The 66,815-nt window shown below is 48.9% G+C and overlaps 7 protein-coding genes, 4 long non-coding RNA genes and 1 pseudogene across 21 annotated transcripts; 7 read left to right on the top strand and 5 right to left on the bottom strand.

The window, feature by feature from the left end:
• Nucleotides 1-12,988: 12,988 nt before the first annotated feature.
• On the bottom strand, nt 12,989-15,404 carry LOC120690364 (1,4-dihydroxy-2-naphthoyl-CoA thioesterase 1-like). The gene is made up of 2 exons (XM_039972994.1): nt 14,918-15,404; nt 12,989-13,279 (listed from the first exon to the last, which is right to left on the bottom strand). Exons 1-2 carry the CDS (start codon nt 15,287-15,289, stop codon nt 13,124-13,126), a joined length of 528 nt encoding a protein of 175 aa, XP_039828928.1. The 5' UTR covers nt 15,290-15,404; the 3' UTR covers nt 12,989-13,123.
• A 3,244-nt stretch (nt 15,405-18,648) lies between these two features.
• Nucleotides 18,649-20,671, bottom strand: LOC120690363 (1,4-dihydroxy-2-naphthoyl-CoA thioesterase 1-like). Its single transcript, XM_039972993.1, has 3 exons — nt 20,325-20,671; nt 20,034-20,225; nt 18,649-19,028 (listed from the first exon to the last, which is right to left on the bottom strand). Exons 1-3 carry the CDS (start codon nt 20,478-20,480, stop codon nt 18,876-18,878), a joined length of 501 nt encoding a protein of 166 aa, XP_039828927.1. The 5' UTR covers nt 20,481-20,671; the 3' UTR covers nt 18,649-18,875.
• A 974-nt stretch (nt 20,672-21,645) lies between these two features.
• LOC120690360 (uncharacterized protein At4g38062-like) lies at nt 21,646-25,503 on the top strand. 2 transcript variants are annotated; one of them, XM_039972991.1, is made up of 2 exons: nt 21,646-21,798; nt 22,065-25,503. In XM_039972991.1, the coding sequence occupies exons 1-2, from the start codon at nt 21,690-21,692 to the stop codon at nt 25,187-25,189; spliced, it is 3,234 nt and encodes a 1,077-aa protein (XP_039828925.1). In that variant the 5' UTR covers nt 21,646-21,689; the 3' UTR covers nt 25,190-25,503. The 2 variants fall into 2 exon arrangements, with proteins under 2 accessions (XP_039828925.1, XP_039828926.1); XM_039972992.1 differs by having other exon boundaries at nt 21,748-21,982.
• Nucleotides 25,504-26,043: 540 nt separating this feature from the next.
• LOC120690361 lies at nt 26,044-28,983 on the top strand (annotated as a pseudogene).
• Nucleotides 27,954-28,713, bottom strand: LOC120690362. 4 transcript variants are annotated; one of them, XR_005681736.1, is made up of 3 exons: nt 28,581-28,713; nt 28,177-28,264; nt 27,954-28,092 (listed from the first exon to the last, which is right to left on the bottom strand). It is a non-coding gene; the product is annotated as an uncharacterized LOC120690362 (long non-coding RNA). The 4 variants fall into 4 exon arrangements; XR_005681734.1 differs by having other exon boundaries at nt 28,177-28,285; nt 28,581-28,685; XR_005681735.1 differs by having other exon boundaries at nt 27,954-28,264.
• Nucleotides 28,984-30,298: 1,315 nt separating the features above from the next.
• On the top strand, nt 30,299-33,235 carry LOC120690359 (beta-glucuronosyltransferase GlcAT14B-like). The gene is made up of 4 exons (XM_039972989.1): nt 30,299-31,090; nt 31,184-31,259; nt 31,354-31,469; nt 32,392-33,235. Exons 1-4 carry the CDS (start codon nt 30,376-30,378, stop codon nt 32,946-32,948), a joined length of 1,464 nt encoding a protein of 487 aa, XP_039828923.1. The 5' UTR covers nt 30,299-30,375; the 3' UTR covers nt 32,949-33,235.
• Nucleotides 33,236-36,673: 3,438 nt separating this feature from the next.
• Nucleotides 36,674-38,788, top strand: LOC120690358. Of its 2 annotated transcripts, none has more exons than XR_005681732.1 (3): nt 36,674-37,248; nt 37,342-37,426; nt 38,411-38,788. It is a non-coding gene; the product is annotated as an uncharacterized LOC120690358 (long non-coding RNA). The 2 variants fall into 2 exon arrangements; XR_005681731.1 differs by having other exon boundaries at nt 36,682-37,248; nt 37,342-37,497; nt 38,411-38,787.
• A 3,414-nt stretch (nt 38,789-42,202) lies between these two features.
• LOC120690357 lies at nt 42,203-44,171 on the top strand. Its single transcript, XR_005681730.1, has 3 exons — nt 42,203-42,634; nt 42,728-42,883; nt 43,795-44,171. It is a non-coding gene; the product is annotated as an uncharacterized LOC120690357 (long non-coding RNA).
• A 1,755-nt stretch (nt 44,172-45,926) lies between these two features.
• Nucleotides 45,927-47,392, bottom strand: LOC120690355. 2 transcript variants are annotated; one of them, XM_039972987.1, is made up of 2 exons: nt 47,102-47,392; nt 45,927-46,465 (listed from the first exon to the last, which is right to left on the bottom strand). In XM_039972987.1, exons 1-2 carry the CDS (start codon nt 47,359-47,361, stop codon nt 46,426-46,428), a joined length of 300 nt encoding a protein of 99 aa, XP_039828921.1. In that variant the 5' UTR covers nt 47,362-47,392; the 3' UTR covers nt 45,927-46,425. The 2 variants fall into 2 exon arrangements, with proteins under 2 accessions (XP_039828921.1, XP_039828922.1); XM_039972988.1 differs by having other exon boundaries at nt 45,927-46,456.
• Nucleotides 47,246-48,648, top strand: LOC120690356. Of its 2 annotated transcripts, XR_005681729.1 has the most exons (3): nt 47,246-47,386; nt 47,509-47,659; nt 48,089-48,648. It is a non-coding gene; the product is annotated as an uncharacterized LOC120690356 (long non-coding RNA). The 2 variants fall into 2 exon arrangements; XR_005681728.1 differs by lacking the exon at nt 47,246-47,386 and having other exon boundaries at nt 47,493-47,659.
• Nucleotides 48,649-54,448: 5,800 nt separating this feature from the next.
• LOC120690354 (protein SOSEKI 2-like) lies at nt 54,449-59,781 on the bottom strand. Of its 4 annotated transcripts, none has more exons than XM_039972985.1 (7): nt 59,192-59,781; nt 58,125-58,347; nt 57,959-58,028; nt 57,750-57,865; nt 56,696-57,635; nt 54,943-55,227; nt 54,449-54,790 (listed from the first exon to the last, which is right to left on the bottom strand). In XM_039972985.1, exons 2-7 carry the CDS (start codon nt 58,279-58,281, stop codon nt 54,715-54,717), a joined length of 1,644 nt encoding a protein of 547 aa, XP_039828919.1. In that variant the 5' UTR covers nt 58,282-58,347; nt 59,192-59,781; the 3' UTR covers nt 54,449-54,714. The 4 variants fall into 4 exon arrangements, 3 of the variants coding, with proteins under 3 accessions (XP_039828919.1, XP_039828920.1, XP_039828917.1); XM_039972986.1 differs by having other exon boundaries at nt 58,125-58,337; XR_005681727.1 differs by lacking the exon at nt 59,192-59,781 and having other exon boundaries at nt 54,883-55,227; nt 58,125-58,422.
• A 3,018-nt stretch (nt 59,782-62,799) lies between these two features.
• On the top strand, nt 62,800-64,665 carry LOC120690353. The gene is made up of 4 exons (XM_039972982.1): nt 62,800-63,002; nt 63,077-63,280; nt 63,356-64,099; nt 64,174-64,665. Exons 1-4 carry the CDS (start codon nt 62,858-62,860, stop codon nt 64,542-64,544), a joined length of 1,464 nt encoding a protein of 487 aa, XP_039828916.1. The 5' UTR covers nt 62,800-62,857; the 3' UTR covers nt 64,545-64,665.
• Nucleotides 64,666-66,815: the final 2,150 nt, after the last annotated feature.

Here is a 66,815-nt window from a genome sequence, read left to right as displayed (position 1 = left end):
TGCACGTGCACGATGTACTCCCTCTGTGACCTGGGCATGGTCGTCCAGTAAATGTCGGCAATCTTGAGGACGAGCGCTCACACCTCCTTGGCTCCTTCCTGTCTCGGTCGGGGAACTCGGGCCAGGCTCCCATGGCGAGCTCGTCCATGAGGTAGATGTGGCGCAGCTGCAGGGCGCGCGCCTTCTCGGTGAAGACGCGGTGCCGGCGCGACCGCGTCTGCCTGATGTACTTGCGCTCCGCCAGCGACCACACGCCGCTGTAGTTCCTCACGAGGAGCCTGCACCTGTTGCGCCGCCGTCCGCTGAGGATCTGGACCGTGTATCTCTTGTACGGCCACGAACGCTTGATGAGGCGCAGGAATCTTGGTCGTTCATCGTCTTGTGCCTCATGCCGATCCATTGACTCCCGGCTGCCTAGTGTCTGCCGTGACAAGAGCGGATAGAGAAGTCAAGACGCTATGTAATTTGGAACAGAGGAGTATCAAGATCATTCAAGTTTTTGTTCGGTTTTATGGATTTATTTCGGATCGGAAATAATATGTATAACAAGAAACTCATGATAAATACAACAAGAGATTAAAATTTATTTCAAGTCGAGAACTAATTACAATAAAATAGATTTATGGGAGAACAAGAGATCGAAAATCAATCCATGAGTCGACAGGTGTGAAATCAATCCTGGTCTTTTATTCTACCTATCATAGTCAATTTTATTGCAATTAGTTCCTGATTCAAAATAAATTATGGTATCTTGTCATACATATTAGAGAGAATTATTTCTTTGGCTCTAAAAAAGTTGTGCTTAGTTTATTGGTCTTTTTTTCTCTTGAACTTGGTTATTTGGCCCACGAGTTAGTGATTTATTAATAATAATATCTACTTTTCAGTAGTTCAAATGACATGTTAGTGATTTTTTGTTGGATCCATGACTCTAGTGGTTTTTTCACTATTTTATCATGCTCCTGCGATTTTCTTAAAAACAAAAAATAGATTTATAAATGCCTAGAAATTATTTTACTATTGTAAAAATATACCAAAAAATCATGAAAATTTCATATGTCATCATTTTCCGATTAAAAATCTAAACTGATGTGTTTGAACACAATAAGATTGTATACCTATCTGCAGGTGACAGAAGAGCCAAGAAACTATACGAAACTTATTTTGGAGGACAAATAGCCAAGTTCAAAAGAAAAAGAGCCAAGAAACTAAGCACAACTTTGTTAGAGCCAAGTCACAAAAAAAAACTTTGTTAGAGCCAGGAAAATAATTCTCTCTACATATTATTTTCGATCCGAAATAAATCCTGTATAACCCAACAAAGCCTCAGTCAGGACTTTTAAATGGCGGTTAGATTCTCGATGCGATAACTTCAACCCAAGGCAAAGGCAAGGCCGATTATCATCAGAGGACAAAAAAATAAACAAAGCAATGCTACGAATTTTGTGACTGGAAGGCTATTGGTTTTGCATTTTGCTGCAAGGAAACTGAAAGGAGTGGCCCAACCCCAAGGTCGTGATCCAGGCTCGTGATCGCTGGAATTAATTGAAGAACTAACCGGCGGCAGCACGAGGCGCGGCGCGTGGCAGAGCCAAGTCGCGGCGCAGCCTGTAGTGGGCGATTGCTTGTGTAAAAAGTTGATTGAGAACCTCAGGCCCGTGAATATTATATTCCTATTGGGATTATATTCCTACTGGTATTCACATCAAGCCTGGCTGGTCTCGGCCTCGAACGGCAGGATAATTTCTTTTTTTTTTGTCTCTTTCTGAAAGAGGAACGGCATGGTAATTTACTTTGTTTTACCGAAAGATGAAGGGCATGGTAATTTGGGCGTGGCGTGGATTTTGAATTGAGATGGCAGCTGCTGCCCGCTGAGCAACCTCTTCACTTCCGCCCCCTCCCTTTCCCGCACAAGCTCTATATAAATCCCATGTCACCCTGCCATGAAACTGAAGCTTCCATTCCACGCTCGCGCCCTCCACCGCTCTCCACACGCGCTCTTCATCCTCGGATCGGCTAGCCAGTGTTGCTCGCGCCGGTGACGAGCGAGGGAGGTCAGCCATGGGCAGCGCCTCCGCCAACGAGATCGATTGGGTGGCGACTTCCTCCACGACGCTTCCGGCATTCGACGCCGCAAGCTAGCCACTGCGTGCGTCGAGGATCGTCTTCGCTGACACCGGCAACCGCAACAAGTTCCAGCCGCTCGCTGACTTGGGCGACGGCGACCTCGACGCCAGCCTCGATCTTTTGTGGATCCTCTGATATACAATAAAAAATTATTTAGGAGAAGGTTTAGGATGTCGAGAGATCTCTTCTAGCGCATAGTGGATGGTGTGGAGGCACACGATGAGTACTTTAGGCAGAAACCAAACGCAACGGGCCTTCTCGGTGCCACTGCATTGCAGAAGGTGTTCGGATCATTTTATATGATTGCATATGATGTTCTAGCTGATTCAATGGATGAAGTTGTGAGAATTGCATAGAGCACCATGTTAGAGTCCTTTCACCACTTTGTGCGGGCTGTGGTTGAGGTATTTGGGAAGCAAGACTTGAGGCCACATACTATTGACGACGACACTGCAAGGTTAGTGGCCATGAACACTAAGCGGGGATAGCATGGCATGCTTGGTTGCATCGATTGCATGCATTGGAGATGGAAGAATTGCCCAACAACATGGAAAGGGCAGTATTCAGGGCATGTAGATGGGCCAACGATGATACTTGAAGTTGTCTCATCTGAGGATTTGTGGATTTGACATTCTTTCTTGGGTTTACCAGGCTCTCTAAATGATATAAATGTTTTGCAGAGATTGCCATTATTTCAAAGTCTAACTTCAAGGAATGCACCGTCAGTGGAGTACGTGGTCAATGGGAACAAATACACCATGGGTGAATTTGAATATGGTTCACTTTATGTGTTAAAAATATTTATATATGATTTGTAGTGGTATGATGAAGGATATATATCGAGAGTATGTCGAAATAGGAGAGAGAGAAAAAGATAGAGGCCAAGAAGATTTAGATGTGCTTGCTGTAGTTGAGCGCAAAAAATAGGCCCATAAAAATAGATGGAGCCCCTACTCAACAAAGTAGGAATCCTGATTTAGGGGCCATTGTCGGAGTTGCTATGAGGCAAGAGGGGAGGGAGCACCCATATTTATAGGGCTCCATGGCTCATATAGTTTTGCCATATGTCTATCTTCTGCACACTTCTTTACAAAATATATAACTCTAGATTTTTCCTCATTCTTATGTTTTTTCGACACGAGGAAACCCCCATTTCCATTACATGAACGGAAATTCCAAAGTTTACAGAAACAGGTTACCAAGAGTTATAAAAGAGGAAGGGGGAAAAGAAGGGGAGGGGAGCATCTAGGATGATTCAGTCTAGATGCAGCTGCCAAGTTCTGATCCGGGGCTCCCAGATCGCAGCAATGTGCAACCAAATTACAGACCCAAGTTTTAAAGTAGGAAGCAAGACAAGGAGTCTTAAAAAACATGCAAAAAAAACACTAGCAAAGGAGCTACATCTTCTTAGTCAGACTCCTCATCATCTGACGCCACGTCTGAGTTCGGGGGGAGAAGTCTTGCTATTGTTGGTGCCATCGGTTGATTCACCATCAGTTTACTAGCACAAGCCAGCAAAGCTTGTACTCCTTCCAAAATCTTGCCCTGTGTCTCCGAATTGTATAATCCTGCCCAATATGTCAAGAAGGAACAAACATGTATTATGACTGCAAGAGAGTTTGTGATTATTTTCTTGTTAAAACAAGCTTTGTTTCTGCACTTCTAGATATCCCAGCAAACTGCAGCACACCCACAAGTGTGGACTGCAGTACCTCCAGGTAGAATCTGAGTAATCCAGGAATAATATTGTTAAAGGTTCCTAGGGATATTGTTGGCACCTAAACATGTGCCAATGATTCCCCAAGTAATTTTAGCCACATGGCATTGAAAGAATAAGTGGTCGATAGTTTCATTCTCTAGACAAAAGTAACAGGTGGGACTTCCAACCCAATGTCTTTTAATCAAGTTATCTTTGGTTAGAATAGCATTATTTTCAACCAACCACATGAAAATTTTTATCTTCCATGGGATTTTGGCTTTCCAAACATTCTTATACCGATTTCTTGAGTTTTCTCTAGTCAGAAAGTTATATACAGACTTTGTAGAGAAACGATTATTTTTATTCCATCTCCACAGAGGAATGTCTTAATTGTTTTGAAATGTATGATTGTAGATGTCATTGACCAATCCCAACCATTGGTCAAATAACAAGGGTGTCAGCCATCTCTTGAATTGAAGCTGCCCCTGGTGTGTTAGAAAATTGTAGACTGAGATATTTTTTTTATCACAGCAGAGATCAAACAGAATGGGGGCCACAACACATAAAGGCTTTTTATCCAGCTGTCAGTCTAGACGGAGGTATTTCTCCCATTTCTGACTAAGATTTCTCTTCCTTTTAAGTAAATATGCTTTATCTTCAGTAGGTCACCCCAAACTGGTGAGTCATCCAGTTTATGTTTCACAGACCCTATTGTGTCTTCCTGCATGTATTTCTATTTGATTATGTCCTGCCATAGTACAGTCCCAGTTTCCAAATTCCACCACCATTTGCATAATAAACTGATGTTCATGATTTGAATATTTTTAATTCCCAAGCCACCATGCCTTTTGCTCTTATTGATTATATTCCACCTGATGAGATGATGTTTTCTCTTTTGGCTACCCCCTGCCAAAAAAGGTTCTCCTTTGCTTATCTAGTTTGTCAGTGGTGGTTTTGGGGAGTAAGTGCATGGACATATGGTAAATGAAAGAATTGGATAAGCTGGAATCAATTATGGTTGTTCTTCCAGCAATTGAAAGAGATTTTCCTTTCCACATAGCCAGCTTCTTTTCATTTTTTTCTTCCAAAGGAACCCTATCCCTGACATGTAGTCTACTTGGACTAACAGGTACACCGAGATATTTAATTGGAAAAGAGCCAATCTGACAATCAAACAGTTCAGCATATCTCAGACCTACAGCGGTGTCACCTTTTAGCATGATCACTTCACTTTTAGAGAAGTTTATCTTTAGTCCAGACATGATCTCATAAATGTATAATAACAGCTTCATGTTTCTAGCCTTGTCCAAATCTTCTTTCAAACAAATGATAGTGTCATCTGGATATTGCAAGATGACAACCCCTTGAGGAACTAGATGATCAGCCAGCCCAATGAGCATTCCATTCTGTTGGGCATGTCTGACCATTCTAACCTGGTAATCAGCAATGAAGTTGAAAAGAATAGGGGATAAAGGATCACCTTGTCTCACTCCTTTATAGCTGACAAAGTAGGGGCCAGTTTGATTGTTCACCTTCACGCTTATTGTGCCACCAGAGACCACTTTTTTGATCCAGTTGCACCAGGTTTCAGAGAATCCTCTCATTTTGAGATAGTCAAATAGGAACTCCCAGCATACTTTGTCATATGCTTTTTCAAAATCAAGTTTAAGAATTATCCCAACCTCTCTTCTTCTTTTGATCTCATGTAAAATTTCATTTTCCTCATTCTTATCTAACTATACAAATATCTAGTTTATAGAGTATTTTAAATTTCACCATGAAGCATGGCAACCATAATTCATACATACTCTCTAATCTTCTAGAAGCTCATCACAAGTATGCATTGCTATTTCAATATAATATACACACCATGAGAGTGGTAGGAAATAAATGCCCATCATTAGTAACAGGACTAGAAACATGTGTGCGGTGTTGCCGCGCACTGCTTTAAGCATAATACATCTATTACGTAGGGTAGTTGGAGGCTTGGAGCCCATTGATGTAGTTTTTCTAGTAGACTAAAAGTTTTTTTAAAGAAAAAAGATCAGACGCTATGGTTATGGATCTCGTGTTTTCTCGAAAGCATGACACATGCTGTAAATTGTCCAAAAATATTTGTAAATACCTACTAAATCCACTCTTTGTGCATTTACTTGATTTTTCTTTTTCACGCACCAATCACAAGCTGATTTGGATCTTGATTGAGGGCAATGAATATGTAATTTTCTTTGTCCTATCATAAAAATAGTGGAAGTCCTCTAGTTGTGTAATACCAAAAAAAATTGCTCTCCTGTTGCTATCTTTTTTTTTGGCGTATGACAAGCCTAACAAAGTGAAACACCAAGAAATACTGTTGAGCATGGATGTAGTATGCAACTGAAGGCTGAGCATGATATACCCATTATGCTTGTATTATCTCTATCTAATTTGGTGGCTCCCTTTTCATCCAAAAAAATTTGGTGGCTCCCTATAACATGTGTCAAGAAGTATAAATATATGAGCTTAATCAAGATTTTTCACTATAAATATACGAGAGATGAAGACGGCCACATTCCATTAATTGAGAATATGTTTGCCGTTTCCTCAAACCAGAGCATGATAGAATCGACAGCCTTGGTAGTGATAAATGGGGCAGCGAATCGAACTCAAAGATGGGATTAATGTTTGATCTTGTTTATTGGCCAGTGTTGAGCAAGGCCGCGGTATGCGCAGCAGGCGCGCGGGGACATCGAATAGTCACTCCTATAGTTGGCCGTTTGGCCCGTTACCCATGGGGTCCGAGGCCCGGCCCAAAATAGCCCAGCCCGAGCACAGCTCGGGCCCGGGGAATATTGGGCTGTGGGCGGTACAGGCCCGACGCTGGGCTGTGCCTGGGCCTCACTTCCAGCCCGCTGGATGCGTCCAGGCACAGCCCGAATAGGCCGGCCCGATGGGCGGCACGGCGGCCCAGGCACGGCCCACGGCCCGCTCGCCAGGCCAGGCCGGGCAAAGAGCCGTTGGAGGCCTGCTGCCGGCCCAGCCCAGCGGAGTGGGGTATAAAGGGGCGCCGGCCGCTACCCCCGGCCACCCCCTGGCCTCCATTCGCCCGACCCCTCAGCTCCCCTCGCCTAACCCTAACCCTAGAGCCTCGACCCCTCCTGTTCCCGTCTCGTTCTCGCCTCGCCACCTCTCTCCCATCTCGATCTGACCCTCTTCTCCAACTCCGGTCGCCGGCTCGCCGCCGTTGTCCTACACCACTAGAAGCCAGCCGTCCACTCTATCCCGCTCGCCCTCTTCTCTTTGTTTTCCTTCCTACTTTTGCATCTTCACTGGTCGACTCACTTCCTCAACTCGAATCCGTCCCCAAACCCGACTATCCCTCCATAAATCTCGTAGATCCGGCCGTCCTCGATCTCGCCGGCGTCCTTGGTGCTCCGGATCGGGTAAGTCCGGAACCCTAATCTTGGTTTTTCGTGTTTTTTTATTTCTTTCCCCTGATTCTGATCGTTTTAGCCCTCTGCGCAATTGCTCAGCCGATGCAAAGCCGTTGGGGTACCTGAGGGGGCTGGATCTGGGGTCTTTGGACCCTAACCGGCAGCTCAGTACCCTCGGTTTTGACGGCCGACGCAAAGCCGTGACGCGCCCAAGGCCTGCCCCCAGGCCATGGACGATGACGACGAGGGCGACACCATCAACGATGACTTGTGGATGATGGGCCTGGAGGGGGACGACGAGGACTGTATGGAAGAGGACCGGGAGGAGCTTTTTGGTCGGCGTGGTAATGTCGAAGTAATCATGCCCCCTCCCCCTCCCGTTGCCGCTGCGGGTGCCTGTGCTGATGCTGGTGTAGGTGTAGGTGTAGGTTGTGTATGTGTGCTGTGGATTTCTGTTGTATACTTGTATTCTGTTGATTTCTGTTGATTCATGATGATCTACTCTGTTGAATAAGCCTTTGTGCTATTTTAGTGCTTAGCTCGTGCTTGGGCTATTTGGGCGGCACGAGCACGTCGGGCGGCACGGCACGGCACGGCACGAAAGCCTTTAGTGCCGTGCTTGGGTCTCAGATATGGCACGCTGGGCGGCACGGCACAGCACGAAAGCCTTTTTGTGCCCAGGCGTGCCGTGCCTGACCATGCCCGGGCCAGGTCGTGCCGTGCCGCCCATTTGGCCAAATATGAAATAATGTATTATGGAGTAAGTTTCATCTATGGTTTTATTTGTATTTTGGTGATGTGGTACTCTTGTAAACAACAAAATGAAACCACCCATTGAGATTAGCCTTACTAGGGGAGCTTTACCACCTTAAACTATATTCAATACATGATTCGTATGAGATTAATTTCTTTAATGACATGTTCAATAGCTCTTCTCATTTAGCAGAAACTTTGCAACTTTCTAGCTGCTACATTATAGGAGTATTCAGTATAAGTTGCACAACAACTCTTCTCTCTTCTCTTCCCACTGACGTCATCTCTGCCTATTTAAGAACCCAAATCGTCAAACAATAAAAGAGCGAAAAGAGAGAACAAACGCAAGCAACAACAAGAGGCCTAGCAGCAGTGAGAGAAGCGCCATTCTCTATACGCACAACGGGAATGGGAAGCAAGGGGGAAAAGATACATGCTTCTTCGATCGGACAAACCGATGCAGCTGGTGACCTTTGAAAGAATTCTTTCAAATACAGGGAAGGCGTGATGACCAACGAGCGAAATGGCATCAGCGTCATTGGTCACCGCGCTCCTTCAGTAATCAGCCACACCTATCCAACTCCACAACTGAAAAGCCATGTTCACCAGAGACCAATTTGGTCGCGACAATGGGTCAGCGTCTGCAAGTTGATTTTGGAGTGTGCCATTCTTCACTTGTCTCTCTTTTGTTTTAAGAAGCAACAGAGGCTAGCACGTCCATTTTTTGTCAAGAGGAATAAGGAAACGAGAGAATAAGGAGCCCGCAGCTTTAATTCTTTTCTAAAAGGAATAAGGAAATTACTACCGATGCTTTTACAACGTCAAATCGATAGATCCATCAAACCTTCAAAAAGCTTGTACATGAGAGTTAATGGGACCATAACAGATGCCACAGATATATGAAAGCAAATGGACACAAGGGAAAAGGATCAGTTAGAACGCACTTTAATTAACGAAAATAATTTAGAAGTCTTTAATGGATGTTTCTCTGATTGTATAGTACCACGATGCATGAAGCTGTCGAATTGGATGGGCAAGTTTCCCGAGCTAACAGGACTCAACGAGCACGAAAGCACCGGCCACATCCCACATGGGTATACATTATATGTAGCACAGAGGCGCAATGCGGAAACACGATCTGAGGAGCTCGTGCTACAATTACATAGGAGTTATGGCTTTGGGCAATTCAGTCATCATCAAGGCATCTTCTTCCAGTCCATCACAGCTCCCTTCATTTCCAGTAGGCATTAAACTTGAGTAACTCTTCTCACTAAGAAGCTTTACAAACTCCAACTACCTTCACTTTGATGAGCACAGTACATATATAGTACTCACACACCAGGCTGTTTGAGTGCTTGTGTTTGTGATATTGTAGAAGTGATGCCCCACACCATCTCCTTTGACATGCAAGGATTAGTTCTGAGAAGAGCGTCTCCCATAAGAAGCTGTATGCAAATACCTGGCACCGTGGAGGTTCCATACCATTTCGAATACTTCCCCTTCTGGGCAGCATGGGCTTAGGAGGCATCGGGATTAAGGGATCTGCGGGATTTTTAATAAGAAGAGAAGATTCAGTGTGATGGACCTGACTACTACTCACCGCGAAGAGTCGGACAACACAGACGAGTTCCTCCTCCGTAGTAACGGCAGTGGTACTCCAGTCACTACCGTGTGGGCCTGGTCGCAGTCGGATCCACATGGCAGTGGCCCAGTCTGTCTGCCGGTACCGCGGTTTCCGCTAATCGTCACAGCTTCTTGCAGTGACCTCACGTTCCACCTCGCCTCAGCCTTCCTATCCTCCCGTGCACTGCAGTTCCATGGTTACATTTTACCACGATAGTTACATTTAGTGTTGATTGGGCATCTAACTTTTAAATTCTTTATTCAGATCATTGTTCTCAACGTGAACAACCATATCATACAAAAAAAAATGAATGCATCTATATGTCACCATTTTCATACTGAAAGCTACAATAATTAACTCTCAGTCGAAAACTATGCCACTATACCATTTCATACTGAAAGCTGCGATTTCGGTGGCACTATACCACTCGCCCGGACGCTCGTGCCCCCCCCCCCCCCCCCCGCCCCGCGGGCAACTCGAGCGGCTCAGGCTCTGTCACCGCCGCCCGAGTGGGCCGCCGGAAGACCGTGCAGCCTGTGAGGAGGGCGGTAGCGGGGCCCTTTCCTCTCCTTCAGCGGATCCGGACGGGCGCGGCCGTCAGGGCCTCCGTGGTGGCTCGTCGGCGGGAGCTGCTCTCTGCGACGGGGGTGGCCGGGGGACCACAGATCCAGCTTGCCGGCGGGCGGATCCGGTGGCTGTGCACGCGGGCGGGCCTTCTCTTCGGCGGCAGAAGGGCGCAGTTTGCGGATCCGCCGGCGCGGCGCGATGGGGCCCTGCTGCTTGGAGACGGCCATGGCGGGCGGTGGTGCCGGCCGCCGGGCGGCCGGGGGCGTGCGCGGCATGGGGCGGCCTGCACTGGCGCGCGTCGGCCGCAGCCAAGGTCGCGGCACCGGTTGTTGCGGGCTGGCGGCCGCGGCCGTGGGCCGCGGCGGCGAGGAGGGCGGCGCCAACGGCAACGGTGCATAGTGGTGCCCGTGACATGGGACATCCGCGGTTCTGGCGTGGTGCTACGGCCGGGGATGGCTTGCTCGTGGCCTCCCCGACGGTGCCATTGAGGTGCGGCTGGTGGCGGCCTGCGCGGGGGCCTGCTCGACGGCAGTGGAGGGTGGCTGCATGGAGGCAACGTGATCACGCGAGATGGCCGCGGTGCAGGGAGGCACGGTGGCAACGCCGGCCCTCGGAATGCTACTGTGCTTTGCCCGGACGTGGGCATGCATCCGGGAGAAAGCCTGCCGGCGTCGATGACCATAGCGCCCGAGGGCGTCGTTCCCCTGTTGGGGGCGTCATCTTGGAGCCCGTCCCTGCGGCGTTGTTTCTCTAGGTGAAAACCCTGTCCACTTGCAGGACGAGCGACGACGTCGCCATTGACGTCGCTACCTTCTTGGAGGCGTCATTGAAGACCCATCTTGGCTAGCCGGTGGTTACAGTGGCTTGGCGGGGCGGCTCGTTGCATGTGGCAAGCTCAATGGGGGTTATTGAATTCTGCGGTGGCGACTGAAATCATGTTGGAAACTAGGGGTTGTCGTATGCGCGTTGGTCTTGGGCTGCTTGCAGCGGACCGCGGCGGCTGGCATTGCCTGGCAATTGTCAGTGCGGCGTGGAACTGCGTCGAAGGACGGCGCTTGTGGCACCAACATCATGGGACAACTTGACTTGCAGCGGACTACGGCGGGCTGTTCAGCCTTGCTCGGCAACTCCGGTGTGGTTCATCGTCGGAAGACGGAGCTAGCGACAACTTGGTTTGCTACCATGGCGGCGGTGGCTGGTACGCGGTCTTCTCAACAAGATGCTGTCGTCTGGAGGGCGTGGTTCGGCTGTCAACAGGCGGAAGTGGCGAGGCCCCCACGTGCGGTGTCTTCGGCGAGGCGACGAGAGTGAGGAGGAGTCAAACGGTGGATGTGGCATGGCCCCCGTGCATTGTGTTTTCGTGGTGGCGTCTGCGAGGCGGCCTGCGTGCGGTTCGGGTTCAGTGGTTCCACCCTGCCAGATGATGTACAATGTTGCAACGGCACTATAGCGGCAGGTCCCGCATGGCGGTGGTCTTCTCGGTGCGATGCTGTCCGTTCCTCTCGTTTCCCTATCGACTTAGGACCATGACTCGACTGCAACTTCAGAAGATGAGAAAGGTTATTAGCCGCAGCGGCTATGCTTCTTTTCTGCCTCCGTAGCCCGGTGTATTGTCCGCGTCGATGTCCCAATCCGACCGGACTGAGTTGTCTCGTTTGAGACATGTGGTGTGGCTTGTGTCGACGCCCCAATCCGACCAGCCTGAGTTTGAGTCGAGTTGAGTTGGCGTGTGTTGAGGTCCCAATCCAACCCGCCGGTATTGTTACCGTGACGTTTTTTTCCTGATTATGGCCTCTCATGGACATAATTTTGTATTTTTTCTGCTATATCAATAGAAACGCACTCGTCGAGTGTTGTTCGTTTAAAAAACTATGCCAATCCAACATGGCAACATCAATATGCTCAAGGAGCAAACACTCGAACAGGCAATCACCTCCAGTGGAGATGGTTTAAATCCTGAAGTAAAACAAAAACTAAATTTAGTTTGTTCTCACTTCTGTGGCATTTAGATAATCTATCACTAAGCTATGGGCCCACAATAAAAAAAACTGGAAGAGAACTGCTCCGGTAGTCATCACTTCTTAAAAATTTGCACAAATACTAATAAAGCAGCAAAATGTTTTTAAGGGATAATTGCAAAGCGAAAAAACCTACAAGTTAGGGGAAATATTAGATCCATCAAGATCCCTAATGATTTGGCTTGTACCTAATGAGCTTTGCAAAGAGTTTTAGTTTCTCAGAATTTGACGTGTTCTCCATCAAGATCCATCCCATTTCTATTAAGGTCTTTTAGAATTCTCTCATCCTGGTTCCGCAGTTATTGAAAGTTGGAACCTTGTCTCACGCCGTTTTTGCTGCTTGTGCTATATAAACACTCAGATGTGAAACGCGAGAAAGAAGAGAGAACAAGGAAATGACTGGACATTGTAGACTTGTAGTTCTGCAAAGTCTTCTTGAGCATCCTGGCTCTGTTTGTTTTTGTCCATAACCATAATAAGGATGGGAGGCATCAGCAAAAAACAAGCTCTGTTTTCTCGTAGAAGTGATGGCTGCGGATTTCGCACTGGCGCCAATTGGGTGCGATCCACCTCTACTAGTACTAGTGCTGGCTCAGGCTTTCTCGGTTGCACAACAGCAATCGGGGAGCTCATTAACCAGTAAACCTGTTCAAATAGCCTAATAGGTAGCTCCAAACTCCAAAGGGATCACTAGCCTTTATCATCGTCACGGCATGAACAATCATGTATAGCGTGATGAAGGCTTCGATCATCGGCACAGGAAAGTTGGGAACACAGGAGCACGGAGTATTATACATGCATGCTGGTACACCAAAAGGAGAGCACAAGAAACTTGCAGCTCTTTAGGATAGCCAATGTTTTTTTTACAACATCAGATATTCTGAAACCTGCAAGAATGTTATCCGTTTGAAGAGTCCCATTTCTACAGTTTTGATGTGTATTTCCTGAGGGCATCGCCGGCGTTCTTGTGCTCCTCCGGCAAGGGCAGGTTACTCAGCAGCGTGACTCTTGATTCGGCGATCTGAGGGCCCTTCTCTCCCGTGGATGGATCCATCTTCCAGAGCTTTACTTCCCAAACCTTCCAATCGAATTTCAGCAGAGGCTTCTCAGAAAGGAATGCAGTTTTTTTTTCGAGTAAAAGGAACGAGTTATAGAGACAGTAATATTTAACATGGATACAAAACCAAATGGAGAAAATGCGAAAACAAAAAACAAAAAAAATCGATCAGAAAGCACCTAGAGGAATTCTTTTCAATTTTAAGTGCCTTCTGTAGCTTCTCCAAAAATAATTCCGCAACTTCTTCAATTTCATCTAGTTCTTTCTTTACTACACAGGTTTCAGTGTTCATAGTCAGAGATCAGCAGGGCAATTTGAATTTTTGACAATCGTGTGCCTGTTTGTTAGTGCTAGGCTGCTAGCTGACAAGTTACATATCCGCCGAGTCGCCGAGCCAGGTCAATTATAGCTATCTTTTTTAAAAAAAAATCTTGCCGATTTCCAGCTCCAATTGGAACTACTACAAATATCTTTCTTCATTCCACTTAATTGCACCAGGGACACCTGCGATGTGTTCAGTGTAGCCACCAACCGGTGGTTAGTTCAACCGTGTGGCATCTATGTTCTGTCACTGTGAGGCATGTGTCATGGCTCTGCACCATTAAGTCTTGTCAAAGAGTACTAGTCCCCGTTTAGTTGCGCTCCATAAATTTTTTGAAAAAACATCTTTTTTATGTTTGAAGTACTAAACATAAATTAATCACAAAATAAATTACAGAACTCGTCTGTAAATCGCGAGACGAATGTAATGAGCCTAATTAATCTGTCATTAGAGGTTGTTTACTGTAGCTATTTAGCGTCTGATTACGGTCTAATTAGGTTCATTAGATTCGTCTCGCGATTTACAGGCAGCAGTCGCAATGCGTTTTTTATTTCGTCTAGATTTAAGTCTCCATGCAGGTGCCGGAAAAAATTTGGAATTTTGATTTTTGCAACTAAACGGGGCCCTAGGCATGATCACCAATGCTAGAGGCAGGACATATGCATGGCTAAATGTATACCTGCCGCTGCCGTGTCCTATCACTAGCTCGAGCACGAGCCTAGTTTAATACTAGCCACTTCACTAGTTCAAAGTGTAAAAGGATCGCTTGTCCCGTACTCCGGTAGTCTAGTTGAAAGTGCAGAACGATAGGCGAGTTTCGCCGTAGCGCTCGACCAGTGGCAGATGCAAGAGTTGGATTCTGGAAGCTTGTTTCTCCTTCCTTCCCCAACTTCTTTTCTTCTTCTTTCTTCTCCTTTTCTTCTTTCTCTTGTTCATCCATGGCTGACAAATGTGGGGGGTGGATTTTGGAGGCTCCACCGCCCGACCTTCTCTCTTTCCGTACCCACAGCTAGCTTGAAAATCTTAGTCAGTCTGCTTGGTGGTTTATCACAAATCGTATTATTGCTGGTTTATGAAAAAAAATCGTATTATTGCTGCATGGGCAGAGGACAGCTACTCGATTATTGCTCCGGACCAGTAGCGGGGAACACGGGCAGATCGCACAAGCTGCCTCGGCGCGGCTAAGATTAGTAACAGCGGTTAAGAAATTGACCACTTGGCGGGCAAGTGGGTCGGATGAACAGTGGTCAACCGAGATCGCGCAGGCCATGGTAGCCAGGCGAGTGCTCGATCAGGCGATGGGGGCGACGGCGGACGGAGCGAGCGAGCGATCGAACCTGGGTGGAGCGGCCGACGTGGACGGGGGCGGCCCGCGCGAGGACGGTGTCGCCGAGGGCGGCGCTGCGGAAGTGGTTGATGCTGAGCTGCATCCCGACCACGCGGCGGTACCCGGACGCCATGTGCGCGCCCATGCTCGCCAGCGCCTCCGCCACCGGCGCCGACACGCCGCCGTGCAGCACCTTGAACGGCTGGCAGCAGGTCGGGGTCACGAGGAGGCGCCCGGCGAGCCCCGACGGGGAGAGCTCCTCCATCTCGAAGCCGAGGGCGTGCAGCGGCGAGTCCAGCTCCGCCATCATCTCGGCCCTGGATTCCTTCGTCGTAGCCGGGGCTGCTGGCTTCCGCGGCGTCGCCGTGGCGCCGCGGTCCATGGCGCGACCGGACGGAGGTGGTTGGGCAGCGACTTGGGATCGGAAGCTAGCGCGTCGAAACTGGAAGGCGTGGACTTCGTTTTTGGAGCCAGGGCGTAGAAGGGTCCAAGGTGAATGGGCTGCTATTTGGGGTGATGCCACCCCACCGTATTGGTCAACCCTCCATCCTTGCTCCTAACGTCCTCTCAAAATGTTACTTTGACACTTTCTACAAAAATTAATCGAATCAATTTATTGTAAAATTTTTGAATCACTTAAAATTGAGCCAAAAAAATAAGCTAGGAGGAAATTGAGCGAAAATAAAAACTGGTTACTACTTTATTACTAAGTAGAGGCGCCACATCAGATAGAAAAATCTCATCAGATCAGAGGGCATCTCATGAGAAAAAAAAAGTTAGCTACGTCTGATTTGCGATCAATGTGAAAAAAAAAGCTAGGTGATGATTTGTCGTTATTAGTGGAGTCAAGATAAGAACAAGACGCATTGGTTGTCTGTCACACCCGGTTTCGAAAAGAACACCAGATGTATCACATATGTGCGCCAGGATCAAGTTTCACACATATGGAAGACGTCATCAGTGAATATATCAAAGACAATGTTCAACAACGTAAACAAAAGGAAATAAGTATTTTATTACACACTCCGATAGATAGACACGAAGGTCTTAACGTTTCACCGATAACCTATACGATATCTCCAGAATATCTTCATGAACTCCCACAGGAACTTTGACTGGTGAACGCTCCTAGAATTCCTCAAAGTCACTGAAGTAGTCCACTTCATTGTTCTCTTCTGAACAGCAATTAGGCAAGGGTGAGTACACTTATGGTTGGTACTCAGCAAGTGGGGTGAAGATGCAAAGCCACCAAGGAAAGGCTAAGGTTTATTGCAGTTAGCATTTTAGTTGGTCAAATTTTATTAGCAGCACCTAATTACTAGGTATAAGTTTATACCAACCCACTTAAACATAAAGATCATAAAAGAGCCCAAATTACATAACCAAAAACCATGATTTAATTATCCTTCAAGTTCAATTATCTTGTGAGAGTCGAAGCCGCTCATGACCACGAGCACGGCTGATATATCAGTTTTACACTCTGCAGATGTTGTACACTTTACCCACAATTCGTGTCCCCCTGAGTCGCCCGAGTTTGCAAGGCCCTTAAACACTTCCTTTGGTGAGTGGCGAGGGGTCCACTACGAGGCTTTTACAAAAATTCCCTAACAAGTGACAACCCGCTAAGGTTTCAAGTCAAAGCAGAGCATAAACCTCCCTAATGGTCAGCACCTTAGCAAATGCTGCTACCCCAAAAGGACCGGGTTATACCCCAACGATGCTTCCCCTCTTGCCCTTTCGGTAAGACTGTCACAAGCTAGAGTTGCTAATTAATCAGCCAAGACCAGAGCCATGTGGTATTGTGGTTGTACGGCTTTCTTGGGTGGTTCTCCATGTTCCATTTACATAGCATGATCTTGTAAATAAAACAAGTATAACAACATAAAACAAATTTATAATTTTCAAAAGATTAAGATAACACAATTCCCAAAGTTAAGCAACTAAGCTGTTCTACCCAACAAGATATAAAACTCGGTGTTTCAAGGCTTAGGTAAAAAGACTAGGTAATGTCCTTAATAGGATTCCCATCAATTTCATGCATAGAACAATAAAGTAAAGTGTTTATCATGCTATTATTGGGATCAAAATGGAACATGTAGAGGGGGGATCCACTTGCCTTCCTCGTTTAATTGCTGGTTCTCTTCCTCGTAAGCTTGCTCTTGCTCGAACGGCACGTCGTCTACACGATCACACAAGCAAAGCATACAAGACAAAATAAGAAATAATATAAAAACAGTAAAAACAAAACTGAAAATGTTGGAAAAAAACAAGTAGAGCATGATGCAAGGATCGCATGAGCGCAAAATTCACTGAAAACGGAGTTAGAACGTGAAAGATATGGCTAGCTTAAGGTTCCAGGGACTTGTTTGCGAGAGATATGAACTTCCAGGGGCTAGATCTGAAGAGACCAGGGGCTAAAACCTAATTAAACATATAAACCGAGGGTCCAGAGTGTAAAATAAGGTCCAGGGATGGCAGGCATAAAAACCAGAAAAGACAGGGGCTTAAACAAAAGAAACTGGACCTAAAACTAATTACTTTTGAACTACTCAGGACGGCGGATTGATTTGCAGAAAGGTCAGGGTCTCTTTTGCAAAAGTGATGGGGACGGCTCTGGTTGACCGGTATTGACCGGGTTTTAGACCGATCTGGTCCGTCGGATCTTGATCTGACGGTGCAGGGGTGGCGCTGGCGGCTCGGCTTGGCGGTGACGCGGCTCATCTCGGCTCGGCTTGCGGCTCTTGACGCAGCGATGGCGGCTCGGGCCGGCGGCGTTGTGCCGGCGGCCGATGGAGGTGGGGGTCGCCGGAGTAGTCGAATCTGGCGCTCCGGTGCTCGGTTCGGGACGGGGTTCGGCCGAGAAGCTGGCTCACGCGTCGGGGAAGCCAAAGGCGACAACGGCGGGGTCGTGCGAGGCCGGTGCGCGGGGCGCCATGGTGCAGGGAGGCCGAGGAGGACAATATGATGACGGCGAACGTGAAGGCGTGGTCGAAGTGGCGAGGCATCGGCCGGAGAGGTGCACGCCACGGCGGCGAGGCGCGGCCGCGGAACTCCGGCGAACAATCGCCGGCGCGGGGAGGCGCAGACCCGAGGGGAAGCGAGCTGACGGCGAAGCTCACCACCACGCGAAGCTTCTTCGGCGGTCGGAGTCGAAAGGGAGGCGATGGAGTGGCGGATCGATGGTGGCGACCCGAGCTTGGTGGTGGCGGTGCTGCTCTGCAGAGCTGTGGAGTAGGTCGAGGAGAGGAGGTGGAAAAGGAGGAGAGGCCGGGCTCGAGTGCAGCTTTTGTAGGCCGAGAGGGAGGGGGAACGCCGGCAGAGGAAGGGGCGCGACACTCGGGTGCGGGCCGGCCATGGTGGCCATGAATGGCGCATGGTGGTGCGGCCGTTACTGGAAAAGGGGAAGGAGAAACGGAAGAGGGAAGGGAAGGGGCGCGGTGGCTCCCCACTGGGCCTTGATGGCGCGGAGTGAATGAGGGGAAAGGAAGGCGAGCAGGCGCAGGCGCGGAGCGGAACGGCCGGGCGGCGCTCGGCACAGGGGGGATCCGGCAGGAGGGAGGAGGAGGATCTGTCGGGCGGGGCCCACCGGTCAGTGAGAGAGAGGGAAGGGGAGAGGGTGGGGGGTGGACTGGGCCGGCGGGATGGGCTTGTTGGGCCGAGAAGAAAAGAAAAGAGGGGAGGGAGAGATGTGGGCTGGGCTGGGAAGAGAGAAGAAAGAAGTTTTTTTTAACACAAACTTCATTTGAACAAAATTCATTTGAAAACAAACTCAATTTGAATTTTGGGTGTTACATTGTCACGGGATAAACTCAAAACAAGCAAGGAAATGGAGGATTGGGCTTTTGCTTTTAATTTGGCGGTGCTAAGGCTAAACAGGGATGGCAGCTATACGTGCCCCAGGAACTCGTACGTGACCCACTTCCAACATCAGTTTGAACTTTTCCTTTCTTTTTTTTCCTTTTTTCTTTTTACAGTTTTGAGTATTTCCTCAGAGCATCTCCAGCGTTCTTGTGTTCCTCCGGCAACGGCAGGTTGCACAGCAGAGTGACTCTGGACTCAGCGATCTGAGGGCCCTTCTCTCCTGTCGATGGATCCATCTTCCAGAGCTTCACCTCCCACACCTTCCAATCAAATGTCAGCATAGTTAGTTCTTCACGAGAATACTGAGACAGTGAAAGATAACATGGAGAAAAACAGATGGATGCATGCAAAATAATCAATCAGGAAGCACCCAAATGGATCGAGATGCTTGATTTATTATAATGAGGAAATGAAATTGAATAAACAGTCTTGGACGTCCGGGCTAAGCATAATTCAGCTGTACTAGTGGAGGAATCTTCCTCCCGGGTCAAATCTCCGACACGGTAAAGGTGTTCTTCGCAGTGTTCTGAAACAAATTAGAAGCAGATGGCACCACTAACAACCAGGCGGCAGACCTGCTCGAGATCATGGCGTGGTCAATGTATCCAACAACCAGTGGGCGGGGCCGGTAGTTCAAGCGTGTCGCATCCATGTTCTCTGATCCTGCCCACGTTATGTGTGCTGATTATTGTTGATTCTATGATTTCCCGTTTCCCATTATTTATTAACACAATGTAGTAGATCATTTGTACTTTTATGATTTGCAGAGCCTGGTAAAAGGGAAGCATCATGTCTGAATATTGTCCTTTTCGCTGACGATACTGTACGTCATTGTACTGAATTCTTGCAGAGCAATTGGTTCCGAATTCTTTGGTGGTTTCTCGCGGAACTCCAATCTTCTTCAAGAGCGTACCAGATGAACACTTTTCGTTTTAATGGAAAATTCAGGATATACTATAAGCAAGCGCTGCCATAAGAAATCGCTGCCTCTGAAGGCAGGACAGCGCCACTCACTGTCACCGGACGACCAACGGAATAAACAACCGCAAGGAAGAACTGAATCGCTCGTTTCAGAAGCAGAAAGGAACAGCAAAGGCGTAATCTCTGAAATCGAATGGATTCCACGCGATGGAAGCCTTAGACTGAGCTTTGTGAAGCAGTGAAGGTAGGGAAAACATGGGCAGATTGCTTAACAAGCGACAGAGAATAAGAATTAGCTACCGATCCGCAGTTCAGAGGGAGTCATCGTGGAAGAGCGAGCGAACCTGGGTGGAGCGGCCGAGGTGGACGGGGACGGCCCGCGCGAGGACGGTGTCGCCGAGCGCGGCGCTGCGGAAGTGGTTGATGCTGAGCTGCACCCCGGCGACGCGGCGGTAGCCCGAGGCCATGTGGGCGCCCATGCTCGCCAGCGACTCCGCCACCAGCGCCGACACGCCGCCGTGCAGCACCTTGAAGGGCTGCCGGCCGGGCACGCGCAGGCAGCGCGCACGGTCATCAGTCTCAGAGGCAGAGCAGCCGGCAGCCGTTGCTAGCTAGTAACTGATCGACCGACTGACCTGGCAGCAGGTGGGCGTGACGAGGAGGCGGCCGGTGATCCGGGACGGGGAGAGCTCCTCGACCTCGAAGCCGATGGCTTGCAGCGGCGGGTCCAGCTCGCCCGCCTTGGCGACGGAGCCCTTCTCCGCCGGAAGCCGCCGCGTGGCGTCGTCCATGGCGCGCGCTACCTGCCGGTTTGCCGAGGGGTGGTTCGGTCGTGCAGGTAGCTGCCGGGGGAAGGTGCGCGTGGAATGGAACCTCTGGGTTGCGCTTCGGGGTCTGCCTGAGCTGCCTCTGCCGCTGACCGACCGATTGTCGCATTGGGATTGTCGGGTGAGCCGTCTCTCTTCGTCTCCCAACTCTCACCTGTGGCCAGGCCAGGCAAGAGTCGTTGCTCGTTTGGTTCCTCGTGACCGCAGCCGGCACCAACCAATCCGAGCCGTGTGGTCTGCTCTCTGATTGGCGGCCTGGTCCAGGCTACCGTTCAGCCGCCCCCTCCCCAGTGCTCTCTCTGTGCACCTACTGATACGGGGCCACCGCCCGGCCAGACCGGCGCCATTGGCCATCCCGATTCCCGAGTGGTTGGTTGACGGTAGTTAGTGCTCGCTCACGCCGTCGTCACGCGCCAACACATCAAGGTGCCCGCTAGTGCATCCAGTAGTGAACTCGCCGTGCGCAGTGCACGTCCAAAGCCGGGGGTTACGCTCCAAAGATCCTTTCTGTCACGGACAAGCCTCCTCGTGAGTGGGTGGGCCAGGCTACGGGAACGGGAGAAGCTACAAAAGGCAAAGAACTAGGACCCGTAAGGACATCGAACGAACAGCAACAAACTCGTCTTCCTCCTTAAAACTCTGTCTCCTTGTATCTCTTACTATTCTTGAACCCTAGCCTCGGATTCTTGCTGTTCCCAGTCTGAACTCCATCTAATTCTTCCCCAATTTGTATCAATACTCTTACTATTGTGATTTGGAGGTCTAGGACCATAACACTTTCTTCTCTCTCTTGAGATTATCCTTTCTTCTCTTGATAGCGAGCTGTAATCTTGCGAGCTTTGGTCAACGGGGCGGCAGTGTGTGTGACTGGTCAAACATTTGGGTTCATGGGCCAAGAGGGTCAGGGTCTATAGGCAAGCCAGCGCGCGACGGATCCCTGGGCCGCGTGAAGAATCACATTGGGCCAATGTGAAACTAACTGAGCGGTAGGCAGGCAGGCTTCCTGGGCAAGTTCCAAGGAAGCATGGCATGATGCTGATGCGGGCCCAATCCGTGCGCGCGGCCCACCACACCACAGCCAGCAACTACTCCGCCGCGGCGCCGCCGACCGCCGCGACGCTCGGCCTTCGCCTCCGCGCAGCCAATTTCAAATCCTGGAGACATGGGGAGCCCATGAAAACGGAAGGGACGGAGCCGGCGACCGCCCGGATCAGAATTTATCAGATCCGCCTCCCGCTACTGCGGCCGCGCCGCACCACCACCTCACTCAAATCAATCCCAGGTAAAATTTCAAATCCTTCTCGTTCCCCTCCACTCAACCGCTAGCGCTAGGGTTTCGCCACCACCATTCCCAACAGCGCCACCGATCGGCGCCGCGCTAGCTCGCCCCGTCCATGCCTCGCCCCTAGCCTCCTGCCGCCGCTCCATGTCCCGCTCCTTCTTCCCGACCTGCTCCTCCCAGAAAGGTGCCCGCCGCCCGCCGCTGCAGCGAGATTTCGTTAGTCGCCTGGGTTTCGGATTGACGTTTTGCTTTAATTTCTCGCGCAGCGGAAATGGAGGAGATGAACAAGGAGCTCGACGACCTGCGGGCCGAGGTGGAGGCGCTGACCGCCCAGCTCCGCGCCAAGTCCGACCTCGCCGACGGCCTCAAGCGCGCGGGCGCCGACCAGGTCGCGCGGCTGCGGGAGGCCCGGGCGGAGGCCGAGCGGCACGCGGCGGAGGCCGCGGCCAGGGGCGAGGAGGCCGCCGGCGCCGGGGAGCGGTGCGGGGACCTGGAGGCCAGGCTGGCCGACAAGGAGCAGGCGCTGAAGCACCTCTGCGCGGCGCACGAGGCGCTCAAGGGCACCTTCCGGGAGAGGACCGAGGCGCTGGAGGCCGACAAGAGGGGCCTCCTCGCGGCGCTCGAGGACGCCGAGGCGGGGAGGGCGGAGCAGGAGGCCGCCCTGCGCGCGCGGGACGGCGAGGTCGCGCGCCTCAGGGGGCTCTTGTCGGAGAAGGAGAGGAGGTGCGGCGAGGCTGAGAAGAGGGCGTTGGCTCCGAGGGAGGTGGCGGTGAGGGACGACATGCTGGTGAAGCTGGAGGAGGAGAAAGCCGCCGTCGAGAGCAAGTTCAAGTGGAAGGCCGAGCAGTTCCGGCACCTCGAGGAGGCGCTCAAGAAGGTCCAGGATGACTTCAGGGTGGCCAAGAGGGAGTGGGGCTTGGATAGATCAACCTTGGTTGACCGGATTGGTGCTCTTGAGGCTGATTTGGATTCCAAGACCAGGATTGCAGAGGATTTCCGATCCAGGCTGGAGATGTGCAGCCAGGCATTGGCACATGAGGAAGGCCGGAGGAAGCGCGTGGAAGCAGAGACGTCTGAGCTGCGCCATTTGTATGGCAATGTAGTCTCGGAATATGAAGAGGCCAAATCAATGGTCGAGTCGTTGACCACCAATAGGGATGGTGAGATTGCATCTTTGAGGAGCTTGCTGGCTGAGAAGGTCACATTGCTTAAGGAAATGGGGTACACTAAGGCACATCTTGAGCAAGACAATGAGGATTTGCGGTCAATGCTGAAGGAGTACCAGGAAGCAAAGATTGGTGGTGCAGATGCTTCACTGAAAGATCTGCTGGATAATTTCCGAGCTCTGGAGAAGGCACATAGAAATTGCACTGAGAAGCTGAGAGATAAAGAAGCAGAGTGGAGAATGCAGATGGAGAAGCTTGGGGGTGACTTGGACAGATGCTTATCACAACTGGAATCCAAAGATATGCTTATCAGGGAAATGCAGAATGAGTTACTAGGCAGTTACAAGTCCCTTGAGCTGCAAACTGTGGAGAATTGGGAAGCTTTGATAATTACCACTGTTGTACAGTCAAAGTTTCACGAGTCCAGCTCATGTATTGATACTATTAAACTGAATATGCAGCATCGTTGTCAAGAAGTTGAAAAGGATATTTCTTCTGTTAGAAAGCAGTTGGAAGAAAGAAACTGCATGATTGTTCAATCTCAAGTGGAACAGAAACAGCAATCTGAGGTAATTGAAAAATTGCAGGTAAGAATTGTGGAGTTAGAACATGCAGAACAAGAACATGAGAAGATGCAAAGGCAGGTTGATGCATACAAAGAGATGCTTGACAACACATCAAGAGATGTTCACTGCATAAAAGATGAGGCTTCAGAGAGAGAAAACAACCTGCAGGAGAAATTGAGGGAGGCATTAGGTGCTCTCGATGAAGCAAACTGTGCCCATGCTGATAGGAAGAATGAGCTGAGCCAATTAGAAATCAATCTTCATCAGCAAAAGCAAGCAATTGAGCATTTGGAACAACTGAAAGTTGATATGCAAAACGAGCTCAAAGGCTATATGGATAGCAACCATACACTGAAGAGAGATCTTGATGCTGCCGTTGTTGCCAAGATGGAAGCTGTGGAGGTGCTTAGACAAGAAAAGGTAAAGTTACAAGGTGCCCTCAATGAGGCAAATTATGTCCTCTCAGAGAGGAACAGTGATTTGAGCCAATTTGAGAACAATTTTCATCAGCAAAAGCAAGCATTGGAGAATTTGAAGAAGCTGAAGGTTGATATGGAAACTGAACTCAAAACATATATGGATGAAAACTGCATACTGAAGAGAGATTTGGATGTTGCTCTTATTGCCAAAATGGAGAGCGAGCAGTGTCATACAAGAGAAAAGGAGAAGTTATGTGGTATAATTAGCGAGAAAGGAAAGGTGATTGATGAGCTTCAGCAGCACATTGCTGTACTAGAAGAAGAAAACCTGGGCCAAAAAATTGACTTGGGTAATCTTATCAAGATGGAGTATGAGAAATCTATTCAAGAAGTGAACAGCAGCTACTCTGAAATTGTCGAGGTCTATGACAAAAAACTTTTGGAGCTTGAAGAAAGGGTTAGTTCCTTTGAGCAGAAATTCACATGTAGGGAGCAGGAGATCATGGATATGTTTGATCAAGAGGAAGCAGATTGGTATACACTAATTGCAGAGAAAGAAATTGCTATTTCTGATATTCAACGAACTGTTGAATCTGTTAAACTTGACATCGAGCAACTTCTTGAAAATGCAGCAGCAAAAGTCAAAGAAGTTCAGCTTGAGGTTAATCAACTTTATCGATTTGCAGAATCCCTAAATTCACTTAATATCATACAAGAGCATGATAGTGTTTTCAAGGATATGCTCATTGCAGAATGTGAAAGAGAACTCGAGTCTCTGCAGGTTGATCTAGTGCTAGAGAAAGAACAATCAGGAAATTTGAAGAATCGTATTGAGCAGCTCAAAGCTGAGTCTACTGCAGAAATGACAGAAAAATCAAAGGAGCATCTGGAAGTTGTAAATAAACTGAAATCGTTGGAAGAAAGAAAAGAAATGTTAGAAGAGCAGCTGGGAGTGCTAAAGTATAGAACAACAGATCTGTCTAATGCTGTTCTTCTAGAGAGGAGTGAGTTAGTTGATGAGCTGACTGGACTCACCAATACCATTGGGGAGGTAATTTATGGAGGTGAAAACATGATGTCAAATTTGAGAAGGATCATGCAGAAAGTTAATGAAGAGGAACCATCCGATGACAAGCCTAGCTTAGATAAAACTAATGCAAGAAATTCTGCATCTTTGATGAGGAACAAATCAGCGCATGTTCTAGAGAGAAGATCACCTCTGAAGGAGCACAACTACTAGTCTTTGTACCTGGTAGATAGGTCAGATCGTGTACTGACACTTTGTAACATTTGTACTTGTTTTCCAACAATCCTAGAGGCTTGACATGCTGCCCATCGATCACTAGATTTCTACCTTTTCTTTTCTTCCCTAATGCCATGTGTTATGTTATTTAAACGCATAGGCTGTGGGTTGTCCAACATGTTTTCTTATGGACTGGGTTTGAATTACATTTCCCTAGTGCTGAATGGAATCAAGCCTATTTTGGATTTGCTGCTACGTACTGTTGAGCACTGTTGGATATCTGATTAATAAACTTCATTGATACATGCTGATATCTGCCTGATTTTCTTGTTTCCTCTTTGAAGCTCATGATTATGGAACTGCCAAGTTTTTGTTTTATGGAAATTTTAGTATAGTTAAGGCTGTATAAGTTCAGATGCTTCGACACTATTTGTATGATTCAATTTTAATATCTATTGCCTGAGTTGTTTTTTTTATACTACTACCTGACTTGTAACTGAAACGTAATGCAATTGATAACATACTTGTCTTTATGTGCCATTGTTATTTGAAAATAATTTGTTGCAACTACAAGTTGGAGGATGCATTGACAAATTAATCTGTATTTACAACTTCTGAGTAACTGAATGAAAAAAGGACAGTCACTATTTTTTGGCTGTGGCTGACAAATAAACGCCAAATGGTCCAAATTAATCTTGGACGAATAAACAGAGGACAACTACAAATTATAAAGTAAAATATTGTATTTTAAAATCTGTATTTACACAGCAATCTGTATTTACAGCTTCTGCACCTAGTCAACGATGGCAATAACCGTCAACACAATCCAAGCCCTAACTGGCTAACTCCCAGATCGCTCTTCTGTTCTCCATGGCCGCCAGGAGGCCTCTGCTCCTCGCCTTCTCCCTTGCGGCATCGGTGAATACCATCCGCCCTGTTGCCATCGCCGCGGGCACTGAAGGAGCAGCTACTTTCTCCCTAGGCACCGAAGGGATATGCCTTGAGAGAATAGGGAATGGATCCTATCTGAACATGGCTCCGCATCCTGATGGATCCAACAGAGTTTTCTTATCTAGCCAAGCTGGAAAGATATGGTTGGCAACCATTCCAGAACAAGGCTCTGGGGGCACTCTACAATTTGATGAAGCAAACCCATTTCTTGATCTAACTGATGAAGTTCATTATGATTCTCAGTTTGGCCTCATGGGTATAGCATTTCATCCAAAGTTCACTACCAATGGACGCCTCTTTGTTTCTTATAATTGTGATAGAACTCAATCGCCTAAATGTGCTGGTAGGTGTTCATGTAATTCTGATGCTAACTGTGATCCATCAAAGCTTGGCACTGATAATGGTGCTCAGCCATGCCAGTACCAAGTTGTTGTTTCAGAGTACTCTGCAAAAGTCTCCTCATCTAATGTTTCTATGGTATGCTTTGTTTACCTTCCCCTGTAAACAAAATGATATCTTAGTTATATTTCCTCACTGTTATTTTATTTTCTAGGCTACATCTGCTAATCCATCTGAGATTAGAAGGATTTTTACAATGGGACTGCCTTATACGGCTCACCATGGAGGGCAAATACTATTTGGACCAACAGATGGATACCTTTACCTTATGATGGGGGATGGTGGAAGCCAAGGCGACCCTTTTAATTTCTCTCAAAATAAGAAATCACTTTTGGGGAAAATAATGAGGTTTGACATTGACGGGACACAAAGTAAGTTGGCAATAGTTTTTTTGTTCTTGTTTGTTAACGAGTCCTGTGCGTGTAATCTTAAGTGCACATCTGCATATTTGTCACTACTTTCACTGGACTATTTGTTACTGTTTTTAATGGAGTATTCTAGACTATCCAGTTAGCAGGATTGTAGTTGTTTAGCTTATAGTTGCATTGTTTTTCTGAGTGGCAGTGTTAAGGTTAATGTTCTTAAGCATGGCACTTCATTAGGACTGAGAATAACACAATATATTCCTCAACCATACAATTTCTCACTTTGTGGGCAATCATTTTGAAATGTTTGCTACTTTGAATTGAGAAAGTTTTCATACTCTCTGTGCAAAGAAAAGTGTTCAATTTTACTGTAAAAAATAATGTTAAATGAATCAAACTCGGAGACATTAAAAGGACAGAAATTCCTCAAAAACTTGATGACCAGATTTTTCTTATGTACATATGGTTGTGGATTGTGTTTATAGAAATCTAGTTGTCAGTGCTTCTTTGGTGTATGGTGCCGTTAATTTGACATCTGAGTGACAACGTTACTTGCTGATTTCATGTTTCCTTCTTTGGAAAGCAAGTCACCTTTTTGATGTGTCAGTTATTCGACCAGAGGAACGCTGAGATCTTTGAAGCTTTCTAATTTTCAGGCCAGAATCGAAACATAAACCAGAGCTTATGGGGTAACTATTCCATTCCAAAGGACAATCCATTTGCTGATGATAGTGACTTACAACCAGAGATTTGGGCCTTGGGTTTCAGCAACCCATGGAGATGCAGTTTTGATTCTGAGAGGCCTTCCTACTTCTACTGTGGAGATGTTCGGCAGGTACCATTCCAATTCTAAGTTTATCAAGCCACATGTTTCGACCTTTCAAAACCAAGAAAAAAAATTGAATGTCAACAATTCTTCTCTAGACCTCTTACAGGGACGTTTTCTGTACCTTTTTTTATTAAAAAAACTACCTAATGTTTTTTATATTACTATACTCAAATATAGTAGGATAAAACTCTCGATTTATTATTGATAATGACTCTTATTTTCCAGTATGAAAATCCTTTCATTAACCATTAGTAATCCTGAAACAAGAGAACTAAGATAGACTTTTGAATAAAACGTGGATCCTTGGCTTGAACTTTGCCAGGCATCACCTTCTCATTTTTTCTTGGACTTTTACCCTACATGAGCAGAATGCATATGAAGAGGTAGATTTGATTACCAAGGGAGGAAACTATGGATGGCGTGCATACGAGGGCCCTTACATTTATCATCCACAACAGTCGCCAGGGGGGAATACGTCACTTGACTCCATAAACGCCATTTTCCCTGTCATGGGCTACGACCATTCATCTGTCAACAAGGAAATTGGATCTGCATCAATTACAGGCGGTTATGTTTATCGGGGGTCTACTGATCCTTGCTTAAACGGGAGGTATGCAGTAACTGCCTAGCGAGGACTTCTATGTTTCATCGTTTTTTGAGGAGTTGGAGCTAGAATAATACATGATATTTCATAAAAAAAAAAGAACAATACATGATACAGCCTATATTTTCCTTTAGCATCTTGATGAGTAATTTACTTGCAATAAGTTTCTATATGGATTAGCTTTTCTAGTTTTGTGACCTTTTGATTGACAGTCCTATCTGCTAATGCTATGGCACGTACCTCTACACCGATCTCTACTCGTCTCTGATGTGGACCGGCACAGAGACCCCGGAGTACCCTTGACCTGCTCCAAGAGCTCTCCGATCGCCTGCGAGTCCGCCGCCGGCAGCACCGACCCGTTGCTCGGTTGCATCCTCTCGTTCGGGGAGGACAACAGCAAGGACATCTTCGTCCTGGCGAGCAAGGGCGTCTACCGGGTCGTGAGGCCCAGCCTCTGCGGCTACACCTGCCCGGCGGAGACACCATCGACCGGCAACGGAACGCCGCCGCCAGGGGCTTCGTCTTCCGCTCCGGCGACACGGCTGGCGGCGAAGTCGGAGGCGGTAGCTTTGGCGCTTGTTGTATGTGCGTTGTACTCGAGTCTTGGTTGAGAAGTTGAGATGCCCACCCGGCTTGTTCTTTCGGTATAGTTAGCTTCACGCTTGCTGTGCAGCCTTGGCGACTCTACCTGTATGTAGTGTACTAGTTCTATTATATATAGTGTTGGTTTTAGTTGAAGTTTTGTGGGAGAGCACGAGACGAGATGTAGCATCCATGTAATCTTTCAACAAAAAAAAAAACGTAGCCTGCATGCCTGGTGGATCTGTTTGGTTCGCGTCCACCACTCGCCACGCCACGAGTTTGAATACATTATTTGCCACTGTGAGTCTCTGACATCTCGTGCAAGTCGCTACACTAATTTTGGTGGTTGAGGGGAAAACGCGCCCGCGATTGGAGACGGGCGGGAGAGCTTGCAAATCTATTTTATTCATTCATGCCGTGGCTGAAAACCTGGAGGACGTACGTTTTGTGCGTTGCTTTGGCATTTGGTTCGGAAAAGACACAAGGAATCGGCCGCCCCCCTTGTGTTCTTGTCCACGTCTCCGTTCGTCCGTGATGCCGTCGTGCGGAGGAGTTGGCGTATGTCCAGACGGGATAGAGCAGGAGAGAACGATGCGAAGCCCTTGTTTAACATTCCATCAAGAGCGGACGGAATCACGGAACAAAAATCCAAGAGCGCGTCCTTGGTTGTCAACGTTCGGCTGGATTCCAGCCAGCTCGCGAGGTTGGTCGGATGGTGTACTGGCGACACGTCGCGAGTAGTGACGAACGGGAGGAAGATAGACAGATGGATGCCGGCACGGCGGCACGGGGCACCGCACGACCAGCCAACGCCTCCGCGCCGCACGCCCGTGAGGCCGTGACTGCGTCAGGGCGCCGTCCGTGACTACTAGAACGTTGCGGCGGCGGCCAGCAGGCAACAATGGTGGGTGCAAGGGGCCAGGGAGCCTGGAGCGTGTGTGCGCCACGTCCTGCTCGCCCTCCGCCTCCGGACGTGGGTTGGGACGGCGCCGTACGGACGGACGGCCGCCGGCCACGACAGCGTCATGGCGGGCACGACGCGGCGAGGCTTCGGCGTCTCTTCATCGCAGGCACGTCGCCGGCCACAGGTCCACGAAAACGAAATGCTGGCATTATTGGTTTCACCGGAAGCTCTCAAATCATGTCGTCGTCGTACAGCTCGTACTACCCACACCCTGCACGGAGCTAGCAAATGTGGAATTCAAATCTGCGTCGCTATCGAACCGCATCATCTGAAATCCAAACTGTGCAATTTTTTTTTTGAAAAACATCCAAACTGTGCGATAGAATTACTATTATATTGTTTTAAATTTTCAAAAACCTACAGCTGCTGCTGCTGATTGCTGGCTCAGCGAACTCTTCTTCCGAATCCTTCCTCCCTACAGCGCGGCGCAACCGCGCTCCGGCACTTCGTGGCTTCGTGCTCCCCCTCTCTCACGCGCGCGGACGCGCCATGACGTCAGGGCTCCGAGCTCACGCGGGCACGATCCATAAAGCCGCGACCCAGCATTCCGGGCCTCTCCCCGCCCCGGCCCCCGACGACCGCCAGCCTCCGGCACGACCGGCCATGGAGTCCGCCGCCTGCCCCGCGCGCGCCGCCGCGTCCGTCGACCTCCGCTGGCTGCTCTCGGTGGCCGCGGGGGGGCTCTTCGCGCTGCTCCTCCTGCTCGCCGCCTCCCCGTTCCAGCTCCCCTCCTCCTCCCGCCTCTTCCTCTCCCCAGCCTCCTCCTCCACCCAGCAGCGCCCGCCGCCGCCGCTCTACGTCGAGTCCACGCTCTCCCGCGCGGCGCCCCCCGCCGCCTCCCTCCCGCCGCGCTTCGCGTACCTCATCTCCGGCTCGGCGGGGGACGCCGGCATGATGCGCCGCTGCCTGCTCGCGCTCTACCACCCCCGGAACCGCTACATCCTCCACCTCGACGCGGAGGCGCCCGACGCCGACCGCGCGGGGCTCGCCGCCTTCGTCGCGGCGCACCCGGTCCTGTCCGCCGCCGGGAACGTCAGGGTGATCGAGAAGGCCAACCTCGTCACCTACAGGGGCCCCACCATGGTGACCACCACGCTGCACGCCGCCGCGGCGTTCCTGTGGGGCGAGGGCCACGGCCGCGGCGCCGACTGGGACTGGTTCATCAACCTCTCCGCCTCCGACTACCCTCTCGTCACGCAGGACGGTACGGATCCTCCTCCTTCCCAGCTCCCAGCTCCCGCCACCAATTGCGCATCGATCATCAAAGGTGCTCAGATCATGATTGCTCCTGATGCAGATTTGATGCACGTCTTCTCGAAGCTGCCGCGCGACCTCAACTTCATCGATCACACGAGCAACATCAGCTGGAAAGCGTAAGTGCTCTGCTCGCACTCGACTGCAGGTCCTGTGCATGCGTTCTCGATTGATTTGTTCTTGTCAATTCAGATGAGTCCACCATATTCTCAGGTTCGCGAGGGCGATGCCGGTGATCATAGACCCGGCGCTGTACATGAAGACGAAGGGCGACCTGTTCTGGGTGCCGGAGAAGCGGAGCTTGCCGACGGCCTTCAAGCTCTTCACTGGTACGGACACGCAGCTCCCTGTTCAAATCACCCGTGATCGTTACTACCTGACAGAGGAATCCCCGCAAGTCGTAAAGTTTCAGCGCGAGCACGCTGCTGGTCTGCTGTGTCTCTTTCTCTAGGTGTTGATTGCTCTACAGTAATAAGAACAGATCACGTGTTCCCATCAGCCAGTAGGTCGTTTGGAGTTTCCATGGCTTGATTCTGCATTGCTCCAATCATGAACATGAAGCGGCACTATTTAGTTGGTTGAGTAGCTGGTGGTTGCAAACCCACAGCGCTTTAAATGTCGAGCATTTCACCCTTGCTCCAATCATGTTCTTTCGGACAAAGCCTACAGGACTAGTACTACTAGTACTGACCATGGAAAAGTTTTGTGCGCGCGATGCTTCGTTCAGGCTTGCTTGCTTGCTGCAGTAGTAACGGTTCTGAACCATGGTGGTGTTGCTGTACTGCTTGGAACTGTAATTCCACCTTTAATTTCCAGCAATTTTGGTCCCTTTTCTTTTTGCAGTTTGGGTTGTATAGCTAGCTATTGACGAATCGCATTATGGTTCCCTGACTAATAATCACTTGGTGGTGAATGGAGGCCACGTCTTGTTTTGTATTGTTTCTGCTTCTGACGTGTTCCCCTCGTCGATCTTCCTCTCGTCAACCAACTTTCTTCTAGGCATTGGCAATCACGCATTCAGTTTTCATGTGCAGAACTGAGTCTGAAATTCTGGGATACTTGTCCGTGACCTGAAAAAAATACTGATCATTGTGGTTTTATAAGGCACAGTAGAATTAGAAGAGGCCAGCCACTACCTGTCCACAACCGACACGACAACAATTTTTTAAAAAAAAAAGAGAGAAGAGGGCAGCAGAATACGAATAACCTGATGGATCATCCATCCTATATATCTTGGCGGTTGCATTGCAGGTTCTGCGTGGATGGTGCTGTCGCGTGCGTTCGTGGAGTACCTGATCTGGGGGTGGGACAACCTGCCGCGCACGGTGCTCATGTACTACGCCAACTTCATCTCCTCGCCGGAGGGCTACTTCCACACGGTGGCCTGCAACGCGGCGGCGTTCCGCAACACCACCGTCAACAGCGACCTACACTTCATCTCCTGGGACAACCCGCCGATGCAGCACCCGCACCACCTCACCCTCGCCGACTGGGACCGGATGCTCGCCAGCGGCGCGCCCTTCGCGCGCAAGTTCCCCCGGGACGACCCCGTGCTCGACCGGATCGACGCCGACGTCCTCGGCCGGCGGCCGGGCGCCGCCGGCACGGTCGCGCCGGGCGGGTGGTGCGCTGCTGGTGGCGGGGAGGGCGACGGGAGCGGCGCCGGCGGCGACCCGTGCGCGGCGGTCGGCGACGCGGCGGCCCTGAGGCCCGGGCCCGGGGCCGAGCGGCTGCAGCGGCTCGTGACGTCGCTGCTGTCGTCGGAGAACTTCCGGCCGAGGCAGTGCGTCGTGGAAGAGGAGAACTGATGATGAGCTGGTGGTATGGACGTATGGTGCTCCGCCGATCCGTTCTGGCAGGCGTTCCAGCATGGCGCCTGGCAATGCTGGGGTTGTGCCAGTGTCACGGCAAACGCACGGCATGTAGATGATACCTGAAGATGCATGCATGGTACATGATGCTAGGTGCCGGCTATCGATCATTCGATCCATCCTTCTCTTGGATACATATATATACATGTCAGTATGCATAAAAAGGGGACGAAATGTGTGCCCTCATATATGATATTGATAATACCTATTCGTTCTTCTATGCAGACTCCGTACATGCGCTTTTGCTCCTTTGATCTTTAAAAACAAATACATATACGCGTGCTCTTGCTCCTTGGTCATTCATCTGAGCGCTTGCCAACCCAGAGCTTATCCATGATTGGCTGCTGCGGACCGCCGGTGAGGGGGACATCGATCTTGGTTTCAGCGGAGCAACGGAAGCCCATTCCCGTCCGAGAAAGAAACGAAAGCGGCGGCCGCAGTGTCTCAGTCATGTCGTGTTCGCACCGGGCCACAGCCCACAGCGTAAGACGACGGACCGGTTTGGCACCGCAAGTCCGCAACAGGCCTATCTGTGGCCCGAAGTTAGCTGGACGTTGCTGGCCCAACGAGCAGACCATTTGAGCGTCGTGCACGCTTAGATAAAACAAATAAATAATTTGAACCACACACTCACACCCCTACACACATACGCAGACTACATATATGTCTGTACCCAGAAAGGGAGGCTTCAAACAAAAAAATTGAACCGTTATGTGTTTTTAATTCTGCGCTGCTTGTAATCAGGGTTCACCAAACCGGCCGGAACCGGTCCGGTTACCGCGGTTACCGGCCCGGACCGGTTCCGGTTCCGGTCGGTTTTAAACCGGCCCAAATTCAAATTTTAAATTTGAATTCTAAAAAATGGAAAAATCCCAAAAAAAATCTTAAAAATACTTCAAGTTGCGACGAATTTAATGATGTCAATTTTTTTCAAATATTCGTTCATTTAGTATACTTTGCGAGCATTTGAAGTTAAACAAAAAAACGTGCATACAAAAGTATACAAATACAATGTAAAAGTAGTACAAAAAAGGGTTGGGGGTTCATTTAGGCTAAAACATGTTATACAAACATTCATTTAGTATACTTTGCGGATATTTGAATTTAAAAAAAAAAGAAAAAAAATGAATTTAGCGGGTTACCAGTCAAACCGACCGGTTACCAGTCAAACCGACCGGTAACCGGTCAAACCGGACCGGTAAACGGGTCTAACCGGCCGGTTAGCCGTTCGAAACCGGTATAACTGCGGGTTTTGAATTCAAATTTGAGTTTGACCGGTTTTTACCGGTAGCCGGTCAAACCGGACCGGTTAGCCGGAACCGGGCGCCGGCGGTTCGGTCCAAACGGTCGGATAAAAAAACCCTGCTTGTAATAGTTGAGGATTGATGCCCCTTCTATGAAAGGATCTGAAATTAGAACTTCTACATTATCTATATCTATATCTATATCTATTTATACCTATTACTAAAGCGAGTAAAATTTTCACCTTAAATTTTGATGTGGCCTGTCTCGTGTCATTTACAGGTGAGTCCAAGTCCATCCTATATGCGAGCCGTACTAGTCTTACGTCAACGACTCGACTATGTAGATCCCACAAATTAATGAACGGACAACTATGTATATTTAATATTTATACCATCTTTATTCATAGCAGCGTACGGGTATAATTGTTTAGTCCAAAAAGTGATGAAATTATGCCTTTAAGAGATTGCGAGGTTGCGTGAAGCTTTTTATTTTCGTCTCATATTTAACTCTTCCATTGTACGTCCACGTCCCTTTTGCAACATAATGAATAGTTTTTTATTTGAAGCTTTCTTGATCTTTCCTCGTATCAATTGGATTTTCTTTGTTTCTACTCACCTAACTTGAATGATAATTACCAAATGATTTCAAGCCTTTGTTTCAAGCCTTGAGTTCTTTATTGTTTTTTCTAAACCCTCTCCGAATCCATAAGGTTGGTAGTGAAATGTTAACCTCTTTAGGAGTTCCGTGTTAAATATATTCGTCATGAAGTTGTGAATCTATATGTCGCTGCGGGAAATGAACGATTACTAAACTATTCGATTGCTCGTTTGTTGTGCGCTTGATCGGATATGGTCTAGTACGCAAAGACTCGAGAATTTAGACTGGTTCGGGCCTGAAATACCCTACGTCCAGTATGGGGGTGGTGTTCTTCTCTATTGCTTTCGAGTCCGGGTGCTCATGGTTGAGGGGGGAGCTTACAAGCTGGTCAAGTAGTGTCGAACCTCTAGGAGTCCAACTTTTTCCTATGTGAGGGCTTTCACTTTTATAGTCTAAGGTGGGACCCCCATTTACATATATCTAGCATTGTCTCTGGGCACCATCGGGGTGTCCTTCGTCCTTGTCAATCGTCGGGGCCCACTCGATAAGTCGGGAGTGGCGTGGCTTGATCCTGGTTGGTTTTCTTGGGCAACGGTTTATCCAAGTGCTGTCCCATCCGAGGTCAGTCGGGACGGCCCGGTCACTCGGATGGTCGTTCGGGGATCACCTCCGGTCTTGTCTGCCTGGATCTACGCCTCTTATCTGCAGGGCTACCTCATGTCTCGCTCGCATAGCCCCTGTCCGTAGGACGGCACGCCCGGTGAGGGGCGCCTTACCGAGGCCAGGCAGGGGGTGTCCGGTCACGCTCGCTGGCGTAATGGAGTGGTGCGCAGGGGCGACCATCATTACGGCGCAGGAGGCGACGCCCGTTGACGCCCTCACCCGTAGTGTCGCGAGGCCCGCGCGGGCGGCGCTATTTCTCTGTCAGGGAGCCCTGTAGCCTATGTCTACGCCGCAAGATAAGGAGGGCTGGTGTCGTGGAGCCTGTACGGGGGTCTGTCTTGGCCGGCACGCCTGTCAGAAGGGGTGTGGCCTTGGAGCGCACGGCCCGGGTCGTCCGGCATGGTTCTGACCCGGGGCACTAGGTCGGGGAGCCGCCACGTGGCCCGGAGGTCGGGCTCCCAGGTGCGTTGTCTTAGGAACGAAGGCTGCTCCTTACGCGGGCTGGTGGGCCGTGCCGTGCCCGGCCCAGTGAACTTGTTGAGTTTCCCCTTACACGAGTCCGGCCCATCAAGGGTCCCGGGTTTGTACCCGTCACTACAGTTGAGATTTCGCGAATTTTAGTGGCGGTTACATTGCGATTCGGAAATAATTTTCAATCTTCTCGGGAAGAAAGAGAGATTTTCTTCTGAGTAGGTCAGTCTCAGTGGAAGTGTCGTCGACACAGTTACCAAGACCATACACTCGGTAAACGAGACAGATGAGTGTCATGATGATGACACTCCTCTCACAATTCATGACACTCAACATCATCTCTCTTCATAAAAACTTTGTCACATCAACAAATTTAATGATTATGACACTACTATGACTCTCCCATTGAGACTGGGAGTACAGAATAAAACATCTCCAAAATTTCCCACGAAACCATGCATGCTCCGTACTCCCCTCCAACACGAGGTAACCATTGCAGATGGACTGACGAAAACGATTGCACACGGGACCAAAATCCCAAACCTGCAATAGTGACAGGTCTGCATCAGCAGTTGAGCATCTGAAACCTGCCTCACGCCCTCTCTCGTCCTCCTTGGATTCCGGTCTCTGGCCGCAGGCACGACAGCTAAATACCTAATTGGCTGATTCCAATGCAACTGAAAGTACCCATTTTCCATGCGGCAAATCAGCCAGCAGACTTGTTTTGCGACTCTGGCTAGTGGCTACCATTGATCAGTTAGGAACAGATGCATTCAGTCCCGATCAGTCTTCATCCCCAAAATGCGCGATACAAGGCCACTGTCACGACCCCAAATTTTAAGGCCCGGACAGTCCGGTAGCTCCTCTGTTCTAATGTGCCGCGCGTCGCGCGAGGCCACGCGCCAGCCATCCTCGGTATGCGTGTGTCGGGCATCGCCGCCGGCCATCCTCGGTTAATGCGTCCTTATCCGCAGTTGTCGTCGCCGGCCTTATCCCCCTCTGAGCTGCCGTTTTCCCCTTCTCCTTCTCCCCATTCCTCGAGCTCGAGCCGAGCAATGGCACAACCGGCGCCACGACCATCTCCGTCGCACCTCGCTCCGATTCCGCGCGCCAGAGCCAGCTCCGCCTTGTCCTCCACCTTTGCCGTGCTTCCCCAAGTCCGGCCGAGCCCCACCCTAACCGGAATCGATCCCGCACCGGCCGGCCGCCATTGGAAGCCGTCGCGAGGAGCTTCGTTGCCGCCGCCGATTCGCCGCCCATGGTGAGCCCCGCTTCGATTCCTCATGGCTGCACCTCCCCACCGCCGCCCTCCTCCGATTTGGGTGCTCATCCATCCTTTTCCCCTCTTCTACAGGCTTCCCGGCGAGCACCTCCACCCGTCATCGTCTCTGCTCGCTATGGCGCCTCCCTGTTGCGCCGTCCCTTCGTCTGAGCTTTGGGTGAGCTCCCCCTCACCCTGGACCGCGCTCTGCTCGTGCTGTTCCGCCCCTGCTTGCCGCTGGCGGGAGTGGTGAGCCTCGCCGCCGTGCTGCGTGTGTGATTCTGTGTGGGTAGAAGATGAACAGTAGAAGCTAATAACAATCCTTGTTGTACTTGTGTGTGTTTGAGTTTGCAAAAATCATAGAAAAATAAATATATATCCAAAAATAGTGAAACTTGTTTTGTTAGTTTCATCTTGCTTAGATCTACTCATGAAAATATAGTTTTGCATGTTACTGTCCTGTAGATTTACTTGTGGTTTAATGTTGAAAAAGTGATATAAATACTTAGTTAGTTGTGTACTGTTCTAAAAATGTCAAACCAAATTTTTCTAGACTCCTTGTGAAGTGTAGTTTCCAGTGGTGCAACTTGCTTATATGTTTCCCTGCTGTTTGTTAAGGTTTTAGTGTGATTTCATATGCTCTGTCCAAAAGCTTGTTTAATGTGTAACTTCTTGCTGAAAAATGATAAAATGGTGAAACCAATTTTGTTAGCTTTGTTTTCTTGTCTAGCTTCTGTGGTAATTTTTCTAGATTTGTTCAGTTAAGTTTGCATTCCTTTTCTGAATTTACTTGTATAGGACAGCTGAAACTTGTAACATTAATAGTTAATTCTAGGAAAATGCTTTTGCTGTAAATCCAATTTTCATGAGTTCCTTGTAATGTCCTCTGCATGTTCAATTTAATTTGTGATTTATGCTTGTTGTATAAGTTTATTTGCTAATTCTTGATCTAGTTTTTCTGTTCGCGTGTACGATAGTGATTGTTTGTCGTCGCGTGTGTTACGTCTGTGCATAATCGTATATGTGCCATTCATTATGCATGTCTTATCACCCTTGCATAATCTAGGGTATCACACTAATGCATGCATCTCATTTCATGCATAGCATTTCTTGCACAATCATGGCATCATGCTAATTCTGGCATCTCATTCATGCATTATAGTGACTGAACCGTCAGAGAACGAACCCGTTGAGCCTGCCGAGTCCGTCGAGCCTGAACCCGGAGTCCAGTTCATGGTCGAGCCCGAAGTTAACCAAGGCAAGCAGCTAAGCATAATCCCTTGCACCTATTTAATTTGACTAGTTTAGTGATCTCACTTGGGTATTGTTGGGTTATATATATACTATGTATGTATTACATTCTTGTACCTATTTTCATGCATTCTCCTTCCTTGATTCGTTTATTCATATCCTTGGCACCAGTTAGACAGTTAATAACTTAATCTGACTAGATGCTTAGCCCTGCTTAGAATACTCATATTGCTCGCTAGACAGGAACGGTTTGGAGGATCACACGTACCGATAATCCTTGATCGCACTGGTTTGGTTTGGTGACTAGTAAAGTAATAGTACCGAGATTCGAGCGGAATGGTAGGGCCTAGAGAATGAAGTCACATGGGCATAGTCCGCTTGGATCGATTAAGGACTGAGTGGATGCCATCGGCCTTGAGCACCTTTCCGTGCTACCACATATCCAATATAATGGTACGGATGAGCCAATTACCTTCTTTGACTTGATCATTGGGGCTCGGTCCCAGATGCGTGGCCAAGGGCTATGCAGGGAGGTTTAGTGTGTCCCCGGGTGGAACTATGTGTAGGAAACTTTAGAGAAGTCTCCGGTGGAACTAAATCTCCACGCGCAAGCTGGGCGTACCCTCAACGGTTGAGCCTTGTTGGGAACGGTTGACGCGAGTATCCCCTTATCCAACTTTGACCGGTTGGGTGAGTCGCATGGTCCTTGCGTCGTGTGGGTAAAGTAGTACACCCTTGCAAGGTTATAATCAATTCGAATTGCCGCGCTCTCGGATATGAGCAAGCTCTTGGTTCGCCGAATTCCTCTTAGAGAGTTTCGGTATTGTTGGTTTTGGAATCATGTCTTGTCAATGATCTATTGACTATTAGTTTACTCTTTTAATCAACTAAAAGTATTTGGGGTTGGGCAAGGTTAATTAATTCTGATAGGTGATAGTGTAGAGAGCTAATGCTTATGCAATAATTACTTAACGTTAAAGTTTTTACTTGAGCCAATGCATGATCCTTGCTTATTTATTCGCGTAAGTCTTGCAGAGTACCTTTGTACTCAGGGTGCTTTCTAAACCTAGTTGCAGGTGAGCCGGAAGGGGTGTACGGCCACTTCTACCCCGCTGATCTAAATGCGGGGGAGGAGTAGGTTGTTGTGGGTGTGATGATGTCCTTGAGTAAGGCATCATTATCTTAGGTATGTTTTATCGTAATCGAACTCCGTGAGAGCATGTAAATATAATAATATTTAAGTTTCTTTATTTAGAAGATGGTTTCCGTGAGCCCAAGGCTTGTAGTGGAAGTTAGCTGAACCCTCCTATATCAAACTTGTAATTTTAAGTGTGTAAAACTGCTCTTTGTGGATCATCGACAATGTACGCGCTTGTATAACGGTACGTGTGCTTAATCCTGGGCATGTGGCAAACACGTACCGGGACTACCGGGTTTGCTCTCATTTTAGGTGATTCGTGTTGATTAAGTGCCTCTAAGGTGTGGATTAGCGCATGGCGTGTCGAGAGACGGACACGTGCTAGCCCTCAACTTAAAGGATTAATCAATAATTTCACCTAAACCGAGTGCAAATTGGGCGGTTCTCACAACGGGTATCAGAGCTAAGGTTTCCATAAAGTGAACCTAAAATTTGCTTAGTGGGTGAGAGTAAAATAAAATATGATCACTTGCACTAAGATTTACTTTTGTTAAAAATTTGAACCTAAGGTAAAATGCTACATTTCTTCCTTCATCTTAGAGCTAATTCTCTCTTATTGCTTCACTTGTTTAATTAAGATATGCTTAACCCCTCTTGTCTTCATGAGTAGCGGGAGCGTAGGAAAACCCTTTCACCCTCTGGAAACCTTTTGAGCTTTTTACCGGAGTTGAGAGGGTGGGAATCACCCATTGTCCTGAGTGCTAGTAGGAGGGTTGTAGTGCTGCTGGACAATGCTGTTGTTTTGGGTCGTGAGTGAGTGCTAAAACGTTAAGGCGTGCTCACAATGTGAGGAGACGTCATGTTGCATTCATACTTCGCATACATGCATCATATCATGCATATTCTGTTGCTTTGGGTGTTTGCTAATATTTTCGTATAAGTTTCTTCACACCATTGCACATCTCACTTTTGATAGACCTAGTATGGTTAGAAACGTAGGACATGCAGAGTTTTGAATCTAAGTTTCACTTTCTAAGGTTCTATAACCTTTCCTGACATTTCTTGCCGTCATAAATGTTAGCTTCAAAGACAATTTGGAGAAATCTACAGGTCATCCTTGTCTCTCGGTCATACATTCGAATGCTTGACGATAATCCATCCCGATCATTCTTGATGACTAGAAGCATCATGTTGTTCTTCTAGTGTTCATGTTCGTTCATTTCTAATCGCTTTGATTCATACACCTAACTCCGATCTGTTTACATTCTTGCTCAAATAATCATTAATAAGGTCGCATCTTTGTTGCATTACATAATCACATGTTGTTTGGGTGTGAGTCTAACATAGCGAAATCCGTGTGATAGACTAACTAATTTTATGTGTTCCGTATGTCTACATAAAGCTTTTGATGTTTTTGAAATTAAAAAAAAAACCTTTCTCTCAATTTGTGCTACTTGGGTTGCTCCCTATGATTTTCTTGTGTAGTGGTGATTATTCCACGAACTATAGTGCCGCGACGGAACCTAGGGCCTCGTATGGACTGCAGCCATACGACTGTGCCACTGGATGCGCGCTGGTGCTTAAGTACGTGTGGATATGAACTACTACAACTATCACTTCATGCAACTCTTAAAATGTTTTTCTCTACCTCATTTTTTTAGGGGGGTAGGCCCTAGACGAATAACGATGCGAATGGGTTGTCTTAGTTTTGAGTTTCTAGGGGTATTAGTACACTAACTGGCATGTCAACATGTGCATCTTGCATCATTCAATTCAATTAATAAACACTATCGAGCAAGAATGTTCTTGAGAAAAACTTGCCTTGATACTCTTTCTTTTCAGTTTCTCCGAGCTCCTTAAGAACTCACCTTGACGTCTTTTCTATATAGGATCACTACCTAATTCAGAATTTGATTCTTCCAGAACGTAGAACCTCTCTTCTCTGCCAAATCTTACTATGTGTTAGCATTAGAATGGTCAACCAGTCCTTTTCAGCCGACTTTGATGGTGACTGTATTCCCTCTTTGGATTCCAAATCTGTACCAATTAATCTACTGTGCTGCTGTCCAAATATATCCTTTCTCTAAGAAATGTTTCCTGGTGTATCATTCTCTGTCGTTCATCCTCCATCACTCTCCGCCTTATACAATGTTATTCTTATCTCTCAATTAAAGAAGTGTCATAGTGTCCCAACCGACCCCGTCGATTCGGAGGCACTTGATCTTCAATCAGGTCTTATCTACGAAGAATACCCAATTGCCATTCTTGATCATGATAAAAGAAAGGTGAAGCGTAGCATGGTGAAGTTTGTCAAAGTTTAATGGAGTAATCATTATGAAGATGAAGCCACATGGGAATGTGAGGATTGCTTATGTCGAGAATACCCTGATTTCTTTTCCGAGGGGTGAGTTTTCACTCTGTCACCACACCCATGTTCTTATACCTCAATTCTTGGATGTGTAACTTGTCTAGGTGAATATGGTCTCAATCTAGTCAAGTTTTATCCTTCTCCTCTTGTCTACATAAATCTCGGGAGATTTTCTTAAGGAGGAGAGTTGTCACGACCCCAAATTTTAAGGCCCGGACAGTCCGGTAGCTCCTCTGTTCTAGCGTGCCGCGCGTCGCGCGAGGCCACGCGCCAGCCATCCTCGGTATGCGTGTGTCGGGCATCGCCGCCGGCCATCCTCGGTTAATGCGTCCTTATCCGCAATTGTCGTCGCCGGCCTTATCCCCCTCTGAGCTGCCGTTTTCCCCTTCTCCTTCTCCCCCTTCCTCGAGCTCGAGCCGAGCAATGGCACAGCCGGCGCCACGACCATCTCCGTCGCACCTCGCTCCGATTCCGCGCGCCAGAGCCAGCTCCGCCTTGTCCTCCACCTTTGCCGTGCTTCCCCAAGTCCGGCCGAGCCCCACCCTAACCGGAATCGATCCCGCACCGGCCGGCCGCCATTGGAAGCCGTCGCGAGGAGCTTCGTTGCCGCCGCCGATTCGCCGCCCATGGTGAGCCCCGCTTCGATTCCTCATGGCTGCACCTCCCCACCGCCGCCCTCCTCCGATTTGGGTGCTCATCCATCCTTTTCCCCTCTTCTACAGGCTTCCCGGCGAGCACCTCCACCCGTCATCGTCTCTGCTCGCTATGGCGCCTCCCTGTTGCGCCGTCCCTTCGTCTGAGCTTTGGGTGAGCTCCCCCTCACCCTGGACCGCGCTCTGCTCGTGCTGTTCCGCCCCTGCTTGCCGCTGGCGGGAGTGGTGAGCCTCGCCGCCGTGCTGCGTGTGTGATTCTGTGTGGGTAGAAGATGAACAGTAGAAGCTAATAACAATCCTTGTTGTACTTGTGTGTTTGAGTTTGCAAAAATCATAGAAAAATAAATATAGATCCAAAAATAGTGAAACTTGTTTTGTTAGTTTCATCTTGCTTAGATCTACTCATGAAAATATAGTTTTGCATGTTACTGTCCTGTAGATTTACTTGTGGTTTAATGTTGAAAAAGTGATATAAATACTTAGTTAGTTGTGTACTGTTCTAAAAATGTCAAACCAAATTTTTCTAGACTCCTTGTGAAGTGTAGTTTCCAGTGGTGCAACTTGTTTATATGTTTCCCTGCTGTTTGTTAAGGTTTTAGTGTGATTTCATATGCTCTGTCCAAAAGCTTGTTTAATGTGTAACTTCTTGCTGAAAAATGATAAAATGGTGAAACCAATTTTGTTAGCTTTGTTTTCTTGTCTAGCTTCTGTGGTAATTTTTCTAGATTTGTTCAGTTAAGTTTGCATTCCTTTTCTGAATTTACTTGTATAGGACAGCTGAAACTTGTAACATTAATAGTTAATTCTAGGAAAATGCTTTTGCTGTAAATCCAATTTTCATGAGTTCCTTGTAATGTCCTCTGCATGTTCAATTTAATTTGTGATTTATGCTTGTTGTATAAGTTTATTTGCTAATTCTTGATCTAGTTTTTCTGTTCGCGTGTACGATAGTGATTGTTTGTCGTCGCGTGTGTTACGTCTGTGCATAATCGTATATGTGCCATTCATTATGCATGTCTTATCACCCTTGCATAATCTAGGGTATCACACTAATGCATGCATCTCATTTCATGCATAGCATTTCTTGCACAATCATGGCATCATGCTAATTCTGGCATCTCATTCATGCATTATAGTGACTGAACCGTCGGAGAACGAACCCGTTGAGCCTGCCGAGTCCGTCGAGCCTGAACCCGGAGTCCAGTTCATGGTCGAGCCCGAAGTTAACCAAGGCAAGCAGCTAAGCATAATCCCTTGCACCTATTTAATTTGACTAGTTTAGTGATCTCACTTGGGTATTGTTGGGTTATATATATACTATGTACGTATTACATTCTTGTACCTATTTTCATGCATTCTCCTTCCTTGATTCGTTTATTCATATCCTTGGCACCAGTTAGACAGTTAATAACTTAATCTGACTAGATGCTTAGCCCTGCTTAGAATACTCATATTGCTCGCTAGACAGGAACGGTTTGGAGGATCACACGTACCGATAATCCTTGATCGCACTGGTTTGGTTTGGTGACTAGTAAAGTAATAGTACCGAGATTCGAGCGGAATGGTAGGGTCTAGAGAATGAAGTCACATGGGCATAGTCCGCTTGGATCGATTAAGGACCGAGTGGATGCCATCGGCCTTGAGCATCTTTCCGTGCTACCACATATCCAATATAATGGTACGGATGAGCCAATTACCTTCTTTGACTTGATCATTGGGGCCCGGTCCCAGATGCGTGGCCAAGGGCTATGCAGGGAGGTTTAGTGTGTCCCCGGGTGGAACTATGTGTAGGAAAGTTTAGAGAAGTCTCCGGTGGAACTAAATCTCCACGCGCAAGCTGGGCGTACCCTCAACGGTTGAGCCTTGTTGGGAATGGTTGACGCGAGTATCCCCTTATCCAACTTTGGCCGGTTGGGTGAGTCGCATGGTCCTTGCGTCGTGTGGGTAAAGTAGTACACCCTTGCAAGGTTATAATCAATTCGAATTGCCGCGCTCTCGGATATGAGCAAGCTCTTGGTTCGCCGAATTCCTCTTAGAGAGTTTCGGTATTGTTGGTTTTGGAATCATGTCTTGTCAATGATCTATTGACTATTAGTTTACTCTTTTAATCAACTAAAAGCGTTTGGGGTTGGGTACGGTTAATTAATTCTGATAGGTGATAGTGTAGAGAGCTAATGCTTATGCAATAATTACTTAACGTTAAAGCTTTTACTTGAGCCAATGCATGATCCTTGCTTATTTATTCGCGTAAGTCTTGCAGAGTACCTTTGTACTCAGGGTGCTTTCTAAACCTAGTTTCAGGTGAGCCGGAAGGGGTGTACGGCCACTTCTACCCCGCTGATCTAAATGCGGGGGAGGAGTAGGTTGTTGTGGCTGTGATGATGTCCTTGAGCAAGGCATCATTATCTTAGGTATGTTTTATCGTAATCGAACTCCGTGAGAGCATGTAAATATAATAATATTTAAGCTTCTTTATTTAGAAGATGGTTTCCGTGAGCCCAAGGCTTGTAGTGGAAGTTAGCTGAACCCTCCTATATCAAACTTGTAATTTTAAGTGTGTAAAACTGCTCTTTGTGGATCATCGGCAATGTACGCGCTTGTATAACGGTACGTGTGCTTAATCCTGGGCATGTGGCAAACACGTACCGGGACTACCGGGTTTGCTCTCATTTTAGGTGATTCGTGTTGATTAAGTGCCTCTAAGGTGTGGATTAGCGCGTGGTGTGTCGAGAGACGGACAAGTACTAGCCCTCAACTTGAAGGATTAATCAATAATTTCACCTAAACCGAGTGCAAAGCCGTTCTCACAGCCACGATCACCGATCAGCACGAAATCCTCAAAATGCACGACTCGATAGCAGCGGCGGCGTCAGCAAAAGATAAAGCAACTAAAGACGTGAGATGAGCTCAGATGCTGCTGCCAGTGTGTAAAAGAGACCAAAGGCCAAAGATAGGCAACGCCAATGCCGATGCCCAGCAAAAGAGGCCGACGCCGCCGCCGGAGCCAGTTGCTGGCCCGGCCACCGTGCCAAAAGATCAAAACGTTTCTGGCTCTGTGCTAGTCCGTAGCTGCCCGATGATCAGCTACTACCGGCCGGTCTGAACTCTGGAGCTTGATTTGATTGGTGACTACTGACAGGAACATGCATGAGGTGATGAGGATGGGATTATTTGCTGCATGCCAAACTTCTTTCAGCACTTTCGAAGCATGGATTCGTACATCCAGTCGTTTAAAGTGATGGTTATCGGGAACAAGGAAAAGCTAAACTGCAAAAATCTGCGCCAAGAAGGCAATGCAAGAATTCAGTCTTTAATTGGTTCATCAATGTTCGAGCGTTGTGTGAGCTTTACGTGCTCTCTGTGTGAGTGATTACTTGGAGTTGGACTAGTGCTTCTTTTAACACCATTAAACCCCCAAAGAAGGAAAAAAGGAAAAAAGAGAAGAACATCAAAAACCTCATCGAGGGAGGATCCAGCAGATCACTTTGGCCAAAGCGAAGATCAGCCACCGTAGACCGTACCGTACCATCCTCCTGTGTATGGCCTTGTGATCTCGGTCTCTCCTTCTCACCCTCTCTCTCTAATACATGCATACATATAAGTGCGTCTTCACTTGCGTCGTCGGCGTCGACCATCATGAGCACCACCACCATGGCTGCACCTGGAGCTCAGGCACATCGCATGCTCCGCCATGGATGGATGGACCACATCAATGTATGCTCGGCGTTTAGCCTTCAGAAAGAAGAAATCTGTACGTCGTCGTCGTCCTACACTCTCCTCGCCGGTGCTTCTCCCCATCTGGCTCTCCTGAAAAAAGCAAGCGAATCATGATGGTTAGGGCGTATGGACAAAGGGAAGGAGGGAGAAAAAATGCAGGACATGGTGAATTCTGAATCGAGGTCAGTGTTCAATGGGACCCATGCATGCATGCATGCCTGATTCGAAAAATATTTGCACTGTTGTGCAATCATTTGTAAATTTCTTTCATGCTAAGGTCTTCTTTCCAGAGTACCATCTTTGTTTGTGACGGCATTTATATAGTCCCCAACCTGCACTAGCTAAACCGGCATTTTTCTGAGGAACTGCCAAATAAAGCAAGCTCATCTTGCAAATAGAAATTGAAGTTTTTAAAAGTAGTATAGGTGTACAACTGTATAAGCAAGATGAAGATTTTAGACATGGTAACCAGTTAATAACCTGCTAGTCAGAAGTTAGAACAAATAGGAGGTAATATATCACTGCCATGAACCCATGACTTTGTTGCTAAATATGGTTTGACGGGGTTGCATGTTGCAACTTGCAAAACTCATGGATTTTTTTAGTATAAGCTCTTTTCAGTGTTCAGAGTCAGAGATTTGCATTGCAGAGTGAAATTAGAAATACAAGCGCAACAATGCGTTGTATACTATAGAAAGAACTATGAGGTGGGAGTGGGATTAGTACCTGTTATGGATAGGATCAGGCCCGTTGGGCACCTTCCTCTTGCTGTCCTTGTACTGATCATCCAAGGGAGCCTGCTGCTGGTCTGAAGACACCGTGGCAACCGGTGGCGTCGGCACAACTTCAGCGGCAGCAGCGCTCGCCGTCGGTGTGATAGCAGGGCCGGGAGCGCTGGGGGCAACAGTCCCCGCCGTCCTGATGCCATTCGCCATCGCCGCCGACAAGAGCACGACGCAGGCGAGCACGGCCAGCCTGCACCCCATTGCCGCTGCTGCTTCTGCTCTTCAGGTAAGGTGATCACTGATCGCACCACCTGCTTAATTCTACCAGCTATATCCCTGTCCCTTGCAACTCGCAAGCTTTCTCTCCTGCAAGTTGTGATGATCACCTTGCAAGTGGTCTCGCCATAGCGATCGAGGTCCAAAGGACGGAGATGCAAAGGTTCTTGGGAGATGGGAGCAAGCAATGCAAGCAGACGAGTAGGAGTGACAAGTGGTGAAGGGAGAGAGCTGGTGTGTGTGACGATCCTAGCAACCCTCAGCACATGATCTTTATATATATGTATCAATGTATGCACATCCTGCTCTGCTCCGAACCCTGCTGAGCTTTGGGGTTCGATCCAATGATGTTGATCGATGCTACATGGATGCAGGCCCTGTTTGGTTTAGCTCTAGTACTACTAGCACACAATTCCCGAAAAAAGAATCTTTAATGCATGGAGTACTAAACGAAGTTTATTTGTAAAACCTTTTCATGGATGAGTGTAACTTTTCACGACGAATCTAATGATAGTAATTAATCGATGATTGGCTACAGTGATGCTACAGTAACCATTCTCGAATCGTGCGGTCAAAAACCTCGCTAGGTTCGTCTCGCGAAGTAGTACAGCGCTGTGGAGTTAGTTTTGTAAATTACCTTTATTTAGTACCTCTAATTATTGATCAAAATTTTTGTGCTACTTGTGCTATTTTCATCCAAACAGGGCCGCAGATGTGTGGGAGAGGCACATTGCCGCTGTCGAGCGGCTTTGGCTCCTTTGTTTCCCCCCTCCTTTGTTGGTTGGCTCAAAAAAAGTACAAATCAGGAACACCCCAGGTCTAGTCGTGATCAGCCTGCGAGACTGATGATCGAGCTGGGCCTGGGCGCCGCCCGAGGAAGGAGAAGGAAGACAGGGAAGTTCCAAAAGAGCAGTCAGTACTACTGCGTGCCTTGCCAGCAAGGGCACGCGATCTAGCACCATCCAGAGGGAGTTTTGTCTCTCTGCCTGCAGGGGCCTACGCTGCCTGAGCGAACTGATTAGCATGCCGAGGGGTCAGTTGATGGCTGCATGCGTACGGTCCCTGCGGCGTGGCGCCAATGATTTCGCTGCATATGACGGTTGTTCTGTTGTCGGATGATGCCAACAACGGGTAAAGTGTCAAATCAAGTTTACACAAAAATACGAATGCCCGCATGGAGTACTAAATGAAGTCTATTTGCAAAACCTTTTCAGAGACGGATGTAACTTTTCGAGATGAATCTAATGGCGGTAATTAATTGATGATTTGATATAGTGATGCTACAGTACCATCCTCTAATCGCGGGGTCAAAGGACTCATTAGATTCGTCTCGCGATTTACACGGGGTTGTGGAGATGGTTTTGTAATTAGACTTCATTTGATGGCCGTGACAAGACCAACACCCGTACTATGTTATCGGCCGGCGATCACAGCTTGGACGGTTGTGACCTCTATCCTCGCCTTGGAAAGACCATCTAGTTTTTTTTTCTTTAAAAAATAAATACTTTTGATATACAGAACTGCGCACGGAGCTACGTGTTTCTCATGCTGGTGTGGCAGGTAGTGCCCACTAGTAGCTGTATGTAGCAACTGATGATACTGTATGTTAGTGAATTCATTTCACCATTTGCTTGGAGAACAATGCCCAAGTTTTTCCTAGAAGACGGCCACCCGGTCCATCCACATCCACCCCACCAGCACCGAGAATAGTACCACCCACTACACAGCCACGTATGCTGACATGCATGCGTAGCAGCAGCAGCAGCAGGAGAGATCTCGACCGCTGCTGAAGGGCTGGTCAATTATTTCGTGGCCTCATCAAGACCAAATCTGATTACCACTCCATGCTTCCAACTTTCCAAGCCACCGGCAGCGGCAGGTATCAGGGTCCAGCAGATCCTCGCATCGGCGATGATTCTTCGGGCCCTTTCCCTTTTTCCCCTTTGCCCTTTGCACTGGATATCCTTGATAATGTTTCCGGGGCCGCCATACGACCCAAAGAGAGAGGGACACCAACAGGTGTGTGTGTGTCCGCTCCGGTCCTCGCCCGGCCCTACGGCGCGCTAGCTCTCTCCTCCGTTCGGCCCACGCCCCGGCCGGGCGCAGCGATCGCTATCGCCCTCCCTGCCACCGCCAGCCCTCGGCTCCCGACCAAGACCAACCTGTACAGCGACAGCGCGCTGGATAAAAACACCCGAAAACCCAGGTTCCCCCAGGGACGCATCGCAATCCCATCCCCAGGCCGGCTCGGGGCGGAATCCCGGCTACCCGTTGCCGGAGGATCGGACGAGCTGGCCGGCCTGGCCTTCTCTTTTCCGGCTTTTGAGATGGCAGAGGATCCCCGCTAGCCGCTGCAGGGACATGACGGGGGAATGTCTGCTCCGGCGGGGCCGGGGGATCTTTTTGACCGCCCGGTCCCGCCCACCTCTAGTCCGGACGACCGGACCCTTGGACCGTGGAGCCACCAACGCCCAACGCGGACGTGGCGGCGTGCGGCAATGAGTGGAGCCACAGCCATGGGCCGGTGGCGGCTGCCGACGCATGGGGCTGGAGAGGCCGGGCGCGGGCGGTGTCCGAGTCCGACGCAACGCCGTGGAGAGTAAAGTGAAGCAGAGGGCACGAATACCCTGCGATAATCGCCGCCTCATCATAATATAAAATAAAAAACTATGACATCTATTACTAACATTATATAAGTAGTTGCTGTCATGCAACTTATAAAAAATTTTATTCCAAAAATTAAGCAATAGCATTAATACGAGACAACAAAAAGTTACCAGGCGTTCGTGGAGTCACCTTAGGATTACGTGTCGATGCATAAGATCGTCTACTAAACGGCACGCAAAAGGGTGGCTCTCAACTTGTCGATGGTACGTTAAGTTAAGACCATATTTTGCAATTTTTTAAACAACGTCCGCATTACATTCATTTGTAAAATTGAACAACAATAAATGAATAAATTCACGCACTTCACCTTCTTATGGGCCACCTTGACTCAATAGCGGGCCATCTAGGCCGATAGTGGGCTCCTACAATGTAGGTCGCTGGTTTGAACTCGCTCGTGCTTAAGCCCAGAAGATGTCTAACCTACCCAAAACCGGCCCGTCCCCAGCCCATGGACTAGTGGCAAACACGGCCGCAGCGGCAGCCCGGTACCCGACACGGCCCAAAAGAAACGGTTTCGCGCGCTGGTCGGTTAGCGCGCCATCCGCAGCCGATTCACGACGCGACATGCACCGCCGCCTTGCTACACGAGTTCCAACTCCTCATCGGACTCGACCTGCGTCGCATCCGATCGGATCCCTCTCGCATTAAGACCGCCATGTCTGGTCGCCCATATAAATTTGTGCCCCGCCCATAGCTTCCTTCCTCCCAAACCAATCCTCTCGGTCGCCACCCCTCCCCCTCCGTCTCCCATCCCACACCCTGCTCGGCTACTCGATCGATCCGACTCGATCGATTCCCTCATGGCGGCAGAGGCGCCCGGCCTAGCCGGCGGCGACGGCCCGCGCATGAAGCTGCTGTGCAGCCACGGCGGGCGCCTGGTCCCGCCCCGCGGCCCCGGCGGCGAGACGCGCGTCCTCGCCATGCCGCGCGGCGCGTCCTTCCGCGAGCTGGCCGGGAGGCTGGCGGAGATGGCCGGCGGCGCGGAGGTGCGCGCGGTCCGGCACCGCCTCGCCGACGAGGGCCTCGAGGACGTGCTCGTGACGGTCACCTGCGACGAGTACGACCGCCTGCGCGCCGCGCGGCCGGCCGCGGGGTTCCGGGTCTTCGTCGTCACCACCGCAGCGGTGGCCCCCACCGGCTCCTGCGGAGGCGGCGTCGTCCACCGCGGAAGGCCGGCGGGGCTCCCGCCCCTGGCGCCCAAGATGCGGCGCGCGCAGAGCGAGCAGGCGCAGCTGCACCGGCGCCCCGCCCACCCGGCACCCGTGCGGCGCGTCCAGAGCGCGCAGGAGTTCGCAGCGCGCCTCCGCGTGCAGCCGTCCCTCCACCACCGCCGCCAGCAACAGTGCTGCTGCGGCTGCTCCTGCCACTGCCAGCGCCGCGAACTATGCGCGCCCGCGCCGCCGCCGGCGCGTCCGGTGCACGCGGTGCCCTACATGTAGGGGTGGTAATGGGCCATGGCCCTAATAGTCTCTTCACAGCCTAATAAAACCCTTAAAATTTTTAGTTCAAAAATACATATGTTTAGAGCTCGGTCCTTTTAGGACCCGATCCTTAGATTTTCTAGTTCAAAATGTTGGGCCCTTTACCACCCCTACCTACATGTCCAAGAAAGAAGCTGCTGCTCCTCCGTCGATGCCCGCGGCGATGGCAACAGGGCGGATGGTCTGCACCGACGCCGCGAGGGAGATGGCGAGGAGCAGAGACTCCCAGGCGACCATGGAGAGCAACACACGAACGATCTGGGAGTTCGAGTGAAGCTGCGGCGCCAGTTGTCTCTGTTAGGGCTGGTGATCGTGTTGCCACCATGCCTAGGTGTACAAACTGTAAAATTCTGGTACCTTTTGGTGATCGTGATGCCACCACGCCTAGGTGTAGAAACTGTAAAATTTTGTAGCTTGGTGATGTGATGCCACAAAAGCTAAAAGACAAATTCTATAGGACAGCAATTTGTCTGGCGATGTTATACGGTGCTGAATGTTGGCTTAAAAAAGGCGACATGTCCAGCAACTGAGTGTAGCAGAGATGCGGATGTTGCGGTGGTTTTGCGGGCACACAAGGAGGGATAGAGTCCGGAACGAAGTTTTTCGGGATAGGGTCGGAGTGGCACCCATTGAGGAGAAACTTACCCAGCATCGGCTGAGATGGTTTGGACATGTCCAACGAAGGCCTCCTGAGGCGCCGGTGCGTAATGGGGTTCTTGAGCGGGTCGATAATGTAAAGAGGGGTAGAGGTAGACCTAAACTGACGTGGGATGAGTCGGTTAAGAGAGACCTTAAGGATTGGAATATCTCTAAAGAGATAGCTTTGAATAGGAGCGCTTGGAGACTAGCTATCAATGTGCCTGAACCTTGAACTTATTTCTTTCGGATTTCATCTCTAGCCTACCCCAACTTGCTTGGAAAAAAAGACTATGTTGTTGTTGGTGGTGGTGTGGTGATGTGATGCAACATCCTCTGTATCTTCGTCCATCGTCCAAGATTTGGTTCGGATGAATTGTTGTTCATCTGGCAGCCACAGCAAAATTTGTTGATTGTTTTCTCTACTTCCCCTCTTCGACAGATGTGATTTATGTAAATACTAGATATAAGCTTTCGATGCCTCTTGTAGTCTTGTTATGTCACAGTCGAATCGATTTCTTTGATGAAGAAATACAGTGGCATGATTCGTGTTCATGAGTCGCTGGGGTTTAGTTTCAACCGGATTGAACTAACAGTTGGGTTTCGTCGAGCTTAATCAAACTGAATATGAGAAGAGAGGAAGCTATACGACAATTAGCACGCAGGGTTTCAGGCAAGTTTACTGCATACACAGGTTCTAAGCGAAGCTAAGGCTCTCCGCACTGGATACTCCATCCCGTCCGCTACGGGAGCATGCAGTACCTATTTACAGTTTTTCCCCCTGCAGCGGTAACGCTATACGGCGCGCTATTTTTGCGGACGGGGCTCCGGCATGCCAAATTGAGCGTGATAGCAGCCGTTCGCTACGCGCCGGCGTGGCGTGGGGCTCGCCTCCAGCCGTTGCTCCCACGCCTTCTGCTCGGGCCGCCACCGGCGCTGGACGCCACCGCTGATGGCCTCCGCGCGGGCTGCCGCCGCTACCGTGGGCCTCGCCGGCGAGGGAGGTGAGCGGAGGGCCGGCGAGGGAGGGACGAGTGCGGCGCCGCCCAGATGCAGCCGCGAGGGGGAGGGAGCAAGGGTGCCCGCCGGGGGAGGGAGAGCGAGGGAGGCCGCATGGCGAGCGGCGTCCGTCGCCCTCAGGTCCGGCCACCGCGCGCAGGACGCCGCACCGTGGAGGGCCGCCGGCGGGGAGGACTCTTCGCGCGCCGGCGCTGGGTCCCGACGCCGCTGCGCGCATCCGCGGGGGCGGAGCGGCGTCCGCGAGCGGGCCGAGCAGTGAGCAGCAGCGGCGTGCGCGGGGGGGGGGGGGGGGACGGGACGGCTCGCGGCCGGGGCAGGAAGGGAGGGCTGGGGCGGCTCGCCGGCAGGGAGAGAGAGGAGACGAAGGGAGGGAGGGCCGGGCCCCTGCTCGCCGGAGAGGGAGGAGGCGCCGAGAGAGCAGGGGGCGGCGCCGGCTAGAAGGAGGCGGAGGCGTGATGGAGGAGGGAGGACGGAGAGAGAGATAGGGGTGAACAATGAAAAGAAAATCTGACGTGTGGGTCCAGTTAGATGGTAGTTGATATAGAGAATAGATATAGAGTATGGATGAGTGTTAAGAAACTGGATGTAGAGTAGAGAATCTCGATGACCAGACAGAAATATTTTTTTTAGAAGATGGATTTAGAGCATGACGAGTGTCGACAATCTAAACCTATAACCTGGAGCACGACTTGTTTAGATCTGATTTTTTAGATCTAAATGTTGTGTCGATTATTTAAACACCAGAATAATTGAAAAAAGTTTGAATTACAAAGTTGTAGATCTCGTCGAGGTCTATAATTTTCGTATAAATTTTATCACCATCCGAATCCATATGAATTTGTTATAATTTTTTTTGAATATGTGCTACCGTGAATTACTACAGTACCACCAATTGATTTGGCGATAAGTCGCTACAGTGCCATTGAAAATCGCTACAGCAACCTTTCGCCGGATGAACTAGCAGTACGTTTCCTACAGTGCACCTGCCGCCGGTTCATCCGGCGGTAACTTCGTTCCACCGGTTGAACTGGCGTCATGACGACTTTTTTGCAAAAAAAAATTAGGCATATATTTTTGATAAATCGGGAAAAAAATAATATAAAAATTAAAAAAATTCCAGGCTCCCAGCATGGAGCTGGGCTTCCAGCAGATCCAGCCCAACAAAAGCCATGGGCTCCAGCTTCTACAACGAGGCTATGGCCCATGGACCTATGGGCTCCATAGATGGCCCAGCACAAAACAGAGCGACTTCTTGGGACCAAACGCTGTTTTCCTTAACAACTGTCAACCATCTATCATTCACCAACAGAAATGATTATGCAATCACAGGGGAGAAAAACACAACAGATTCATTTTAATAAGCACTTACAAAATGATAATGGAACATAAAACTTCTAAGGAAGAAGGTAAAAACGACCAAAAAAACCTAGCTAAATGCATGTTTCAAGAAATGTGAAATATGTAATGCCCCTCGCTAATCTGCCAAGGAGAATCTCCCTAGCAGCAGCAGCGGGATCCCGCATTGTCACTCTCCTCAATGTTCAGAGCCTTCGTCGCTCTCGTTGCAGGGGATGGTGTACTGGATCACAACGCGAGCTCCGGACGACAGCCTGCACGAATGGTTCAAAGCACAGCCCCTCAATACCAGGATCATCACTGTTCGCGTTTCATTTTCTAGGGGGGAAAAGCATCGAGTGCATACCCAGCACTGACAAAGAGTTCACGGTAGTTTCAGGTAAAAGAGGCCACGAACAACACTTAACTTTCCTCAATCTTGACGAGCTTCTCCTCCTTTCTGAACGAGTCTGTCTTTGCCGCTGACGCGATTGAGGCGTCGCCGAACCTCCTGCTCCCATCCCTGGACACCAGGTCACTGTCCTGCCGGGCCGAGGAGCTCCTCCGGCAGTCTGAGACTGGGGATTTCAGGGTGTCGCTCTTCGGGTGGAGAAAGGATGACAGGATCGGCGTCCGGGGGAGGCACCTTGAGCGCGATGATGTGTCTGTTGTATCCTCGTCAGGTCTTGCGCAATCTAGAGTCTCGCGACCCCTGCAGATATAATTAACGTGTGAGAACACCTTCCACCATAAATAAGTGAATAAAATTCATATGCCTAGGCCATAAAAAAATTATTCGTATATCAAGTGTGCCAATGGCCAATGTTATAGTTATGTGGTGCCACCAAGGTAACATTTGGATTTTAACAGACTGAATAAACCATGATCAGTAGCAATGCAGATAGACTCCCACTGTAGTTTCACTGGCAGTATTTTTTTTGGCAAAAAATGGCCCCACCAATAGAATGACAGCTTGTAAGGATAGCAACAGACTGTTCATGAGGATGAAACAACAGGGTCACTTCTGTATTTCAGTAGAGCAACAGGAGAATCTTGCCTGGCAGCCAAGCAATGTGGTCCCCTATGTCTGACAAGTGGCTCGTGTGTTGCGAGAATGAGAATCACCAGAATTACAAAAGTGAATTGGTGACAAAAAAATAACTGAAGGAAAATTCACCCACTCTTTCTATTTTTGGTGAAACCTTTTTTTTTAAAGAAAAATACTGCTCAGTGACATCTTTCCTAAGGCAGTTTCACCTAACTAGTCTTGGACCCTGTCTAACAATAATCTTAACATTCTAAACCAGATGCCAAGCAAGTAAAATAAAAAATGGTAAATCAGAGAGCTAGTAGTGCTTTGTCATGTTGTCCCACACCTTATATAATGGGAAAATTCGATTCGTGCCACCACAACTCCGTGAAATTGGGTGTCACGTTCAAAATCATGCCACTCAATGGCATGGATTTCAACATGAAATCCAACTTCAAGAAATTGTAGTGGCATGGAACAAAATGACCCTTATATAATACCCTCTCATTACCAATTTTGGATCGTACAGACCTCAAATTCTCTCCCAGTAGATGGATTCCCATACTTTGCTATTTGGTTTGATAGATACAGGCCAGCTACATGCTGGCATTATATGGCAACTGTACAATGTTTCTGCTGCCAACCCTGTTACACAAACTGTAAAATCAATGGTCCTCGCATTCATAAATATTCTCCAGTACATGGACCTCTTCCAACTCTTAACTCTGATCCCAACCTAAACCAACCCAACAAAATTGCATAACATAGCAACCAATTATGGGCGGGGTTCCTATCAACAATTAGTATTTAGTGCAAAATGTTAGATGTAACGCTCGCATCATTGCCTATACCCTAATGATTAAAAACATAGAAATAATTTTGGAAAGGCAACATAATTGATAATGATAAGCTAAAAGCAGAGGGACAAACAAATTCTGCAATTTAGAATAGTATGAAGTCATGGATGAAAGGTCTCAACAGTCCAGGTGCACTTCCTAAATAATTGTCTGCAAAGCTACTGCAGTAAGTATGTCAGGGATTTAGATACGGCTTGTACAGTTAGTCTAGACATATTTGTTTGTACCCAGAGATCATATCCTAATACAGGACATTTATGCACAAGATTACAGAAAAGCATCGAAGCTTTTACCTTTCTGCATTGTAGGAAGACGACCGTTTTAGTGCCGAATACCTCTCTGCTGGAACATCTCTTTGCTTCTTAGTCTCAATAAGGCTTCCACTGAAGTATTCCTTTTCTTCCAACCTCATCCCCATTAACCTGGGATTTTCTGACAGGTAATCAAGCTCACCCATCATCATGGTGCGAGAAATTAATGGAGACGGGAACTTCAGGTTTGCGAATCTTGGCTTGCATGCCTGAACAATTCCAAAATTTTCATGATCTTTCACCGAAAGAGAGCCACAAGTGATGAGCTGCATCAATACATTTGTTGGCTTCAGCTTCGGGCAGGTGGGCACAACGATGTCCTCCTCTTCAAGAATTCTGAAACTGTTTGTCGCATTATCTGCTCGTATCAAGGACTCTAAACTCTCGGACTTTCCACGGGTTGAAGGTATACTCAATGGAGTAGCACACTGGGACAGGAGTTCCCTGGAGATCCCTTGGAGATCTGCTGACCGGCGAGGGTGGCTTTGCCTGTATTCGGTAATTTCACGAACTACAGCATCATGATCTGTGCTCAGACTCTTCTTGCGCACCTCAGGTGCTCTCCGACCCAATCTTCTGCCAAGATCATCAGTTTGAGTTGCAGCATCCATGCAACCAGTGGGCTTGTAAACTCTGAACTCCGCTGGGCTCGCAGACCCACTCTCTGGCAGTTGAGTCCTCTCACTCCTATGGGGCTCCAAGTCCGGCGACATGGTCCTGAAGGAACGATCCCTGCACGGCGAGGGGGTGTCATCCTCATCTAGTGAAGGCACAGATGGTGAACGCCGGGGCTTGGCTTCTCTAACTATCACACTTGGAGGGGAGGATGGGTAGGAGTGCTCTCTAGGCAGTGACTGCCGTGCACCTTCTTTCAGCCTGCTCTGTTGCTTGTGGTTGCCGTTACTGACAGGGTACAATTGACCTAAGCAGGCAGAAATAACAATCAGCAACCAACTAGTACATCTGAAACGCAACACTGCATTTTCTACTCCCAATTCTGAAATAAAAATGCGAATTCAGTAAAGTTTCTGTTCACCTGAAGAGGATTGGTCCACGAGCTCGGAGCCCTTGAGCACGTACTCGCCGTCGGTTGCCGGGTGGACGAGGTCGTCCTCGGCAAGGTCATGCCACACGAACCCGTTCTTGTAGCTCCTGAAACCAACCAGCCATTTACTCGGACCGATCAGCACGCAAACACCCAAAAGCTGCCAAGAAACGAAAAGAGTACTAGCAACCTCGCATTACCTCTTGCAGGACCACGAGTACATCGCGGCCATGCCCTTGCCGCGCACCGTGTTGAGGTGGTTGATGACATCTGCAAACCCCCCAAAACGCAAGCGCCATTAAACGAGAACAGGTGGGGCTAATCCGTGGAGAAGCTGCAATGGCGAGACCGCGCCCACTGACTGACCTCTGAGGTAGAGCCCCTCCGGCGAGGCCACCGGCACCTCGACGAAGTGCGGGTGCTCGAGGTGGCGGCTCCGCGTGAGGTAGTACACCACCGGCACCTTCCGCGCCGCCGGCCTCTGCCGCTCCGGCGTCCGCGGCCGCCGCCCCCGGCTCTCCATTCCTGCCCCCAACTCCCTTCAGCTCAGACTTGAGACTGGTCTCTCGGTGCGCGCGCCTAGAAGAAACTGCAGTCGCGTCAGCAGCAGGAGAAGGCGGCAGGAATCCGGAAAACCCGCGCCTCCTCTCCCGTTCCCATCAACTCGAACAGCAACTCCCCAATTCCCCATCGATTGATACTTTGGGTTGTTTAGTTGGCGGAAAAGTTTGGGTTTGAGTATTGTATTACATTTCGTTGTTATTTAACAATTAATATTTAATCATAAATTAATTAGTGTCATTAGATACATCTCTAATTAATCGGTTAGACTATGTATTCAGTTATTTTTTCAACTATATTCTTTGGGGGTGTATAGTTGGTGAAAAAGTTTGGGTTCGGATACTGTAGCACATTTCGTTATTATTTGACAATTAATGTTCAATCATAAATTAATTAACGTTATTAGATTCATCTCTAATCAATCAGTTAGACTATGTAATTAGTTATTTTTTTCAACTACATTTAATGTTCCATGTATGTGTTCAAAAATTTGATGTGACAGATACTGTGTAAACTATTTTGGAAACTAAACGCACCCAAAAAAGAAAACAACAAACCGAAAAAGAGGATATGTTCACTTCTCACAAACTTTTCATCACATCGAAATCACATCGAAACATTAAATATAGCAAATGACCCATGCATAAAGTACTAAATGTAGATAAATAAAAAAAATAATTGTATAGTTTTGAAATACGATGCGAGACGAATTTTTTGAGTCTAGTTAGCCTATAATAAAATAATATTTACCACAAACAAACGAAAAAATACTACAATATATTACAGTATTCGATGCGACTTTTTCTATAAGTTTTCGCGGATCTAAACCCACCCAGAGAGGAGTGCACGCTACAGCAGAGTGCGAGGCGGACCTCGAGCTGCAAGTTCAAAGCCTTCCTCGAAACCTCTGTCGAAGTTATCGGGCGGGCGCCTCCATGACCCGCATTCGCCGCGCACGGGCGCCGCCGAGATTGGAACTCGCCAGCGATCGGAATCGGGCCGGGAATCGCCAGGCAGGCCAGGCAGCTCCGGCCAAGGAAGGCGTGGCCGTGGCGGGCGGCTCTCTCTCTCTCACTGGCGCGGGCACGTGAGGGGGCGGGGAACTGATCCCGAACTTTGCCCTCGTTTCCTTTTGGGCGCACGCCGCAGCAGGGGGGGGGGGGGGGGGCGATGTGACCACCGCAAGGTCCAAAGCGGGTGCCTGCAAACTACAAAGCCGGGGTTGGAGGTTTCCAGCGCGCGGTGGGCGTCGTGGGTGGGGAGGCGGAGGCAGGAAGCGGACAAGCAGGCGCCTCCAAGCCCCAAAAGGGGGGTTCGGTTACAGCGAGGCGTCAGGCGTGGGCAAGGATAGAGCACGAGAAGGGCAATGGCAGCTGCAGCTCCGGCACGGGACGACGGGAGAGGAGAGCGAGAGGGGGGATGGGGATGTGCTGGCGCCTGGCGGGCGAGCGAGCTCAAAAAGGGAATGAGGGCATTGAAGCGGGGGTCGGGTCGGGGCGGGGCGTAATGGCGGGCACGGGGCCTGCAAAACGGGGGCTTTTTCGGGCGAGCAGAGCGGAGCAGGGAATGACTTTTTCTGGTGGGGCGGGGGCGACGGGGAGTCGTCGTCGTCGGCTCGTCGTCCTCGGCTGCGGGTCGGTCGGTCTGCAGCGGCAGGCAGGGAGCAGCCGCGGGTGGTGCGCCGCGTCAGGGTGGCGGGGGAAGCGAAAGGAGGGGCACGAGTGCGGGAGGGAACTCGAGGTCAAACGGGCCGAGGCGGCAGCGTGGCCGCAGAGCTGGGCGCGCAGGGGAATAAGCGCAGCGGGTACTGGACTACTGGGAGTGCCGGGGTGGTGACGAGCGGGGAGGGGAGAACATTGGACGACGGCGCTGCGGTTGCAGCGGGTGAGGGGTGAGGTGAGGTCAGGGTCAGGGGAGGGGAGGGCCCAACCTCAGGGTGGGGTACGAGGCGGGGCTGGTGGCATTGATTGCGTTGCGCGCCCGTCGCGCCGGGGGTGTGTAGGCTGTAGCCATGCCGAGCCGCCGTGGTTGGAGGTCGGAGACGCCGCGGCGGTGATTGGCGGCCACGGCCCGGCCCGGCCTGGCCTACGTGCACCGGGTGCGAGGAGAGGCCAGGGTTAACCGAACCGTCGGTAACCGGTCCGGTTTGACCGGTTACCGGTCAAACCGGTCCGGACCGGTACCGGTTCGGTCCGGTATGAAACCGGTCCAAATTCAAAATTTAAATTTGAATTCAAAAAAATGAAAAATTCCCAAAAAATTCCTAAAAATACTTCAAGGTGCAATGAATCTAATGGTGTCAAATTTTCTCCAAAATTCGTTCATTTAGTATGGTTTTCGGAATTTATAAGTTAAATAAAAAAAGAAAAAGAAAAAAAACCGCGGCCCATTAAGGCCCATCGCGCGGCAGAGGTTATTTAACGTCGCGTGTCCCTCAGCCGAAGCCTCACCAGCGCCTCCCTCACCCGCTCCCCCCTCACTGACCCCTGTCCGCCGCCAGAAGTCGCCGCCCGCCGCTCGAGGCCGGTTAGCCGCTCTCAGATCCCGGCTAACCGGTCTCCCTCACCGGTAAGCCGGACCGGTAGTAGATCTACCGGTCCCGTCCGGTTTTCCGCCCGGGGAGGCCGGTTTACCGGTATGGGGAGGCGGTAAACCGCCGATTAGCGTCGGTAAGCCGCGGTCAGGTTTGTTTTTTTTTCCCTAGGATTTAGGTGTATTTAGATGTTTTGTTTTAGGATTTAGGTGTATGACTTAGGTATATTTAGAATTTAGGGAAGATTTATTTATATTACATGATTTTTTGCACTATGTAGTAGGTTTTAGCTAGATTTAATTTAGGTGTATTAGATGATTTTTGACACTATAACTTAGGTAGGAGTAAGAATATTAGATGATATATTTTTGTTGTGCATGTATGCAGATAGACAATGGCAAGCAGAGATGTTGTGTGGGAACACGGTGAAAATCTTTATCCCGGATGGCGATGTAACTATTGTCGTACGCAGAAAGGAGGAGGTGGTGCGACTAGATTGAAACAACATTTGGCTGGGCGCGGGGCAGAGGTGATCCATTGCAGGAATGTGCCACCTGATGTGCGGGACTTCTTTCAGCGTGAGTTGGATAGGGCAAAGAAGGCAACTGCTGACCGGGCCCGAGAGAGGTTGAGACGGGAGAAGGCTGCAGCAGAGGGAAACTATCCCGGTGATGAAGAAGATGAGGAGGCTCAGGTGCAGCGTGCCATGGATCTATCGAGAGCGGAAGCAGAGTTCCGACGGGGGGTGGAACAGAGAGGAGGTGCATATGAGCGTGGAGGGGGTAGTGGTTCGACGAGGGGGAATGTTATGCAGAGAATGTTTCGAAAGTCCACTTCGCAGAGGGAGAGTCCTGTGGTGGAGGACTATAACTTGGCAGCTGGTGGGAGAAGAGGAATGACACAAACAAGGATTGATACAGGCTCCTGGACGCAGAAGGGTAAGAACGCAAAGGAAGCTATTGGTAAAGCTTGGTCAAAGTTTTTCCATATTGCAGGAGTACCTGGAAGACAGGCTGACAGTCCATACTTTATCAGCGCGGTTAGGGAGACACAGAAGTGGGGTAAGTTTTCTTTCATTGCAATGATACCTATAAACTTACATTTTTGTATCTTATGATTTTCATATGGTTGCAGGTGAAGGTATCGCATCACCCACTGGACGGGATATTGATGGCAAGTACCTTGATCAGAATGAGCAAGACTTGAAGACGAGGTACGTAAAGTTTCAGAAAGACTGGCCCTTATTTGGCATCACGTTAATGTGTGATTCATGGACTGGTCCGACGAGGATGAGTGTCATCAACTTTTTGATATATTGCAATGGGGTCATGTGGTTCCATAAGTCTATTGATGCGACTGGAAGAATTCAAAATGCTGCATATTTGTTCAAGGTAGTCCCTCAACCTGTTCCATTCACATTGTGTATGTTTTGTCATGTTACTAAAAAATCCGTCTTCCATTGCAGGAGATTCGAAAGGTGGTGGAAGAGATTGGACCGGAGAATGTCGTGCACGTAGTCACCGACAACGGCTCGAATTACAAAAAAGCATGCAATGAACTACTAAGTGATGTGTATGACCACATAGCTTGGACACCTTGTCTAGCACACACCGTCAATTTGATGTTGAAGGATATAGCTCGAAGGCCTGAACATGGTGTTATCATCAAGCAGTGCAAGCGAATTTCAAATTGGTTACACAATCATGGTCAGTTGAATACAATGATGAGGAACGCAATCGGTGGTGAGTTGGTCAAGTGGAATGCCACTCGATTTGGAACCAACTACATGTTCCTAGAGAGCATCTATCGGAAACGTGATCGTTTCATGCAGTGGATGGCATCTACTGAGTTCCAACACAGCAAATGGGCGAATACCGAAGATGGTAGATTTACTCATGCAAGTTTTTCAAGTATGGAGTGGTGGGATGCATTGAAATATATCATCGACACAGTTCAACCAATATACAAGTTCCTCCGCTTCGCTGATCAGGACAAGAAGCCGAACATGTGCGAAGTCGTGATGGCCTACCAGACTATGAAACAGGAGCTGAAGTCTTTCTTTGGAACAAATGTTTCCACACTGAAAGAGTATGTTGAGGTGGTGGACGAGAGGTTGGATGATGTGTTCATAGGCACGTATGTGGGTCCAGGTAAGCACACATCAGTCGTCTATTTTTAAACTCTATTGAAATAATGCTTATTTGAAGTGATTTATATTTTGCAGCTGCTGTCCTAAATCCGAGGTATGCCTATACGATGGAACCAACTCAACAAATGTTTCGTGGACTTAAGGATACATTTCAGCGCATGACGGATCTCCAGAGCGCCGTCCAGGCATTGCAGGAGCTTGACGTGTTTCGGCAGAAAATTGGCGAGTATAGCAGTGATATGGCAATGCGGATGGCGATGGACCCAAAGACATCCCCATGTAAGAGTTGTTCCGTATAAAATTGTTATTTTCTCTCTTCGAAAATATTGCTTACATACTCGGTTGCACATGCAGCGTCCTGGTGGATGATGTTCGGATCAAGTACTCCAAAACTGCAGTACCTTGCCATGAGGCTTGTTTCACAATGTTGTTCATCCAGTGGATGCGAGCGGAACTGGAGTACTTTTGCCTTGCTGCATACAAAGGTTCGCAATCGGTTGTCGCACAAGAAACTTAATAAGCTTGTCTATGTCAACTACAATCTTCGTCTCCGACTCGAGGAGGTCTCCGGCCCACTGATGCGTGAAGAAGGTGATTTCATTGACCAGCTAGCCCATCTTTCATTCTATGATGAGAAAAATCCGGTGCGGGAATGGATGGAATATGGTAGATCTAACCGGGCTCCAGTTCTGGACGAGGATGATGATGACGGCGACATCCCTCTCCCGTCCCATATTGTCAGAGATCAAATAAACGTGTCAGATCTACGTGAGGCTACGGGGAATGATTCCATCAGCGATTGGGCACGTCAAAATATAGGTGACACTCACCTAGGGAAGAGAAAGTTGCACAAGGGGCCTAAGAAGGGTGACTCGAAGCGTCGAAAAGGCAAAGGAACAGCAAAACCAGTGAGCAGCGACACCGAGACTGATGATGGCGAAGGTGAGCGTAGTCCTCCGTATCAGGAGTCCGAGGATAGCAGCTCGGCCGATGATGGTGATGATGGTGACGGTGCTCAGCCTAATGCTGGTGGTGGAGGTAGTGGTGCTGATGATGCTGCTGGTGGTAGTGGTCATGCTCGTGGTGTTCGTTTCACAGGTATATATTGCACATATAAATACACACATATTTCTGACTATTGACTACTAATTATGAAATATGGTTGATTGCAGGGGAAACTCAGTTCACACATGCTACTCAGGACACCGACCATGGAGCACCGCAATCGCAGAGGAGAACAGGTGGACCGACGGACTATGACAGTCCACAGAACTCTTCTTCCTCCTACAGCGATTCGAGGCACTCTTTTCACTATCCCATTCCTGACATCAGCATGCAGCCACCGACGAGATGGGTGTACGAATGGGAAGACCCCCATTTTTACACTATGTTAGTTCAGGAATGGCAGACAACATCGGCGTGGACGGGCCAAACTTGGCAACACTACAAGGCTGAGCTGCTTAGAGTGCGAGGTATCGCTTTGATGTCCACCGCCGAATACCAAACCGCATCTCAAATGGGGGTCTTCCCATTCCTACGTTGAACTTTTCATTTCATGTGTATAAGTGTATGACTCCGTATTTGTATGCACCCTATTACTATTGTATTTGTATGCATAATTATAACTCATTGCTTTGGTAGGGTCATTTACATTAAAATGTGCATAGCTCATGTCGAAATTTCCTTTTATTTCACACCGGGAATTAATTTTTCAAGCGGCGAAAAAATACTCTAAACAACCGGTATACCGGCCAAACCGGCCGGTATACCGGTGTAACCGGTCGGTATACCGAAGTGAGTCGCAACACAAAACCGGCCGGTATACCGGCCAAACCGGCCGGTATACCGGTATACCCAGCCGGTATACCGGTCGGAACCGCCACCACGGTAAAATTTGAATTCAAATTCGCATTTGACCGGTTCCGACCGGTAACCGGCCTAACCGGACCGGTAAACCGGTACCGGAGCCCGGCGGTTAGGCCGGTCCGGTCGGGAAATTGAACCCTGGGAGAGGCACGGCACGTCTATCGACTATCGGGTGCGAAACTTACCGATAACACCACTCCAGTACCATCGTGATCATCCCAACAAAGCCTACCCCCGTCAGTTGACCGGGGGTTGTTTTCTTCTCTTGGAGGCTAGCTCCGGCAAAGAAACCGGCCTAGCGTGGTGCCGGGACGGAAGACCCGCGAGGGAAGAAGGCTGGCGCGGTAATCATTGCATGCCCCGCACAAAAAGGTGCCAGCTTTACGGCAAGAGGGGAGGAGGAATGGTAGCCTCCTAGAATGTCCTTGGTAGTCATTAAATATTCCGTTATGTTAAGAGCATCTCTAATTTTTTTTTCAAAATCTACTCTTTAAATTATTATTTGGAGAGTCATTTGAATGAAAATCGTTTTACATATTTTTATCTTTTCCAACCGCTCTTCTATATCTTATTTTTAGTCTAGAGAGCCATCCTTACTCTCCATCTTTAGTTAACATAAAATCCGGAATAGAGAATATCTATCTTTAGATATTCATTTGTAGAATCTGTTGGAGGCTAATTTTTTATCCAAATCTCTATTTCTATAGATTAAAGAAGATATAAAGAATTTTTTGGAGATGCTCTAAGAGTGGCTAAGCAGGAGTAGGATTGATTGTGCGCCGCACGCAGCAGCCCCTTGCTACCCTATCTGCTTTGTGGTGCAGCATTCTGCTCAGCACTTGGGACTTGCTTTACGGCATGCCGCTATGCTATGCAGCATGGTAGGCATTTTGTCCAAAAAATAAAATGGAATGATGAACAAACAAATAGTAGAACGGCAGATGGGGCACACCAGCCAGTTCGCTTCAAGCTAGATTGTTCTCCCAAAATTTATCAACGTTACACGCAATGTTATACAGTCGTCCGACTAATTGCGATTAGACGATCTTATCGCTCTGCTAGCTTCGATAAGTGGAGCGACTAGCTTTTGTCGATCAGATGTCTGATCGTCCGACTTGCTGCTTGGTCGATCAGGTTGCCGGCCAAAAGATGTCCAGCCCGCCGCCTGTACTGGGCTTAATTAGACCCATTAGGGTTAACTATATAGAAGCCACTTCTGTGCACCACGCAGGCACAAACCTCCGCTCGACTGCTCAAGTCGAGCCGCCAACACCGCCTGTGTCACGCCGCCGCCGTCGCCTGCGTCGTGCCGCCGCCGCCCGACCGCCTGTGTCACACCGCCTAGGTCACGCGGCCGCCAGCTCGCATCACGCCGTCGCCTGACCACCTGTGTCACGTCGCCTGGCCGCCGCCTGTCGGCGTGGCGGCGTCTGAATATGAGCTCCTCCTCCGATGGTAAGTTTTCTTGCTCTGCTCCGCTCTTGCTTTGCTCTTGGCTCGTTGCTCGTGCTATGCTCTTGGCTCATTGCTCTGCAGATTTCGATGCACAGCGGCAAAGGCAGGTGTAATGCTTGGTTCTTTTAAAATTTTGAATTACTTGCTCACTTGCTGTAATGTTGTTACACATTTAATTTCAGCTATTGACTCACTGGCGGAGCTTGATTGAAGAAATCGGAAGAATGAGGGGGCCACCCTTATGCTACAGTAATGAATAGTGTCAAGATTACTGTTCATATAGTGCAAAATTTGCAAAGCCAGGGGCCATGGCCCCTTTGGCCCTTGTGAAGCTCCGCCATTGTACTGACTTCAGTTTTTCTCTTTGTAATTATAGTTTCAGCAGCAGAACAACAAGGATATGGAGTGTGGGACAAGAATATGGAGTTTTGGACAGTTCAAACATCAAATCTCACAAGTAAGTGTCACAAAACTGACTATCATTGTGGTGTTT

Source organism: Panicum virgatum, chromosome 9N, assembly GCF_016808335.1.
Source record: "Panicum virgatum strain AP13 chromosome 9N, P.virgatum_v5, whole genome shotgun sequence".
NCBI lineage: Eukaryota > Viridiplantae > Streptophyta > Magnoliopsida > Poales > Poaceae > Panicum > Panicum virgatum.
The sequence above is the reverse complement of the archived record's forward strand: the minus strand, read 5'-3'. Positions and strand labels throughout refer to the sequence as shown.

What these genes read in the sequence shown, in the direction of transcription:
- LOC120690359 (XM_039972989.1), top strand. Translation starts at nt 30,376, where the DNA reads ATGACGTCAGGGCTCCGAGCTCACGCGGGCACGATCCATAAAGCCGCG. An exon ending in CCCTCTCGTCACGCAGGACG is followed by an intron (nt 31,091 to 31,183) that starts GTACGGATCCTC and finishes CTCCTGATGCAG; the next exon opens with ATTTGATGCACGTCTTCTCG. An exon ending in GGCCTTCAAGCTCTTCACTG is followed by an intron (nt 31,470 to 32,391) that starts GTACGGACACGC and finishes GTTGCATTGCAG; the next exon opens with GTTCTGCGTGGATGGTGCTG.
- LOC120690363 (XM_039972993.1), bottom strand. Translation starts at nt 20,480, where the DNA reads ATGGACGACGCCACGCGGCGGCTTCCGGCGGAGAAGGGCTCCGTCGCC. An exon ending in TCACGCCCACCTGCTGCCAG is followed by an intron (nt 20,226 to 20,324) that starts GTCAGTCGGTCG and finishes CCCGGCCGGCAG; the next exon opens with CCCTTCAAGGTGCTGCACGG. An exon ending in ACCTCGGCCGCTCCACCCAG is followed by an intron (nt 19,029 to 20,033) that starts GTTCGCTCGCTC and finishes TTTGATTGGAAG; the next exon opens with GTGTGGGAGGTGAAGCTCTG.
- LOC120690360 (XM_039972991.1), top strand. Translation starts at nt 21,690, where the DNA reads ATGAAAACGGAAGGGACGGAGCCGGCGACCGCCCGGATCAGAATTTAT. An exon ending in CTCACTCAAATCAATCCCAG is followed by an intron (nt 21,799 to 22,064) that starts GTAAAATTTCAA and finishes TTTCTCGCGCAG; the next exon opens with CGGAAATGGAGGAGATGAAC.
- LOC120690354 (XM_039972985.1), bottom strand. Translation starts at nt 58,281, where the DNA reads ATGGAGAGCCGGGGGCGGCGGCCGCGGACGCCGGAGCGGCAGAGGCCG. An exon ending in TACTCGTGGTCCTGCAAGAG is followed by an intron (nt 57,866 to 57,958) that starts GTAATGCGAGGT and finishes GGTTGGTTTCAG; the next exon opens with GAGCTACAAGAACGGGTTCG. An exon ending in CGTGGACCAATCCTCTTCAG is followed by an intron (nt 57,636 to 57,749) that starts GTGAACAGAAAC and finishes CTGCCTGCTTAG; the next exon opens with GTCAATTGTACCCTGTCAGT.
- LOC120690353 (XM_039972982.1), top strand. Translation starts at nt 62,858, where the DNA reads ATGTGCGAAGTCGTGATGGCCTACCAGACTATGAAACAGGAGCTGAAG. An exon ending in AGGCACGTATGTGGGTCCAG is followed by an intron (nt 63,003 to 63,076) that starts GTAAGCACACAT and finishes TATATTTTGCAG; the next exon opens with CTGCTGTCCTAAATCCGAGG. An exon ending in GGACCCAAAGACATCCCCAT is followed by an intron (nt 63,281 to 63,355) that starts GTAAGAGTTGTT and finishes TTGCACATGCAG; the next exon opens with CGTCCTGGTGGATGATGTTC.
- LOC120690355 (XM_039972987.1), bottom strand. Translation starts at nt 47,361, where the DNA reads ATGGGGTGCAGGCTGGCCGTGCTCGCCTGCGTCGTGCTCTTGTCGGCG. An exon ending in CCTGATCCTATCCATAACAG is followed by an intron (nt 46,466 to 47,101) that starts GTACTAATCCCA and finishes TGCTTTTTTCAG; the next exon opens with GAGAGCCAGATGGGGAGAAG.
- LOC120690364 (XM_039972994.1), bottom strand. Translation starts at nt 15,289, where the DNA reads ATGGACCGCGGCGCCACGGCGACGCCGCGGAAGCCAGCAGCCCCGGCT. An exon ending in ACGTCGGCCGCTCCACCCAG is followed by an intron (nt 13,280 to 14,917) that starts GTTCGATCGCTC and finishes TTCGATTGGAAG; the next exon opens with GTTTGGGAAGTAAAGCTCTG.